Source organism: Hordeum vulgare, chromosome 5H (genome assembly GCF_904849725.1).
Source record: "Hordeum vulgare subsp. vulgare chromosome 5H, MorexV3_pseudomolecules_assembly, whole genome shotgun sequence".
Lineage (NCBI taxonomy): Eukaryota > Viridiplantae > Streptophyta > Magnoliopsida > Poales > Poaceae > Hordeum > Hordeum vulgare.
Genome location: NC_058522.1, coordinates 470,953,209 through 471,025,297, shown reverse-complemented (window position 1 = coordinate 471,025,297; position 72,089 = coordinate 470,953,209). Strand labels below are relative to the sequence as shown.

Sequence of the window (72,089 nt, the reverse complement as noted above, 5' to 3'; positions counted from 1 at the left end):
TGTCCTAAAGATATCAAAGGTATAAGCAGTTTTCTTGGTCATGCTGGTTTTTATAGGCGTTTCATTAAAGATTTCTCAAAAAATCTAGGCCACTAACTAATCTTCGTCAAAAAGATATTCCTTTTGTTTTTGATGATGATTGTGTAGAAGCCTTTGAAATACGTAAGTAAGTGTCGGGACCCCGATCCTAAGCCATAGGAATCCAGCCTGTAACACATCGCATACTTTGCAGTCTCACGCACGGTTAACCCCACGGCTGCCACCTTACCTTGGCCGAGACCGTTTGCGTATTTTGACTCACGTGTGCAATTGTGTCGCTAGCATTCCAATGTCAAAGAACCCGGGTCGACATAACTAGTAATAAACCCAAGTGGCACAACTGTACAGAGACAGGCATACATAACCCAGCAAAGCAGGTGTCGGTCATCAGCGTGTGTAGACGAGTCGTAGCAAGCTACAAGGACCCCATTACACCACGTGACATTTCCTCATAGGGATAGACACAGCAGCTAAGAAGGATACATGCCGGTCAACCAATGTGTCCGGAGCAGTAGCGAGCTACCAAGGCTCAGTGGAAGCACATAGGGGCAATTCTCTGTAAAGAGGGCTACTAAAGGCACACGACTAGGTGTCGAACCCCATACATATCACATCACATCACACGTACGCATGACATACTCAATATGCATAGATACAACAATGGCATCACAACATAACTATACAACATCACAACATTTATTTAGAAGACTCGGAAGAGCCTTGCATAATAAGTTCATACAGGTAGGGGTCACATGACCCGACACTCAAGTCATACAAGCCATGCGGAAGCATTAAAGCTGTCTGAGTACAGACAGATGAAAGGAAAAGGCATAAAGCCTGACTATCTACAGATCCCTTCTGAAAGGGCCATGTCATAGCTGGGACCCCAACTACTCGTCATCATCGACGTCTAGGTAGAACCCACCTGATGGCTCGTGGGTGTCTTATGCAACATTTATTATGCAAACATGAGTACGAAGGTACACAGCAAGACTTTAAATCAGATCTATCTACTCATGCACAAGTATCAACAAAGGGGGTTGTGGGGTTTCATGCAGCAAGCCTGCTTTGACTCTTGGCTAATCTATACTATGACTTCAATTATTTTGAACAAGTTTTGATAAATCGTACACGAGTCCACTACCACCACAACAATACACTATCATGGATTCTTTCTCATTTCCCTACAAGAATGTCGTTCATGATACTCACACTTATCTTCATACTTATACGAGTATCCATTAAAGTTATCTATGAGCAATATATGTCTCCAAGTAGTCCATATCTGCGGACGTGGCTATTCAAATAGATCATAACCCTGCAGGGGTGTACTTCTTCACACACGCTCTCGCCACTTATCTCCATGTGCACTTTACGCACCTCGGCAACCTTCAAGCGGAAGCCCAGCGAGGGAGTCGGCCACGACCGTTAACCATGCTAATACCTAGTCCAAGTTTATCGCCTATTTGAGAGTGAACCCGCACGGAAGTCCGGCCGAAGTTTTCGCTACGGCCCCAAATGATCTGCGTAGGGTTCCCAAGCCCACCATCCGGGTGCTACTTCGTACACCATGCCACTTCCAAACACGTCACATCCCACCTCTAAGGTCAGCACCGTGCACGGCCTCCAGCATGACTACAAACACCAGAAACTACTGGCAACTCCTGGAACGAGTACTAGGCGATTAATAAGCCGAGCGGGGTCATATTTTAGGGTCGAGCATGTGGTAGTAGCTAGTCTTGTATTACATACACGGAACTCAGTTCCTAAGAACGGTTCCAATGAGACAACCCACCATGTACTCCTACACAGCCTCTCATCGATTCCTTTACTAAATCAGGTTCAACACTTAACCATTGTCACCAAAACACATTTATTCCCTCCAGTCCATCACCGAGATGAAACAGGCCTGACAAAACTCTAAGCATAGAAAGCATAGCAGGTAACTACATCAAGGCTCAAGCATCTACCAGGTATGCTAGGTTGCAAGGTTTAGCTACTTACTCTAACAAGGACATGTCATGCAAAGGAAATAGGTTCAACTACCGAGGCAAGAGCATTTATCACGATGTGTCCTAATGCAATAAATGAGATCAGGAGCGAGAACATGGGGTTTTATCAGTATGATCAAAAGGGGTGCTTGCCTTGTTGCTCAGCAGGGAAAAACAATCCTTCGGTCGGATATTCAGATGTATCCGGTAGGGTAGGGCCTACCGAGATAAATAGCAACAATCAATACAACTCAAGTGCGACAATATGATGCATGACCATGGCATGAAAATGAAATGTGACATGGCTAATGTAGCTACCATCTCTTTAATTGAAGCTGAGTTGAATCATAGTTTAAATATCACTTCAAATAAGGTCTTTTTCAAATACCCTTTTAATTGATTTGACTTGATACTAAGGTATAACTTGTTTTATCATGCATGAAAATAGCACCATTGAATTCCTTGGATTTTTCTGATCTGAGTTACAGATTAATTTCTATGAATTTTTGAAGTTTTAACTATTTCTGAAATTATTTTTATTACATAATTCTATTTATTGCGCGAGCATGACCTCAGCAATGCATCAGCTGGGCTGACTAGCCGGTGCAAGTCAAACCTGACCAGTGGGACCCACTAGTCAATGTCTCTGGCTTAAATCAAATTAGAATTAAGTTAATTAACTAATTAGCAGTGGCTGGCCCACATGTCAGTGTTTGTTTAATAATTAATAAATTATTTATTTTTATTTAGGTTCATACTAATTAACCAGAGGCTGGCCCCACGTGTCATAGGCTCACGGGGGTTGAACACACCGGCGATCAGGTCGATCTCACTGGCGGCGAGCCTCCGGCGACCACAGGGACGACAAAGCGCATCGGAAACGCGTCTCAGGCGACCAAATGGACGGCGGAGTGGCTCATTCAAACGGCCACTCACTGACACGTCGAAAGGTACCATTCCCAGGAGCTGGGGTGGACGGAATCGGCGCCGGGGACGAGCTCGGCGGCTGCCGGAGCTCGGGCCTCGTCGGGGTAATCGATCCACGGCTCAAAATGCGCAGGGCTTGGCTCCTACGGCATCTAGCGACGTGATGGAGCTACTGGTGGCCTCAGAACGACTAGGCGTTCACTTGAGCGTCAGCGGCGACGAGCTCCCGCGGCAGAACTCGTCGAGCTCCGGTGGAATCGGGGCTATAGCTAGGGGAGAAGGGGAAAACGAGGGGGATGGAACCCTGAGCACACAACATGTGCACTGGCGACGAGAGTGGGCTCGGGGACGGCCTGGAGGTGATGAATCGACGGCGGCGAGGTCACTGGCCAGAGGTTGGAGACGACGGCGTGCAGGCATTGCAGAGGCTCTCGGCATCTTCTCTTTGCACGCACATCAGTAGGTCGTCGAGGTGGATCGTTTCCAAGTCTCAAATGCAAGGTTTCGTGGCCGGAGTAGGCTGTTGACAGCGAGCTCGCCTCGGCAGCAATGGCACACACAGGAGAAGGAGAGGGAGCGAGTGAGTAGAGGAGGAGAGAATGGGAACGAATCCCTAGGAGTCTATCCGCGGTGCCAGCACATTAGAGGAGGCGCATGAGCACACAGCTGCGTGCTGCGACGAGGGGAGGCGGCGGCCACCTCCTCCTCTGCCTACTCGTAGAGGTGGAAGACGTCAGGAAGGGAGTTGGGCTAGGCCTGGGCGACAGCTAAACCTCTCTCTCTCTTTCTTTTAATTTCTTTTTCTGTTTTGTGTTTGTGACATTTGTTTTATTTATTTTTGGCTCCAAACTATTCCTAAAATATTGAATATATTTGTGGGGGTTTATTTGGAATATTTCCAAGCTCCACAAAATAATTCAACATTTTAAAATTATTAAAATAGTTATAGCTATTTATTTTGGCAATTTCACTGACTTTCTCGGATTAATTTAAATGCCAAAATTATTTGCAAAATAATAATCATCTCTCAAATATTGTTGCCAATATTTATCAAAAAGGATCGGCTTTTATGAAGGTCATTTTGGGTTAATTGAATAATCACACTATTTGGATTGGTTTAATTAGGGTGAGGTGCTAGGGTTTCTTTAATCCCCATTTCATTTTTAATGCAAGAATAAAATATGATGCACATTCTAGCTATACACTAAGTAGTAAAATCTAGGGATGTAAGAGAGAGCCTTGATTTCTGCGCCTATTGTACAACCACCTCATTGGAATTTACCATTTTAGATTATGTGTGATGCTAGTGATTATGTTATTGGTGTTGTTCTAGGGCCAAGAGTAGGCAAGAAATTGAATGTTATTCATTATGCTAGTAAAACCCTAGACAGTGTTCAAAGAAATTATGCTACTATTGAGAAGGAATTTTAGTAGTTGTGTTTGCATGTGATAAGTTTAGCCCCTACATTGTTGATTCCAAAGTTACTATTCACGTTGATCATGCTACTATTAAATACCTCATGGAAAAGAAGGGTGCTAAATCTAGACTTATTAGGTGGGTGCTTTTACTTCAAGAGTTTGACTTGCATATCGTAGACAGGAAGGGAGTTGAGAACCGTGTAGAGGATATCTTGTCTAGGATGGGAAATGTTCTTGATGAGCCATTGCCTACTGATGATATTTTTCCTAATGAGAAACTCACTCTATAAATGCTTCACACAGTACTCCTTGGTATGCATACTATGATAATTACATTGTTGCTAAATATATACCACCTGGTTTCACATATTAACAAAAGAAAAAAAATCTATGATTTGAGACATTACTTTTGGGATGACCCACATCTGTATAAAGAGGGAGTAGATGGTGTTGTTAGACATTGTGTACCTGAGCATGAACAGGGACAGATCCTACGGAAGTGTCACTCTGAGGCATACAGAGGACACCATGCTAGTGACACAACTGCACACAAGGTACTACAATCTGGTTTTTATTGGCCTACTCTTTTCAAAGATGATTCTAAGCATGCCCTTTCTTCTTATGAATGTCAAAGAATTGGTAACATTGGTAGACGTCAGGAAATTTCTATGAATTATTCACTTGCTATTGAACCATTTGATATATGGGTTTTGATTATATGGGACATTTTCCTTCATCTAACGGGTATACTCATATTCTAGTTGCTATTGATTACATTACTAAATGTTTAGAAACTATTCCAACTAGTAGTGTTGATCATAACACTTCTATTAAAATGCTTAAAGATAATATTTTCCCAAGGTTTGGAGTCCCTAGATATTTAATGAGTGACGGTGGTTCACATTTTATTCATGATGCTTTCCGTAAACTTCTAAATAAATATGATTTTAACCATAGAACTATGTGACCTTATCATCCTCAGTCTAGTGGTCAAGTTGAGTTGAGAAATCGAGAAATAAAATAATTTTGCAAAAGTCTATTAATAGGTCTAGAAAGATTTGATCTAAAAAACTTGATGATGCTTTATGGGCTTAAAGAACTGCTTATAAAAACCCCATGGGAAGGTCCCCTTATAAAATGGCCTATGTGAAAGCATGTCATTTACCTCTTGAGTTAGAACATAAAGCTTATTGGGCAATTAAAGAACCTAACTTTGACTTTAAGCTTTCCTGTGAAAAGAGGTTATTTGATATTAGTTCATTGGACGAATGGAGGACACAAGCTTATGAAAATGCTAAGTTGTTTAAGTAAAAAGTTAAAAGATGGCATGATGAAAGAATCCAAAAATGAGAATTCAATGTGGGAGACCTAGTTCTTTTGTACAATTTTCGTTTCAGTTTTTTGCAGGTAAGATCTTCTCCAAATAGGAAGGTGAAAGGAACGATATGGATCCAAATGGGGGGTTGAATTGGTACAATTACAAATTTTAATTTCTACTTGGCAATTTTAGGAAATATTGTAGAATATGAAAGTGAGCCTAACAATTTCTAAGATGATAATTGTGCTATGTGTACTTAATAGAGCAACAAGTAATTAAATAGGTAAGCACAAGTAATACAAATAAGTCCACAAGGACAAGTAACCACAAGTAGGGAGTTAGGGTTAGAAATAACCGCAACTCCGAGAGACGAGGATGTATGCCGATGTTCACTTCCTTGGAGGGAAGCTATGTCATTGTTTAGAGAGGTGGATCTTACCAGGAAGGCACACCAATGCCACGAAGTCTTACCCTATTCTCTCCTTGAGACAACACCACGAAGGCGTTTCTCAACCACTAGTGGTAGACCTTGAGGTGGTCTCCAAACCCTCACAAACTTTCTGGGGGGAATCACAATGGTTGATTCCTCACCGAAGGACTCCTACCGCCTAGGAGTCTCCAACCTCCAAGAGTAACAAGAACAATGGGGAAAATCTCAAGACTTGATCAGATCACAAATTCCTTTGGTCAAGAGAAGGGGGGAGTGGATCTATAACTTGATTGGCGAACTTCTCACAAATACTCTCAAATGCCTTTGGGATCTTGGATTTGGTGTATGAGGATGTGTGAGAGAGAAATATGTGTTCTAGGGTTAGCTCATAGTAAATGGTCAACCTTATCTTGAGGTAGGAAAAGGCTATATATAGTGGTAGTGAGAATATGGCCATTGTGGAGTAAGTGACTCGCACTGGCCGGACATCTGGGCCAAGGGTCGGACATTCGCTGCGAAGGCAATACCACACGAAAGAACATATCCATAGAGGAAAGCACGGGAGCTGGACATCCAGGGCTAGCCCGGACATCCGGCCTACATGAGAAGACCCGGACATCCAGCATGTGCCTGGACATCCGGCCCATACCAGGTGGTATATGTGCTCTCTAGCTAGCAGGGGGTCGGATATCCGGGGCAACGCTCGGACATCTGGGTGCATGGATATCCTACATTGTGTCGTACATCCGACCTATATCATGTGGAACATCTCCTCTCTGGATAGTAGAGGGTCAGACATGTGGGGCAATGCCAAGACATCTAGGGGCCCGAACATCCGGTGTTGTACCATACATGTGGCCCATATCAGGTGGTACATTCACTCTCTGGATAGCAAGGGGTCGGATATCTGAGGAAACGCCCGGACATCCAGCGACTATTGAAAGCCCGGGCATCTGGCATAGTGGCTGGACATCCGGCCATCACAGAAGAGCTACTATTTCCTATTAATAGTGGATGCAGTTTTAGAACAGACAAGGAGTTTGAATTTGACTTGAGAAAGTATTTTACTAACCCTATCGATCCCCTCTTAGTGCGGGATCCCTATACTCAAGAACAAAAGAAAACGAGATCCGTAAACTTCTTTGTTCCTTCCTTGTGAAGTCATATTCATCCCACGCGTCTGTGATCCATGTCTATTGTCATTTGAGGACTAATACCTTAGATTTACTTGACAAACACCATTATTCTTCTACATATACATTGTCATCAACATCAAAACATGATTCTAGGGCATGATTGCACTTTCAATCTCCCCCTTTTTGTTTGTCGATGACAATCATACATGTAGTATAAAAGATATTGAAATGTATCTCATAAAATCACAAGTCATATGATAATTTTGACTGAGCTCCCCCTCATTGTGTGGAACTTTGGATTAGCAATAATTCAATGCACATATGTTATGTTTGCACATAGGAGAGTGTTTGAACCATACGCAAGCCATAGGCAACCCATGAACATAAGCTCATATGATAGGTATATATGATAGCATATAAGATAGTGCTTGAGATACATCATACCATAATCTCAAAATAAAGTCTTACAACCCAATAAAGTTAACACAAATATAAGGTTCATAGAGAGCATAGAAAACATATGGTTAACACGAGAGCATATCAAACATAGATACTACTTCTCCCTCTTTGTCAGGAACACACAAAAAGGGGCGAAGACACTAGTACATAAAGTGAAATCACTCCTGGCGGGTGTCATCTTCATCGACCACCCCCTTGAAGAATTTGACATACTCATCACGGGACGGAAATCCAAAGGAGGAGGAAGATGGAGCACGTGGAAGAGGGTCATCATCATCGCTCACCGGACTGCCACGAAGCGCGGAGACACTACTTGAGCTAATTCTTGGAGAGGATAAGGCGCTGCTGGACATCATGATTCTGCTAAAAGTTTAAGGTGATAGCCTTCATGATGGCCAACTGGGCTTTCCCCATGAAGGAGACAAGGCGACCAAAAGAATCCCTGACAGAGGAGGAAGCAACAGAAGCCCTCTAGAGCGGAGCAGGACCTTGCCCAAGGATGAAGGTGTCCTTTTGGACTGAGAAGAAGCAATGGGCTGGATGATACGTCTCCAACGTATCTATAAGTTTTTATTGCTCCATGTTGTTATATTATCATTCTTGGATGTTTTATAATCATTTTATAGCAACTTTATATCAATTTTTTGGACTAACCTATTGACATAGTGCCCAGTGCCAGTTGTTGTTTTTTGCTTGTTTTTTACTTTGCAGAAAATCAATATAAAATGGAGCCAAATGTCACAAAACTTTTTGGAGATTTTTTTCTCCTCAAAAGACATCCAAAGAGTCAATGAAGCACATGAGGGGAGGCCCGTGGGGTCCACTAGGCACCAAGGCACGCCTACCCCCCTGGCACGCCCTCGTGGGTAGTGGGCACCTCATGTCCCATCTGGAGGTGAGACCGACGCCAAAAATCCAGTAAATAGAAAAAACCCTAGATCAGAAGTTCCACCGTCGCAAGCGTGTGTATCCACGAAAACTCAATCGGGAGCCCATTCCGGCACCCTGCCAGAGGGGGAATCATCGTCGGAGGCCATCTTCATCATCCCGGCGGCCACCATGATGAGGAGGTACTAGTCTACCCTCGGGGCTGATGTTTTGTACCGGTATATATGTGTTTAATCTCTCTCTCTCTCTCTCTCTCTCTCTCTCTCTCGTGTTCTTGAGATATCATGATCTTGATGCATGACAAGCTGTGTTAATATAGTTGGATCATATGGTGTTTTTCCCTTTCTATTGTTTTGATGAATTGAATCTTTCACTTTAAGATCGCATTGTGTTGGATTGAATATTCAGGTTTGAGAACACTTGATGTATGTATTGCATGCAGATACCCATAGTTACATTGGGGTATTCAAGTGATTCACTTGATATATGTTATGGCATCAACTTGTGGATTCCAGTGACCTTGGGGATCTATGAATAGGGGTTGATTGCACGTTTTCATACCATGTTCTCTCATAGAAATCTTGGGGTGCTCCTTGAAGTTCTCTGTGTTGGATTGAATATGAAGAATTTGAAATTGTTTGATGCATGTCGTATAATTAGCCCACAGATACATGAGGTGACATTGGAGTATCTAGGTGACATTAGGGTTGATTGATATGTATCATGGCGAACTCTAGGGCTGTTTATGACACTTATAAGAATAGCTCAAAAGATTGATCAGAAAGAATAACTTTGAGGTGGTTCTACTACATACACCAATTTCATCTTATTGTTCTTTGCTACATAGGTACTTTGGAGTGATTCTTTGTTGCACTTTGAGGGATGATCATACGATTCTACTATGTTAGCATTATTGAGAGATTGCATTAGTGAAAGTATGAACCATAGGCCTTATTACCAAGCACTTATACAACATTTTGCTCGCTGTTTTACACTTGCTGCCTTGTTTTTTTATATTTTCAGATTATTAAAACCTATAACTACTATCCATATTGCACATGTATCACCATCTCTTCACCGAACTAGTGCACGTATACAATTTGCCATTATATTGGGTGTGTTGGGGGCACAAGAGATTTTTTGTATTTGATTGCAGGGTTTTTTGAGAGAGACCATCTTCATCCTACACCTCCCACTGATTGATAAACCTTAGGTCATTCACTTGAGGGAAAATTGCCACTGTCCTACAGAACTCTACGCTTGGAGGCCGAACATAGTCTACAAGAATAAAGTTGGGTAGTAGACATCGCTCGACAGGGGGAACCAGGTACATATGATGAGCACACTTCCACTTGGAATGCACAACAGTCTTGGCAATTGCAAAAGGGAGTGTGGTCAATCAACGCGTGAATGTATGGAGCATAAGGACACTCGTGAGTCTGCTCAAAACTTGTCACATGAGTCTCATGCCAGATGTAGCGTGCCATGTCAATTGGCTCTGTGGGTGCATGCGTACCATGAGACCAATGCAATAGTTGTGAACCCGAAAGCGATCTCCCATCTCTGGGTAAATTGTGTGAAGCACACAGTGAAAGAGAATATAGTAGGGAGACCGAAAGATGGAGACCTCATTAGGGGGATACTTGAGTTCCTCGGCTGTGAGCTCAGTCGTAGGCCTGACAAGCGGCAGACAATCGTCAATCTTCATGTGTCAATGCTCAGGATGCTCACCATGAATCCGACGACCAACACCAGAAAGGCCCAAGGTCTAGACAAACCGGTTGTGAGAGATACTCATCTGAACATCAAAAGTCATCTAGGTGAGTGTGTCGTCAGGCCCAAAGTAACAGGTGGCATAGAACTGAAGAATGGCACCTTCATTCCAATCACACTTCAAGGTCGTGGCCGGACCAAGATCCATGTCATCAATGATCTTGACAATATTATCTAGGAAATGCACATGATTAGAGCAAAGAAATGGGAGATAAATCCGAGTGCACAAGACTTTCGAGAAAGGTAAAACAAATCCATGTTTAGCTATAGTTTTCGTCATGTGAACATGCTTACTCAATGCTGCTATTTTGAGCTGCTAAAATAACTGTAAGTTTGAAACTGTTATATTTTGTTGCCGTTTTGCCATGTGAATTCCCATTGATCTACAACTTCTTTGTTGTTGCCCCCATGGAGTGTTTTGTTAAGCGTGTTATGGTCTATCATGTTGTGACATTAGTTTCCACATATAGGATATGCATACTAGATATTTCTGTTGTCAAACATGCCAATATGTAAAAACTTCTGCTCTTGCACCCTATTATTTTCACCAAGTTTGAGAATCTATTTTCTTCATATTGCCATGTTGTGTTCATGCTACCATGTTTCTGTGCATATTTTGATGATACTCCTCTGGAGTTATTTCTAGTGCATCATGGCCAATATCATGCTATAGATTTTCATGCCATGATATGTCATGTAGCATATGTTTTTCTTGCAGCCAATATGCCTTCAGATTAAATTAGCTATGTTAAAACCTGTTATTTTCACTAAGTTTTAAACTATGTTCAAGTAGCAATCTCGTGAGCTCATTTCCTATTGATCCATGCTTCTAAACAATTTGCTCATGTGAGATGAATTATTGTGCATCATTTAAACTACTGCCTCATGTCTTGTTTGTCCATTTTAGATTCTTGTTGTTTTGATGTCTGCAAAATGCCATGTTGCTGTTTTGGACACATAATGACTAGAACTTGTGTTGGTTGTAGTTGTTTAATCGTTGCTCCGTTTTGAACATGTCATATATGAAACTTGCGAGGAATTTCATGTATTTCATAATATCTTGTTGCATCCATGTTTCAACATGTTTGTGTTTATTGTTTGCATGCATTTGGCATTCATGACATGTTTATCTTTTGCTCGTCATATCTTTTAGACCGTAGTTCCGTTTTAGATGATCTACATATGTAACTCACCTAGAATGACATGTAGAATCACTTGGTACATTTTGTTTCCATATTTAATAAATATAAAATATGTTTTAGGCAAATCTGAACGAATTTCAAAATTTACATGTGGGATCATTTCGGAAATACTATAAGTTGTTTCCGACCTCATTTAAGATGCCTAGATAGATAGTTAATTTACGATTCACCTCTTGCCATGTTAAACAACATTTAAACTTACCACGTAAGTAAACGACGGTGAATTAAATGATTCAAATGTGGAGTTCCATCAATATGCAACTCGTTGCATATTGAGCTTCACTTAATGTGTAGTATTTGATTGTTGTGATTGACATGCCTTGCATAATTAAACTGGACATGCATCATATTTGTTTGTGCATCATATCTTGAAAATATTGTGGTGTTTACCGTGTGTCATTTGTTTGCTTCCAGATTTGCTTCGTCTCGATAGAGTTCCAAAAGCCTTTGGAGTGTGAGGATTCGTTTGACTACATCTCGTTCATCTACTTCATGGATTCGTTCTTCTTCCAAGCGGGATCTCAGGCAAGATGACCATTTCCCTGGATACCAGTTCTATCATTGTCATGCTAGTTGTCTAGTTTCTATCGCTATGTATTTCTTCCTACCACTTATTTGTCAAGCCTCCCCACATTGTCATGAAAATCCTCTAACCCCTCCACATCCTAGAAACCATTGTTTGGCTATGTTACCGATTGCTCTGCCCTTCTTATAGCGTTGCTAGTTGCAGGTGCAGGTTGTTCCATGTGTCAACATGGATATCTTGCGATATCACAATATTATTACTATTTAATTTAATGCACATATATACTTGGTAAAAGGTGGAAGGCTTGGCCTTTTGCTCAGTGTTTTGTTCCACCTTTGCCCCACTAGTTAGTTGTGTACCAGTATTGTGTTCCATATTGAGCGCTCCTAAGATGCTTGGGGTTGTTATGGGTAGCCCCTTGATTATTTGTTTTGGGATAAAACACTTATGGCAAGACCAACTTTGGTACTACATTTTTTAATAACCAATAAAACTGCATAGGGAGTAATTAACCCATGGATAATTAATCAACCCCCGGTGCCAGTGTTCCTCATGAATGTTGGTCCAAAATAGAGCCACTTGCGGGGCCACCCCAGGGCAACTCGGGGGATAATCTAAAGCAAGAGACAAGGAGGCTTGAGTACATGATTGGTGATTTGTTAAAACACAAAGAGAAGACAAAGGACAAGATCGGGAAGCTTAAGGGGATCCTTGATGAAATAGATTAATGATATCTTATGTTGTATTGATATTTTGTTGTAATGATATTTCCAAATTGAACAACTATTGAGCTAAGCTAAGTTGGTCAGTTTTTATGCTGCTTTACAATGATTTCCACTTTTGGATCATTATTTGAAGCCATCAAAATTGGTCCATTTTAAGGAAAAAGACAACAAGAATATTGGCAAGTAGAATATTGAGAAGTAGAATTATGTGAAAATATATAGGCATAAAGCCAGAGGCTTCATATTACTTCATAGATCATCCACTACAAGCCACATGCCTAATGGAGGCTAACTCCAGCATTCTAACCCAAAATGCAGGCAGACCCCAAAACACATACAACTAGCTTAACTTAACAAGCGATCTCATTAAGGACTACTACAACTTCATAGACCAGCAACTTTCTTGTCTGCTAACTTAAGAACTACTACAACTAAGACACCTACTCATCAGTTCTTCATAATGAAGATGAAACAAAGACAACTTTCTTGCCAGCACCAACTTCATCACCATTAGGATCTCTCTACCCACTCCAAGCAGCAAGCAGCATAGCAGCTTGCTGCTTGGTGGGAAAGTTCTTTTCACTAGGGCTGCCAAAATTGGTTGTGCATGCATTGCCTCTTCCGCGCATGCCCCTCCCAGCTATGCATTTTCCTGCATTTGCTTCGTTCCTCTTCATCTCAAGCTCTTCCCTTCTACCTCAACTCCACCAATTGCATCAACAACAGCATTACCAACAAGAACCATAGTTTGAACAAGATGGTCCACATATTCTAGCTCCCAGCGCTAGAAATCACAGGTGACCTGCCAATCAAAGCAATGGCATCTATGAAAATGATTAGTTAGCTGAAAAGGTTAAGTGAATAGACTAACTGAACCACAAAATACCAGAACAGTTAACTATCAAAACTTAGTTATGTGACAATGTTCAGTTAAATAGTTCCTTAGTTTTGCAGTGGCATCCAATACTCAGAATCATAACTATCAGATAAAGCAAATCATACAAGAAAATCAAGCATCCAATACCATGAATCATAACTATTATATCAAGCAAATCAAGCATTATCAGATCATGCATTAGCAAATCAAGCTTTATCAGCTCAAGCAGGGATCAAACCGGTAGAGCGTCACAGGGTCGCCACAATCGGGGCACCCGATCAATGGGACAGCGACGACGCATCCACGCAGTCCAGAGCAAACGGAGCTCGAAGATGGCATGACGACGATGGCAGTGGGTGCGACGACGTCAGTGGATGCGGAGGCGACACTGGATGCAGAGGCGGCAGTGGATGTGGAGGCGGTAGCGACGCCGGTGGCGGCTTAGGGTGCGGTCCGACCAGGTGGGGAGAAGCGAGGGGGAGAGACGAGTGAGGTGGGGAGCGAGCCGACCAGGTGGCGAGCGGGTGCGGCTGCGGTCCAAGCGGATAGGTCGGTGCGTGTAAATACGCGTGTTTTTGCAAAGAAAAAAACATCGATTACTCGCGTATAGCAGCTCATCGACGATATGTAGCTGACTTGTGGGTCAACGCCTACATGGACTAGCGAGTCAACCGCCAAATCAGCGAATACATAGAGCAAAATGTATAATGGGCCGTATGTGAACCCCGTAGGACAACTTTAGTGACGGTATTACAGGTATATGTAACTAGGTGGACTATAATGACCACCGTGAGAAGTATAGTGACGTGCAGTGAATTTTTCTTATAACAAAACACGTATGAACCGTGAAGTCCGGATAGTTACCGGGCAGTTCGAGGATTCGATTTGGAGATGCCCTTAGTGGTGACTGGTTGAAACGTGTTGATTACATTTTCCGTCAGCTTATCTTACCGTAGTTCTTTTTTTCAATCCTTTCGGTTTCGGTAGTGATGCAATTATGTATGCTTGTAATGCACGGGGCACTCTCAATTAAGTAGTACCAGTTGGTGCAATGTGGACGGACCCGTGATCCCATGGCCACAATATTCTACACTGACTAGATCCCAAGGCGCAAATTGATGAAACCTACAGTATATTTTATACTACTCGAGAAAATAAATCCAGCCATGTGGCACATTCATCTCCATAGGCAATCGTGTACCACCACTGCAGAGTGATGTACTGATCTGTGCTACATATAGTCATCTGCTTACCTCTTCCCACTGGGTGACTGCTTCAATCCGTTTAGATATGATCATATGAAGCCGTTTACTCTGCTGCATCATGTTCACGTACTCTGATTATTGGAAGAAATTTAAGTAGGGACATGGCTAGGCTAGGCGTGCTTCTCCATGGCCACGGGTGCGTTGGTTGGTGCTCCAGCCAGTTAGTTGCATCATGGGTTCGTCGGGCAACGAGACTAGTGGCCTGTGATTGCTAACGTTCTCGGTGCCGATCTACTCCGTGCGTGCTTCACCTCATGTCATCATTATTTGTCATGCACTCACTCACGTTTTGCACATCTATCCGACGATTCTAGAGGACCCATGGCGTTGAGCGATTCCAGACTTCCAGTAGTATGTTGTCCGTCGCATAGCTTCGTGATGGCCTGCCTGATGGTGATACGCTGCTTTGCTTCTCGTCCGCGCTTGCTCGTGGTAGGGAAGGCTTAGCGTGCTGGGCTCTCTTGCTCCAGGTTTTAGATGCGATGGTTCTTTTTTGGGAAACGCTTTCAGCCGGTGCGCCGGTCGAACCAACATTTTTTCGTCCAAATTTACTACAACATGGTTAAATTTGCTATAAGTCTTTTTCATTTGTTATAATTTATTTATTAAAAAAATGCATCCACGTTTGGTTGCTACTCGAGTTCGTTGGATTTTTTTTGTTATAACCGACGTCTGATTTTTGCTACAACCGTGTTATTTTTTACACAGTCGGTATCATTTTTTGCTGTAACCGTTCATTAAAAAAGTTGCATGCACGTTCTTCAGAGTTGCAACCCAAGTTCGTCGGATTGTTTTTGCTACAACCCACATTCTATTTTGCTATCACGCATCATCAACGTGTTTTTTTTGCTACGACCACGTTGATATTTTTTTGCTACAATCATATTTTTATTACAACCGTGGACGAAAATTGCTACATCGTGACTGAAATTTGCTGCATCAAAATTTTTTATTGTATGAATAGATCTAACCGTGCGGCCCGCATGCGGCCGGCCGAAAGTCTCGGCCGGCACGACGGCGTAGAGCACTGCATTTTTTTCACAAAAACATCCGTATCTTTTCATCTTCAAATATGATAGTACAACGAACATAAAAAATAGTAGAAAATACATTCAAATTCATTGACCATCTAGCAACGACTACAAACATTGAAACGAACCGAAGGCGCGTCGTCGTCATCGCCCCTCCCTCATCGGATCCGGACAAATCTTGTTGTAGTAGACAGTTGGAAAGTCATCGTGCTAAGGTCCTACAGGACCAACACATTAGAACAACAACCTCCCCCGATGAAGAATAACATAGATTGAAAAAAATAACTTGAAGATACATGAACATAAACGAATGACGAATAAATCCAAACAAAACTACCAAAGGCAGATCCGCCGAAAACACTAGTTGAGTAATAAAAACAGTCCTTTCCACTCACCACTCATGAAATACGTGCCTTATTACGCTACTCATAATAGTTGGTCCTCCCTAGTGATATACAACGCCCTCTATTAAAACGGACATCTTCGTAGGCATACAATAGCGTTTTCTGACCGTCGAGCCCCCCCCCCCCCTCCTCTCCCCGGCCCCCATGTCGTCCTCCCTCACGGCGACTCGGGCGTGAAAGCACATATGCTTCATTGCCGGTTTTGATAATTCATGACAACATATATTGTCTTTTGGACTAACATTTTTATCTAGTATATTTCAGGCATAGTCCACATAGATGCATTGGTTAAGGATTATGTGGAGAAGCCCTAGGGAAGAAAAAGAATAGGATTTGTCAAGCTTCAAGCTACAAGACTCTACATTTTATATTTGTGAGAAATCACATTTGAGTACATAGGAAAGCCAATACTATTAAAGAGGGTGAGGTATCTGTGATGAATTGGTTGCTCAAGTGCTTAGAGATAGTGTTAGAGCATATATCTCCATATGTGGTTTTGGTACTTGATGACAATTCCTATGGACTAATGGTTGCCTTAAGTTACATTTATAGGATTTGTCCATAGGCACTTCTTGAAGTCCATCTGTTGGGTTCAAGGAGTTTATATGATGACCAAGATGGTATTCAAGGTATTATCCAAAGAATGGTCATAGAGACACATGGTTGATCAAGATCTCAGACAAAGAGTAAATCAAGATGATCAACACACAAAGCATACAAGATGTACCGAGAGGGATCAAGTGATCCCATGGTATGGATTCGTCCATAGGCACTTCTTGAAGTCCATTTGTTGGGTTCAAGGAGTTTATATGATGACCAAGATGGTATTCAAGGTATTATCCAAAGAATGGTCATAGAGACACATGGTTGATCAAGATCTCAGACAAAGAGTAAATCAAGATGATCAACACACAAAGCGTACAAGATGTACCGAGAGGGATCAAGTGATCCCATGGTATGGTAAGCATTGTCCATTACGTGTTTGTGTAATAACCCATGGTCTTCGTGAGAGTTTTATGTGGGGGTTAGGTGTGTTTCCATGGGCTTCCGTCAAAGAGAAGATCTCATACAACCCATGAAGTATGACGTCAAGTTGTGATCGTCATCAAGATTGCGATGTGCAAGTTCAAGTGGATCAGCACGAAGATATCATGCTTGAAGCTTGTTGTCCATTGACAAAGAGTAAATCAAGATGATCGACACACAAAGCGTACAAGATATACCGAGAGGGATCAAGTGATCCCATGGTATGGTAAGCATTGTCCTTTACGTGTTTGTGTACTAACCCATGGTCTTCGTGAGAGTTCTATGTGGGGGTTAGGTGTGTTTCCATGGGCTTGCGTCAAAGAGAAGATCTCATACAACCCATGAAGTATGACGTCAAGTTGTGATCGTCACCAAGATTGCGATGTGCCAGTTCAAGTGGATCGGCACGAAGATATCATGCTTGAAGCTTGATGTCCATTGACAAAGAGTAAATCAAGATGTTCGACACACAAAGCGTACAAGATATACCGAGAGGGATCAAGTGATCCCATGGTATGGTAAGCATTGTCCTTTACGTGTTTGTGTACTAACCCATGGTCTTAGTGAGAGTTCTATGTGGGGGTTAGGTGTGTTTCCATGGGCTTGCGTCAAAGAGAAGATATCATACAACCCATGAAGTATGACGTCAAGTTGTGATCGTCATCAAGATTGCGATGTGCAAGTTCAAGTGGATCAGCACGAAGATATCATACTTGAAGCTTGTTGTCCATTGTGGTAGCAATGGACTTGTGAAGATATGCTGAAAAGTGGCTCACCCATAGTGAGTATGGAGGAGCAATCAACTAGTCTTCATCAAGCCAACGCAATCAAGAAAGGTGGTCCATCTTGAGGAAGCCAAGATCATCATCATCTAGCTCAAGAGGACGAGGTGCAAGGTATAGGTTTGCCCTTGATAGGTTTTCTGGTTAGGATAGATTGCTGTACTATCAAGGGGGGCTCTCAAGTGAGTAGCTTGATCGTATCGTTCGTTGAGAGCTCAAACCATTTGCATCCTTGCATCATACTTCTTGGTTCTTGTTTGGTGTTTCTCTTTGTGAGGTTTAGAGCTTATGGTCATCTTCGTGAAAAGCTCGAGTTCATCGAAAACGGAGTCCATATGCATCTACTATGATGTTTTCGATGTTGGAGTTTTTGCCGGTTCTTCATTCATAGAGGACTCAAATCTCTATATCATTGGCATTTTCATAGTTGTTTGGATAGATCTTGTCGTCCTGAATCCAACAAGCTTGGGTTTGCTCGATTCGGAGCTCGTATGCGAAAGTTATGGCTGTTTCAGTGGCGAGCGATAGTACCGCTGGACCTAGCGGTAGTACCGCTAGAGTTGGCGGTAGTACCGCTGGCCCTAGCGGTAGTACCGCTAGAGTTGGCGGTAGTACCGCTGGCCCTAGCGGTAGTACCGCCCCTGGTCAGCGGTAGTACCGCTCCAGGAGCTTAGTACCGCCTGCCTAGCGGTTGTTCGTGGACGGACCTTTTTGCGAAGACTTTCTTGGCGGTGGTAGTGCCTTTGCACTACCAGGGGCCCAGCGGTAGTACCGCTGGGGCCAGCGGTAGTATCGCTGGAGTGCCAGCGGTAGTACCATTGCAGCCAGCGGTAGTACCGCTGGAGCTCGGGCAGAGAGTGGGGGTAACGGTCTGATTCCTTACCCCACTATATAAAGGGGGTCTTCTTCCCCCTTGGCCTTATCCATTCGTTGAGCTCTTGTTCTACCTCCATTGTTGACATTCTTAGAGCTCAATCCCTCCAATGATTCTTGCTTGTTCTTGAGGGAAAAGAGAGAGGAGATCTAGATCCACATCTCCACCAATCACTTTCTCCTCTATGTGAGGGGAACCCCTTGGATCTTGATCTTGGAGTTCTTTGTGAGCTCCTTGTTCTTCCTCTCATATTTCTCCATAGCTTTCGTTGTTGTGGAGGGATTTGAGTGTGAGGGACTTGACCACTTCGTGTGTTCTTGCCATTGCATTAGTTGCATCGGTTTGAGTTCTCCACGGTGATACGTGGAAGTGAAGTTTGAGAAGCTTATTACCTTTGGTACTTAGTACCCTAGATATTGTTCTTCGTGGATGCTTTGGCGTCCTAGAAGCTTGGTGGTGTCTCGGAGCTCAATCATTATGGTGTGAAGCTCCGGGCAAGCGTCGGGGGTCTCCAATAAGGTTGTGGAGATTGCCCCGAGCAATTTGTACGGGTTCCGGTGACCGCCCCCAAGGGTTGCCACGTGTACGGGTTCGGTGACCGCCCCCAAGGTTTGCCATTTGTACGGGTTCGGTGACCGCCCTCAAGGGTCCCTTAGTGGAATCACGGCATCTTGCATTGTGCGAGGGCGTGAGGAGATTACGGTGGCCTTAGTGGCATCTTGGGGAGCATTGTGCCTCCACACCGCTCTAACAGATATTAGCATCCGCAAGGGTGTGAACTTCGGGATACATCATCGTCTCCCCGTGCCTCGGTTATCTCTTACCCTAACCCTTTACTTATGCACTTTACTTTGTGATAGACATATTGTTTATTGTAATATATCTTGCTATCACTTAGTTGTTTATCTTGCTTAGCATAAGTTGTTGGTGCACATAGGTGAGCCTAGTTGTTTGTAGGTTTTGTGCTTGACATATTAAACGTTAGTTTTATTCCGCATTTGTTCAAGCCTAAACCTTAACTATTTTAAAGCGCCTATTCACCCCCCCCCTCTAGGCGACATCCACGTCCTTTTCAGATAGCCACCAAATATACTCAGCCATTCTCCCACAAAAATACTCTTCAAAAGCCTAAACATCAAAATCAGTGCAACCAACTTTTTCCACTCGGCCCTACCAATTTTTCTAGAGATAGAACCTTTGCCCAACCCTAGAATCTCGGTACCACCAACATTCCATTCGCTGCCACCGAAAATCAGTGATCAAGTTTCTAGTATGTCGTTTTCAAGAATCAGAAATTCCAATTCTTGGAATCAGCCTCACCAAGATTTGGAAACTGTCCTAGGTCATCATATCGGTACCATCGATATTCCTATATCCGTCTCGTCGAGAATTCAAAAGTTGCCATATTTTGTGCAAATCTATGCCACCGAAATTCACTTCGGTTTCACCAAATTGGGCAATAATCTTGTAACGGTTGGATTTTGGGAGATACCTATATAATACCCATCCACCACCTCTCATTCATACAGGAAGCACTTAGAACACACATACACTTGCCATATCCATATTGCTGAGAGATAGCCACCTACTCATGGGTTGAGATCAAGATATTCCAATCCATCTATTTGAAATTTGATCTCTAGCCTCCCCAAGTTGCTTTCCACCCAATCAATCTCTTCTACCCATTCCAAATCTATGAAAGAGTGATTGACTGTTGAGGATACTATCTTTTGAAGCACAAGAGGAAGGACTTCATTGTTCTACCGCATCTGTTACCTTTTGGAGGGTGGTGCCTCCTAGATTGGTTAGGTGTTGCTTGGGAGCCTCCTACTTCATGTTGTGGAGTTGAACCAAGAAGTTTGTACACGCAAGGAGATCGCGTACTTCGTGAAGATCTACCCAGAGTAAGGCTATTCCTCCGCGGACATATGGAATCATGGAATAGATAAGGTTGATTCTTTGTGGACCCCTTGTGGGTGGAGCTCTCCATGGACTCTCACGATTGTTACCCTTCGTGGGTTGAAGTCTCCATAAACATGGGTGTACGATAGCACCATGATACGTCTCCATCGTATCTACTTTTCCAAACTCTTTTGCCCTTGTTTTGGACTATAATTTGCATGATTTGAATGGAACTAACCTGGACTAGCGTTGTTTTCAGCAGAATTGCCTTGGTGTTATTTTTATGCAGAAATCAAAGTTCTCCAAACGTCCTGAAAATTTACGGGGAGCAGTTTTGGAAAATATCAAAAATATATGCGCCAAGTTCCACCTCAGGGGGTGGGCCAGTGGGCCACAAGCCCATGCTCTGCCACCACCCCCCTGGTGGCGGTGGACAGGCTTGTGGGGGCCCACAGGCACCTGTCGCCCCCAACTCCAACTCTATAAGTTGTCTTTCGTCCCAGAAAAATAAAAAGAGAAGTTTTCGTCGCGTTTTCGATACGGAGGCGCCGCCACCGCCTGTTCTTCATCTGGAGGCAGATCTGGAGTCCGTCTTGGGCTCCGGAGAGGGGAAATCGTCGTCATCGTCATCATCAACATTCTTCCCTCTCCAATTCCATGAAGCTCTTCGTCGTTCGTGAGTAATCTATTCGTAGGCTCGCTGGGCGGTGATGAGTAGGATGAGATCTATCATGTAATCGAGTTAGTTTTGATGGGGATTGATCCCTAGTATCCACTATGTTATGAGATTTGATGTTGCTACTACTTTGCCATGCTTAATGCTTGTCACTAGGGCCCGAGTGCCATGATTTCAGATCTGAAATTATTATGTTGTCACCAATATATGTGTTTTAGATCCGATCTTGCAAGTTGTAGTTACCTACTATGTGTTATGATCCGGCAACCCCGGAGTGACAATAACCGGAACCACTCCCGGTGATGCCCATAGTTTGAGGAGTTCATGTGTTCACCAAGTGCTAATGCATTGGTCCGGTTCTTTATTAAAAGGAGAACCTTAATATCCCGTAGTTTCCTTCTGGACCCCGCTGCCACGGGAGGGATGGACAATAGATGTCATGCAAGTTCTTTTCCCTAAGCACGTATGACGACACACAGAATGCATGCCTACATCACATTGACGAACGGGAGCTAGCCACATATCTCTCCGTGTTATAGCTGTTGCATGATGAATATCATCCAAACAACCGGCCCATTGCCTACGAGTTTGTCCTACTGTTGCTACTGTTGTTACTTGTCTTGCTCTGCTGCTGCTACTACTGTTGCTACTGATGTTACTTGTCTTGCTCTGCTGCTGCTACTACCGTTGCTACTGATGTTACTTGTCTTGCTCTGCTGCTACTGTTGCTACTACTGTCGCTTGCTACTGTTGCTACTTGCTACTGTTGTCACTACTGCTGTTCCTTGCCGCTGCTATTGCTCGTTACACTACCGTTACTCGCTACTTTGTTGTTACTACTATGCTTGCATATACTAATCTTTCAGGTGTGGTTGAATCTGACAAATTCAGCTGCTAATACTTGAGAGTATACTCTCACCTCCCGACTGGTAAACCAACAAATTGGGTCGAATACTCTACCCTCGAAAACTGCTGCGAACCCACGCGCTGGTGGGCCATCAACAACATTCTTCCAGTTTCATTGCCGGGGAGTGCTAGCAGCATTCTTCTGGTGCCGTTGCAGGAGAAGGTTCGTTGTCATAAGCATTCGTCTAGCTAACGCCAGAGATTGCAGGATCAGCCCTTTTCTAGAGCCATTGTCAGGGAAGCACAACTGACGTAACACCACCTATCGGAACCACGGGAAAAAATCTCCGTGTCCTTCATTGCGTTTGATCCTCCTAAACTCTACTCCTTACTTTCACATGCTATGTTTTACTTTTCGCTGCCATATATGTTGACTAGCATGTGTAGGATGCACTAAACTTGTTAGAATTGCTACAATTAAAATTGGGAAAAGGCTAGGTTTCAATCATTGCAAGTAGTCTATTCACCCCCTAGACATCCCTTCTAGTGATCCCACAATTTGTATGAGAGCTTTGGTCTCCACAGCCTTGGTTTTAAACACCATTGGAGGAAGAAGGATGTGTCTAGTTTGGGGAATCTTTGTTGTAGAGTGTCTATTCTCAATGGGGAGTACTATAGACAATGGAAAGGTGAAATGCTCGATATATTTAATGAATTCCATTTGTGCAAACATGTTAAATATCCATATGTGCCTCCCATTGACCCCTTACATCCTTCTCATGATGATGAAGTCAATATGATTGGCAATCTTAAAACAATTAATCTCATCATTAAAGGACTCCCAAGAATTGTGCTTAATCAAATGAAGAACTTTGAGTGTGCTTATACTGATCTGGAGAAAAGATATCCCGACTACTCCGTGAAATTTTTTGATGTCATTTTCCAAAAATCTATTGTCTTCCAGAAAATGAAGCCCAGTTATCCTAATTTTGATACTTGTCTATTTGAGCTTCGTGACCTCATGCGTGCTAAAGCAGATGTCATTACCATCAATAACATCATTGTTGAAGCTATTCGCATTCAGAAACTTGAATATTGTTATGGTCGAAATTCAAACGAATCTCTTGATTCTTGTGATGAGGATATTCCACTCGATGATGAAAATGTGGAGCATGGCTACTACGATGAAGACAAGAAGTTTGACATCGAGTATGAGAAGACCATGGGGAGCCTAAGTCTTATGGCAAACCTTAGAGACTACATGGTAGGAGGAAAGGAGTGGGTACTTGACAATGGATGCACCGATCACATGACCAGAGATAAAGAAACGTTTCATGAGATCACACCAAACCGTGGACAACGAAGGTATGTGAATTTTGGAGGAAACTCCAAGGGTAAGGTACTTCGTCTTGGTAAGGTGGTCATATCTCATGACAGTTCCATTCAAAATGTCATGCTTGTTGAATCCCTTGGCTACGATCTTCTTTCTATATCTAAATTAGCAGGCTTTGGTTTCAATGTGCTATTTACGGAGATCGATTCCAAGTGTTTCTCCGTGATAATCATAACATGGTCTTTACTGATTTTTCTAGAGGTGACCTATACATTATCGATTTCACAAAACAATCCAAACCTCGTACATGTCTTATTGCACAATCTTCTAAAGGTTGGTTATGACATAGAAGGCTAGGGCATGTTGGTATGCGTAATCTTGACAAGCTTATCAAAGGTGATCATGTTCTTGGTGCTAAACATGTTATCTTTGACAAAGATAGACTCTATAGCGCTTGTCAAGCAGGAAAAAAAAGTCAGTGGAAGTCATCGTATGAAGAACATCATGACTACTAGAAGGCCACTCGAGCTGCTTCACATGGATCTCTTTGGTCCCAACGCTTACAAGAGCCTCGTTGGAAATTATTTTGGTCTAGTTATTGTTGCTGATTTTTCCATATTTATATGGGTATTCTTCCTTGATGACAAGTCGCACGTACAAAATATCTTCAAGAACTTCGCTCGGAAAGCCCAAAATCAGTTTGAAGTGAAGATCAAAAAAGTTTGGAGCAACAACGGATCGGAGTTCAAGAACACAAATGTGGATACTTTTCTTGACAAAGAGGGTATCTCGCATGAGTTATCCGCGACGTACACACCTTAAAAATGGAGTTGCTGAGAGGAAGAACCGGACTCCCATAGAGATGGATAAAACAATGCTTTACAAATACAAGATGCCAAGACACTTCTGGGAAGCTTGTCATGCCAGAAACTAACACTACTTACACAAGGTTCTTGGTAAAACGACATACGAGCTACTCACCGGTAACAAACCCCAAGTTGGATACTTTCGGGTATTCTTCTCAAAGTGTTATATTCTTGATAAGCATCGTCGTTCTAAATTTGCTCCTAAATACCATGAAGGTTTCCTACTTGGTTACGGATCAAACTCTCACACTTACCGTGTCTACAACAATTTCACTTGAAAAGTTGAAGAGATGGTAGATGTGAAGTTTGATGAATCTAATGGTTTGCAAGTCGAACAATTGCCAAATGATGTAGGAGATAAGGAACCTTCGGTAGCCATACAAGACTTGTCCATCGGCAAAATTCGTCCCATGGAGCTGAAGGAAAGAACTTCATCAACACAAGTGGAATCTCCTACTTCGCGACAAGGAGAACCACAAAACTACATGGAGGCATCCACAAGTGGTACATAACATGATTAAGAGGAGGTTGTTTGACAAAAGCTACATCGCGATGATCCACCTCAAACTTCTTCACCACCACCTCAAGGAGATGACGGCTTCAACAACGACGAAGAAGAAGATGATGAGGAAGCTCCACCATCCAACAAGAAAAGGTCGTCACGAGTTCGAGCAAGAGTGGACAAGGATCATTCGCTAAATCAAATCTTCGGTGACATGAAAACCGGGAGAATCAGTCGCTCTAAAACTCGTTTAGCTAACTTTTGTGAGCATTACTCATTTATCTCTAGCATTGAGCCTATGAAGGTAGAAGAAGCACTTGAAGACCCAGATTGGGTGAATGACATGCATGAAGAGCTACACAACTTCGAGGGGAATGAAGTTTGGACACTCCTAGAGAAACCAAAGGACGAGCACAAAATCATTCGTACAAAATGGGTGTTTCGGAACAAGCAAGATGAAGATGGCCAAGTGGTCCACAACAAGGAACTTTTCGTAGCTCAAGGATACACGCAAGTCGAAGGTATGGACTACGATGAGACCTATGCCCCGTTGCTAGACTTGAAGCCATTCATATTCTTCTCGCTTATGCCAATCACCGTGATATTACTTTTTACCAAATGGATATCGAATGTGCTTTTCTAAACGGAGAAATTGAGGAGGAAGTTTTTGTCAAACAACCTCCCGGCTTTGTGAACCCTCAGAAACCTAATCATTTTTACAAACTTTGTAAAGCTTTATATGGTCTTAAACAAGCCCCTAGAGCTTGGTACAAATGCCTAATGGAGTTTCTCATTGAAAAGGGTTTTGAGATTGGTAAAATTGATGCAACCTTATTCACTAAAAGATTTAATGGCAAACTATTCATGTGCCAAATTTATGTCGATGATATTATATTTGGATCTACTAACCACATTTTAGTGAGAAGTTTGGAAGGTTGATGTCCGAGAAGTATGAGATGTCCATAATGTGTGAGCTAAAATTCTCCCTTGGTTTGCAAATCAAACAATCGAGATAAGGTACGTTTATATCTCAAACCAAGTACACCAAGGACTTAATCAAGAAGTTCAACATTCAAGAGTGCAAAGGTATGAAAACTCCCGTGCCTACTAGTGGACATGTTGACCTCGCCAAGGAGGACAAATTGGTTGATCAAAAGGTTAATCGATCAATGATCAGTTCATTGCTATATCTATGTGCCTCCCGTCCCGCTATCATGTTGAGTGTTTGCATGTGTGTGTGATATATGGCGGCACCTAAGGTGTGTCATCTAAAGGCTGTGGAAAGAATTGTGAGATACTTGATACATACACCAAAATTTGGCCTATGGTATCCCAAGGGATCTTCTTTTAATCTTGTTGGCTATTTCGGCTAGGACTATGCGGTAGACAAGGTTGATAGAAAATCCACCTCAGATACATGTCAATTTCTTGGGAGATCTCTTGTGTCTTGGTAATCCAAGAAACAAAATTCGGCATCACTACCGTCGTCTATACTGGGGTTTATTACTCATTTTTGTACTTGCTGTTTTATTTTCCAATTACTTCTTCAATTGAGAGAAAGAAAGAGACTAATAAGAATTCTATTATCCCATTTGGAAAGAAACCATCCTTATAACTACCCATGATTGTTTTTGTCTCTAGCATGACCCTATCCCCCATCAGTATTCGTATAGAACTAGACCGAATCTTCCCTGAAATATAGCCTAGGATGATGGTGTCATTCTCTAGCCGAACGCGGAACATTTCATTGGATAGGGCTTCCGTAACTAAACCTTCAAAAGTTACTTTTGCTTCTCTCAGTTTTTTTTCTTTCCTATTTTTTTGTCATATTTTTTTCTCCTATTTTTCCTTTTTTATTTTCAAAATAGGAAGGGCAAGATAGAATTCCAGCACTATAGTTCGATAGGTAGGGTCTCGAAGAGGCCTCCCTCGTTCTTGCTCCCAAAATCAATATCTCCTTGGGTTTTGCTTTTTTCGGCTTCCTTAATTTTAGGAAATAAAGTTGTTCGACCACTTCGAAGTGAAATAGCATTTGCCAAACGGAATACATTGTCGCTGGATCATGTTGTGCGTAATTACTATGGATGACGCAAACTCTTAAGGATAATGGCAATCATGTGAAACATGTTCCAATGTTGTGTGACAATGAAAGTGCTATTAAAATTGACCATGATCATGTGCAACACTCTCGAACTAGCTCGCCCCGATGGTGTTTCTCTCGGTCAAAGGGGGGAAATAGTTGGTGTGGCAGCCACAGCCAACTCAAGATAGAAGAAAGCAAAAGGGATTATCTTAGCATCGCCTCGCGGGTGGTACCAGATCTCATTGGGGATGCAGGGCTAGAGGGGATGCATCGTGCGAGATGAAAAATGGGCGGACCTCGTCTTGTGTGAAGAGATAAGGTAAAGGGAAAAGGCGATGGGCGGGCCCCACTTGAGATGCGTGCATGTGACGACGGTGCGTGATCGGTGCAATTTTCAACCGGTCGGTCGGTGTGCCACGTTTCCCTCTAGACAAACCTAATATGTGAAGTAAATAAAAAGGGAAAAAATCGTGTCGAATATCTTTATAAATTAAGTCAGAATTAACAAAGTTTGATTCAAGACAAGACTAACATACATGGTACAAATGAAAGCGAGGGAGCACCAAAAATCTCTCGAAAGTTAATGCTGGTACTAAAATTCAGAAAGCAAAGGTTTCCCGCAGAAAAGTAGCGAACGCAGACGTTCGGGCGCCAACCACAAATATTCTTTCCTCCCATTTCAGAAAATCTATCCGGACGATAAGTTCGTTTCTCGGCATGCGGGGCCTGGCCCCACAAGTCAGCCACACCAAGCACCCCTGGTGATAGACGACTCCATGGCCCACCGCTGGTGCCGAAGTCAAAATAGAGCATCTCTGCACCAGCTCCATGCACCGATCCCAGCTCACGACCCACTGATGCGTAGGGCCGCGCGGCAAACTTGTCCCGTCGGTCCACAGGCCTCGTCCACGTCGACCAGCTGCTTCTGTACGGACAGACCCCCTGGTGCCGTGTGCATACAAATAGGCCAGCCTGGCCGCGGGCGCAGGCTTTGACACCCGCCTCACCCCTCGCCGCCGGTGCCCGCGCCGGCAGTACGGACACGCCATCCCTCGCGGCGCAGCGCGCACAGGTTTCGACGAGGAGAAGAGGACCAGGAAACGCAGCCAGGATATAATAAGCGAGTGGGAGAGAGGAGAGGGGCTTTGATCGCGCGAGAGACCTTCCTACTACCATTCAGACGGTAATAAGCAGGAGGGAGGCGGCGCTGCGGACGGGATGGGCGCCGGAGGGAAGGCCGGGAAGGCGCGGCGGGCGGCGCGGGTGAGCCTCTGGGTGGCGCGCGCCAGCACCACCGTGCTGCTCTGGACCTGCGTCGTGGTGCTGCTCGCGGCCGCCTTCGGGGAGCACCTGGCGCCCAGCGTGCTGGGCCTGGGCGGGGTCTGGTCCGGCTGCCTCGCGCAGACGCTCGTCATCGTGCAGCGCCCGCTGCTGCTTCCGGCGGACCGCGAGAGGGTCGCCGCCACCGCCACCGCCACCGCGGTCGCGCTGCCGCTGCCGCCCAAGCGTAAGTCGGTCGATTCCCCCCTTCTCCCCTTCTTTTGGTTAGGAACCATCAGCGAATCAGGCGGCTTCCCTTCCTTCATTGCTCAGGAATATTCGGGCCTTCCATTAATGCTTTCCCCTTTCCATTTGTCGCCTTCCCTGCGAGATTGGTTGGGTTAGCACCTCTTTTTTTGGTCGATCGGTTCATGTCCGATCAGTTTGGTCCAAGGATTCCGCATTTGTCGGGAACAGTTCATTTCAATTGCTCGATTAACCTGTGCTTGTCTCCTGTGCGGTTCACCACTGATTCTAACCCTGTTACAGCCTCTACAGCCATTTGATTTGTTCTGTTCTATGTTCAGGAATCTACAAGAACAATGGCTATCTGATGGTGTCCTGCAATGGCGGTCTCAACCAGATGCGCGCAGCTGTAAGTACAGCTTGTGACAATCTCAATGCATCTAATCTACTGCGCTGCCTATATTTCTGAGCCATTGCTGCTGTTCAATTGCTGAAACTGAACCATGAAATTTCCACCGTTAAATCAGATATGCGATATGGTGACGGTTGCAAGATACTTGAATGTCACACTCATCGTGCCGGAGTTGGATAAAACTTCATTCTGGGCTGATCCTAGGTCAGCATTTCTATGTGCAGTCACTGCAATTCTTAACAATTCAGTGAAGGACTGCATTTGCCTTATCCTTTTCTGTTGCTTTGCCTATAGCGAGTTCCGAGATATATTTGATGTGGACTACTTCATAGCATCATTGAGAGATGAGGTCCGGATACTGAAAGAGCTGCCTCCACGGCTGAAAAAGAGAGTTGAACAGGGGTATCTTCGCTCCATGCCACCCGTCAGCTGGTCTGATATATCCTATTACAATAATCAGGTTCGTTCGCATCTCTCCATTTCTCGTGTTCTATCTAAATCATATGCATATACCCAGATAAAGATTGTAAGTAGTTTTTTTTGGCAAAACACAGATTTTACCAATGATAAAGAAGTACAAGGTCCTTCATCTGAATAAAACAGATGCTCGGCTTGCAAATAATGGCCTACCCATGGAGATTCAGAAACTGAGGTGCCGTGTCAATTTTGATGCGCTGAGATTTACCCCTGAAATTGAAGAGCTGGGCAGGCGTGTGGTTCAAATTCTTCGTCAGAATGGACCCTTTGTGGTTCTCCACTTGCGGTATGAGATGGACATGCTTGCCTTCTCCGGGTGTACACATGGTTGCAGCAATGAGGAGGCTGAGGAGCTCACAAGAATGAGGTATTGCATCCCATCCAAATTTCTCAAGATGTTTTCGACCTTTTGTTAACCAATGAATTGCGCCTTGAACTGGAAGATACGCTTACCCATGGTGGAAAGAGAAAGTGATCGACTCCAATGCGAAGAGGAAAGACGGGCTCTGTCCATTAACACCGGAGGAGATTGCGATGGTATTAAAGGCACTCGACATTGATCGCAATTATCAAATATATATTGCTGCTGGTGAAATATATGGTGGACAAAGAAGAATGGCTGCACTGACCTCAGCTTATCCCAATGTGGTTAGTTCAACTTCAATATCTTCAACACAGCACTGCATGCTTATCATGTCATTTACATCTAACCTTTATTTGTTATTCGTGATGATCAGGTAAGAAAAGAGACGTTACTGCCTTCGGGACTCAGGTTTTTCCAGAACCATTCTTCCCAGATGGCAGCATTGGATTATATGGTGTCCTTGGAGAGTGATGTGTTCATCCCCACTTATGATGGCAACATGGCAAAAGTTGTTGAAGGCCATCGCAGGTACTTTTGTCAAGTTCTAGGCTTCCCATTGTTATGTGACGCTGTATCATGTTATTCTTGTTACTAGACACAGAAGTTTGTCCCTTGGAATAAATATCAAGAAAAAACAAGTACAAGAAAGGAAGAACGAAAAGAAACGCATATTACCTGCCCCATCCCATGCTGCATGATCGCAATGTTCTCAACCATTCTTAATAGGAGTAGCAGGATTTTCTCAAACCCCAAGTTTTAGAACGTTTCATTCCAATTGCGTGTTCTGTATACAATTTTTTCATGATTGCATTCTCAGTAAAATTAATGTTTGCAAGCTGAAACTTTTGGGATGTCAGTCCTGTTTCTGAAAAAACATTTGCCCTGTTTTCATTCAACTGTTGTTTTGTCCCCTGTCCACAGATACTTGGGATTCAAGAAGACAGTGCTACTTGACCGGAAACTTGTAGTTGAACTCGTTGATGAGTACAAAAACGGCACATTGAGCTGGTCCGATTTCTCCTCCTCTGTGAAGGCATCACACACCAGCCGCATGGGCGCGCCATCCAGGAGGCAGGTGATTCCTGACAAACCCAAGGAAGAGGACTACTTCTACGCGAATCCTCATGAGTGCTTGCACCAACCAGATGAGCTATCAGCTCTATGATACCCTCGGATATATACACATTCTTTCCGGAGCCGTGGGCCGGCTTGGATTACATTTCTTGAGTAGGCATAATTGGAGATCTAGCTGCAATTGCATTGATGGGGACAGGCACCTGAGAGATTAATAGTGCCATTTGTTAGGTGATAATACACACAGATAGGCATGATTTGCCAGCTTTTTGGTTGTCGAAATAAACAGCGTGTGATCTTGTGTTGTACATATGATAGGAGTTAGAAGGGAAAAAAAATACACGCACGAGTAGGGATTTTCAGTTTCTGAATTGAGCTTGCATCTGATGTGATGTGATGCATATACATACATTGTGATGGTGATGGTTATAAGTTCTTGTATTGTACATTTGGCCTTTTGGGTACCATGTTTGTTCGCTACTGAATGCAAATAATAAATTCTTCCCCCGGTGCTTGCCCAAGTATGTTGGTTTTGGGCATGCACCATGTTCAATTATGTTGATTTTAGGCACCATGATACATCTGTTCGTATTCCTGTAACATGTTCTCATGCAGAAATAATGACCAGATGTAGTTACTATTTGAGACTATGTAAAACCATCGGGCCTCCTTTGGTTCATAGGGTAGGAAAATATATGCATCTCAAATCCTGTGAATAGGATTACAAAAAAAAGATGCCCTTTGATTCACATCGTAAGATTTTTTTTTCATTGAGTCTAGGCTAATGTTTATTTTTCTAAGAAATGCGAAGGATAAGAAGTTCTACAAACCAAAGAGCTTTAAAGCAAACTTTTCTATAGAAATCCTATCCTATGAAATTCCCGTAAGATTCCTCCAAACCAAATGAGGCCTCAATGTTGTCTAAAATGACAGGTCAGGAAGGAGGCTAGTGCTACAAAAAGCCACTTTGGTGCACGAGCTCTAGTGAGGCCTGTATTTTAAATAGTGCCAGAATTGCATTTGAAGTTTTAAAAAATTATGAATGAAAACCGACATGTTCATATGGATGTATATCACACACGTGCAAATTCTCATGATGAAATAAGTAACCATGCGAGTTACACAGAAACGATAGATCGTTTCACTGTTTAGGGATCGTCATTTCGTCATTTTTGTATAGCTCGTATGTTTACTTGTTTCATCACCAAATTCTACACACGTCTCATTTTGATCTTAGTTTCTTCTTGGAGACGGTGCCGCTGCCACTCGAGAACGTGCAGTTCACCGGTGTAGCGTTGGAAGGAAGGAATGATCCAACCCGTATTCACTGCAGCGCCGATACCAAGGCTATACAGTATAGTACAGTGGTACCTAGCCGGCGTCGGAGGACGAGCAATTCGTCCGGTTGCGCATCGAGATCGGCTTCAGGTCAGCTCAGACGGGCATCGCTTACTCGCTCGCTCTCCTCTCCTCTCCTGGTCACCGCCACACCGGCGTGCAGCCCGTCGGGATCGCCACGCCGTCGCGGGGTCGCGGCCGTAACCTGGTCAACACGCCAAAGGCGCCCATCCATCAGGCAAAGTGCGGCGCCCACCGCGAATCCGCACGATCACGACGGCGTCCGCGTGGGCGTCGCCGGGTTTTTAACCAGGTTGACGGGCGTAGCTCCAAACTTTCTCCCTGCCGCAGGTTACGTCCATTTCGCCACGTCCACTTGCTCTGTGCCATAGGCCAGCGCGCACCGGGTGACTGCGTCTTGCGAGGGACAAGGCTAAACGGGCACTAATTTAGGGAAACGCTTGCCTTCAGCAGTTCCCTTCTCCATGTGACTCGTGTACACGTGTCCTTTGCGTCTCTTTTTCTGTAACATTATGTGTTACAAAAGTCTTCTGCGTTGTAAAAAGATGAAGACAGAAAAACAACAAATATTTTCTACAACATTGTCTGTGTTGTTAAGAAAAAAACCCCGCAACAACACCCATGTTGCGGAAATAGCAAAGTAAAAAAACTTTGCAACATCACCTATGTACATCCGTTATCCGTGTTGCATCTTGTCGCAATCTTAGCCTCACCATCGTCTACCCTCTTAGCTCCATAGAGTGAGCCGCAAAGTCAGGGTCTAACTTTTGAATTAGTGCAGGACTGCAGGTGTCAAGTAAACATGGTTCCTGTATAACTGGTTGTCGGGACAACGACACCTATGGGAACCTTCAAGTATCCCTTGATCGTTCGGTCAAGGGAGAGAGGTGACGCCAAGGGCAGAACTACCGATCAGCACCGGCAAGGTCTTTTACCTAGGTTTGGGTCGCTTAGCGCGTAAAACCCTACTCCTGTCTTGTTTGTTGTATTGGGTGCTTAATGTGAGGTCGCTTGCTACAGTAATTGCCCTTCGGCTGGTGATCAAAGAGCTTAAAACCCCAAAAGGTCCAACCATTAGAACTAAGCTTTGGGACTTCTTTTATAGGCAAAGGGGTCATCAACAGTGCTCCGCAGTCGGTTCACGAGTCGCATAGTGAACATGGTTCACCGCTTATCTATCTACCACAGTGTCAGAGGCAGTAAATGCATTGTCAGGCCCCCCGACCTACATCAAGGTGGCTTCGACACGTACCCAGGTGTTTCGACACCTGGGCTTTGTACTGGCGCATGAGCGATGCGCTGGAGCAGTGGCAGTCGGTGACGCTGTGGCAGGAGGAACACCTGGCGGACGGAAGGGAGCTTGCCGGCGTGGCGTCCCTGCCGGTGGCCTCTTCTGTCATCCCGGCGAGGAGATCTCGCCGGGGGCTTGGACAACTTCCCGGCAAGGAAGGCTTGCCCGGGCTCTGCGTGTCTTCCCAGTAAGGAGGGCTTGCCGGGGGGGCCTCGTTTGTCTTCCCGGTGAGGGGAGCTTACCGGGGCCTTGGGTGTCTTCCCGACAAGGAAAGCTTGCCGAGGCCTTGTGACCTGGGCTTTGTTCTTCACATCCTTGGAGGTGTGTGGCCTTGATGACCTTGGGTTATCTTTCCCGCCGGCACCCACAAGTCTGAGACACAGAAGACCTTAGTCTTCAATGCACCGATACTGGTGCACGTGAACCGCAAGGCACACGATCGAGTCTCGGCCCTGCCTCTACCTCGTCACCGGGCAGCTACGTACCGGCGCCGCTGCCAACGATAACGAAGGCGCGGGCTTCCATTCCAGCCATTCCATCCAGTTGCACAATCCAAAAGAGATGACAGCAAAACGGACACGACAGGTGCGAAGACACAACAACCTGACATAATCCAGGGTGCGACTTAACTAAAAGATAGACAGAGTCGGTCGAGTCATCATATCTTACAGGTTACATGGGGGAGAAACTTCGCATACGAATGGAAGCCTGTATATATACTACTACTACTACAAGAGCAGCTTCACAATCTGCAATGGAAGCTTCTTTGTTTTGTTTTCACTTACTTCGATAAATAAAAAGGTGGCGACGCGAAGATTAAATGAAAGAATGCACCATAGTCTTGGTGCCACATAATGTACATGCAATCTCAAGGTCTCCGCTGGCAATGCCGCAGAGGAAAGAATGATCAATCCGGTCTTGGGTGGAGAATGTGGCGATGGTCGCCGTCGTCAGGTGTTGCCCGGCTTATACCGCTTCGTTGCGTGCGGAAGCTCTTCGGCAGCGGCGGCGCCCAGCATCGCCTGCTGATGGCCCATCATGTCGTTCGTCGGGCCTAGATCGGTGTGCTCCTACACGGATGTAAACAGCACATGTCAAACTTTGAAGTAAGTAGGGACAAATAACCTAGACGACGAAGCACCAAGATGCACTTGCAAGAACTGCCTCAGAGCTCTTTAAAGCGTGTAATGGGATATTGACTTTAAAGAATTATTCTTAAGGTGATCCAAAAATATGGTGCCAAAGCAGAACAGGCTAAACATTCACCTTAGCACAGTTCCCTAGGACTGCAAATGGTACAATAAAAAGGATACAACTTATTTGAATTTTTGCAAAGGTATCTTCAAAACAGGAACATGATGTATGGTAAGAGTGGCATACCTTAAAACTGGAGGATTGTCCAGCGGTAGGTCTTTTGACAGCTCGCTTGCCCAGGTTGATCTGGACAGAGATGTTGGCTTGGGACAAATCAATACCCGAGCTTTGAAGAGCATGAGTCAATGTGTTGAGTAGCCTGTTGTGAGTTAACAAAAGCCTAAATGTGTCAATGTACATAGAAATGCTTTTCACAATATACTATATAAACCTGACATCGGAACACAAGATAACAGAACCAAGGAGATCAATCTAAAATTCTTAACTCTAGAATTGCCGGGAAACGTTAATTTAATAGCAACAATCAAAAGCGGGTGTAAAATATTTCCAAAAATCTATTAGCATGCAGGATTCTGATACTTGAGTAGCGACATATACAATAATAAAGATAGTGATATTCTTTGCAACGTACTCTTGGGAATATTGGCTTGACACGCTGATTGTTCCTTCATCAATCATCAATTGTTGGTTATTTAACACGTCACTGTTCACCGCGCAATCATCCACCCCAGATGGGTCTGCCCATTGTGGTTGGGACTGGGGCGAAACATTATCTGCATAAAAAACGATATATTCATGAATAACCATAGTACTTCCAGAATGGGAACAGAAGCACAGGTGGGTTGTCAAACATACTCAAAATATTTGTTGGAGTATCCGCCGATCTACAGGACACACTAGCCATGTGGTCGGTTTCTGCCTGATCCTGTGCCCCTGAGATAGCTGCAGATGCTACCGCGGTGTGGTTATCATCAAGTTTGCCTGTGATATTGAATCCAGGGGAGGCCCCATTTCTGATGAATTGTGAAGGGTCAGGCGAGGCATCTTCTGGGATTTGCCCTTTACTCTGTGGACCACAAGGATAATAGTATGTGTAAGACATATGCCAAAAAGTTCTGAAGATTTTAATTGGAGATGACATGCAATTACAGGAAACAAAATTTACCTGTGCATTTTTCCAAGATGATCGAAAATACATGTTTGACTACAAAATATAGAACAGAGTTAAGATACGGCCGTCCAAGAATTGAATGTTAATCGCATATTGCAGATTTAGAAAAACAATTACCCATGGGAGTAACTTTGCATTTTCTTGGTTCCATTCTGGAAATGAAGCCTCGTACTTCTGTGCTTTCTCTTGCAAAAACCGTATATATTCAATAACCTGGATAAAAAATAGCATTAAGAGAGAACCAAGTCAATCAACCAGGAGACAAACTTGTTTTCTTTCGAGAACACCAGGAGATAAACTTGCTGCTGGGAGCCTTACCTCTAAGAGAAATGTTGCCTTGTCTCTCTTTTGATCAGTGTGTGGCAAAAGATCCCTAAGTATCTGAAACCTGTTGAAATAATGTCGACAGAAGAATAATTATGTTATGTACACTGAGCCACTGTTTGTCTACCGCTCACAAATGGTCTTGAAAATAATTTCAGATAAGCTCCTCCATAATAAGTACTCCCTCCGTAAAGAAATATAAGAGCATTTAGATTACTATAAAGTAGTGATCTAAACGTTCTTATATTTATTTACGGAGGGAGTACATTATATCAATGTTTTTTTTTAGGAAGCATGTACCTGTGACTTGCCAAAACACAAATTTGTCTAATTTTGTATGGACAAGCATTAATATCTTAAGAGATTTAATCTTGTTGACCAACCATGAACAGAATTTGATAATTTACATACCTAGTGTTAATACAATCATACAATATACTTAATATCTTTCACACAATCATACAATCTACTTTAGAACATGTTCTGAATTACCAAGGAACAATGCCAATACAATACTGATGAATTGTTTATCTTCTGAACGAACTACAGGAGTTTAGGAATCCTCACCTGTCATTGATCTTGCTACGGCGGCGCTGCTCAGTTGCAGAATGCTTTGACTTTGGTGTGTTTGGCAGCTGATCCGTGCCGCTGCCGCTGCAGCTCCCGCCCTTGGCATCAACCCTCACAGCTAACTCTGCTACATAAACAGCATTCATTAGTAAAAAAATTTGAAGGCTTGCAAAAATCATCAACCCTGTTTTGTGCCCTGAATGCAGCGGATCTCGTGTAACCTAGCATGTCTTGTTTATTTTGATGGTCACAGTGCTCGTGACGAATTGTATTGCAATTGCATTGTAGAGGCACGATATGCATGACACGACTAATGCTGGCTGCCAAGATACTATGTGAAAGAATTACAGGATATGAGGAGTTTTTCCTAACTACATAAAGGAACTCAACAACTGGCATGCCCCACTTCATGGCCAGTTTGACTTTGAGAAAGAAGGCAGAGTAAGGCGAAAATCTCAGCGGCCCTTGGATGCGAGTGATCCCAGGCATGGAAGTTGTGCGTCTCTCCATCAACCTCAATGGAGCTGCATCCGGTTGCTTTGGTGACACCCCTCTCTCTCATGGTGGCCCGTACACCAGCAACATGGCTCCACATCCCTGCAGACGCATACATGTTTGCCAGCTGCACATAATGCCCCGCGTTGGATTGCTCCAACTCAAAGATGTGCTGTGCTGCCCTCTCAGCCATGGCCATGTTCGAGTGCTCGTGCATCTTGCAACCGTGAAGTAAGGCACCCCACACACTCATCTCTGGCTTGATGGGCATGTCAAGTATAAATCGATAAGCTCTGTCAAGCTGACCAGCACGAGCAAGCAGGTCGACCACACAAGCATAGTGCTGGTGTCGAGGCTCGATCTTGTGGTCGGGTTTCATGGAATGAAAGTAGAACCACCCTTTCTCCACAGCACCCGCATGGTTGCATGCTGACAAAAGCCCCAAGAAAGTCACATCATTTGGTTTCACCCCTGCGAGCTTCATGTCCTCAAACAGGCCAACGGCCTCAGCGAGATGGCCGTGCGCCCCATAACCTGAGATCAATGCACTCCAGACTACAACATCCCGCTCTTGGGCATGCATCTGTTCAAAGACTCTGCGTGCATGGGCAATGCTCCCTGACTTAGCGTACATATCAATCAGCGCTGTGTTCACGAGAACATCCTCCCTGCACTCACTGCGGCGTACATAATCCTCCATCCATACTGCAAGCTCGGTGGAGCCGAGCTGAGCACATGCCATGATCACCGACCGCAATGTGACAGAATCAGGGCTCATGCTCCTTGCAAACACCTGCATCTGCTTGAACAAATGCACTGCCTCGCTGGCAAGCCCATTCTTCGAGTAACCAGATATCATGGCATTCCACAGGATCACATTTACCCGTGGGGGCGGGATCCTGTCGAAGAGTGCCCTTGCAGCCACGATGCAGCCAAACTTGGCATACATGGCCGTCAGCGTGGTCACAACATCTTGTTCATCATCAAAGCCACCCTTGACTACCAAGGAATGAGCTGATTGGGCACCTGGCAAGTCATCAAGCTCCATGTACGCCTTGAGGACTGTGACGAGCAGCACAAAATCAGGACGGACATCACAGCACATCATCGCTGCAAACAGCCGCAACGCTTGCAAGGGACTGCCACTTTGCACGAGCCTGGAGATGAGAGAGGTCCAGGAGACAACGTCCCTTTCGCAGTCACGCATTCCATCGAACACACGGCGAGCACGGCCGGCATCCCCGCAGGAAAAGTACATGGGGATGAGTGAATTATGTAGGAATCGCGTGTCTCCGTCAGTCAGACGTAACCCGTGGGCATGGGCTACGCGGCCAGGGACAGACTTGAGCACATCGCCAATGGCAGCAGCCGGCGGGAGGAAGGCCGGGTGGCCCGCACGGAGAGCGAGGTAGTGGCGGAGCGCGAGGGAAGTAAGGCGGAGGCGGAACGCGAGGCGGGAGGCAGCGTGGAGAAGGTGCGGGGGCGGGCGGGGAACGTGGTCGAGCAGATGGTGGGCGAGGGGACGGAGGCACGGGGACGGACGGACGCGGCAGGCAGCGCGCAGCAGCAGGAGCGCAAGCCCCGGCGAGCCGCCGAGGAGGCGGCCAGAGACCAGGAGGTGGGCGTGGAGCTGGTGGACGTGCGACGGCCGCACGCACCGCGCCTCCATCGCCATCAGCTCGCGCCAACTCCTCCGTTTCCACTCTACACGAACACTGCCTCCCCTGAGAGTACAAAAATGGGGGCTTTCTAGCAAAAAACGAAACAGAAGAAGAAAAAAAAAACAGAAACAGAAGCAATCGGGATGGACAAGCCTGCGCGCTCCCGAGAACGAAATTGCTCGTGGGTTATATCGGAATTGCGGTACCTTGCAGCGAGGAGGAGACCTCGCGGCGCGCGGCGAGGCCGTCGTCGTCGTCGAAGCCGGCGCCGCCGCTGGATCTGGAGCCGGAGTCCATGAACCCTCCGCCGCCGCGCCGCTTCCTCTCCACCGGGTGCTTCCTGGACGCGGTGGCCGCCTGCCCGGCGCCGGCGAAGGGGAGCGACCACTGGTGGTGGTTGTGGCCTGCAACTGCAAGGTGGACGACAGAGACAGGGACTCCTTTAGCTCTCGTTCCCGGCCCTTTACCCAACAGCGACACGGAACAAAGCAGAAAAAAAAAAAGTGGCCCACACGCCACTGGGAACGCCCAGGATTTGTGGGGACGGACGGCGTGCGTGTAGCAGCAGAAGGATAGCTATTGGGCCGAAAACCGGCTGTTCACGTGGGGTGCAAGGACAGGCTCATCAGTTGCACGGGCCGTAGGCCCCCTTTCCGACGACCCATTATCCCGGCCCACACAGGGAGGCCCAGCTTGTACCTCGTCCTCTCTGTCGGAAGAAAAAAAAGGAGTGCTGCACGTAGCAAAAGTGCGACTACGGAGGGAAGGGTGTCACGGAGACATGCCAGCGGCTACAGCACACGGTAGGTAGGTAGGTACTGAGCTGTGCGCACTGACGTGGTGAGAGGGGGAAGACGACGTGATCCACGTGCGTGCGTGCCTGCGTGCGCCCGGCACGTCGACGTCGATCGACGACCGGAAAGCAGAGGCCCGGCCCCGGACCCGGAGGCGTAGCAGCATCTACAACCGCTGGCTTTCACCAGAGCTCACGGGCAACGACGGCCGGAGAGAGAGAGAGAGAGAGAGATGATCATCGGCTAAAGGCTACACGTGCTAACCTTGCGCTCTCGGTGGCTGTGATGCCGTGGGCTGGCCCCAGAGCACGAACGGCGGCGGCTCGGGCTTGACGACCACCACCGCGGCGGCGGCGGCGGACGGCTGCGGTCCGGCGGCTCCGGGCGCCTGCTGGCTGACGCTGAACGTGCCGATGCCGCCGGGTAGCGCGTGCTTCGTCGTCGTCGCCTGCTGCTGCTGCTGCTGCTGCCTGTCCGCGCCGGACGGTGCCGACGCCGCCGGCTTCTCCAGCGGCTGCAGGAAGTCGTGCGTCTTCAGAAAGAAACCTGTAGCAATTTTTTTGCTTCTCAGTATTCAGCAGCAATATAACATAACTAAACTCGTCATCAACAAACCAAAAGGAAAAAAATTATTAATAATTCTGCCTTTTTTTTGTGCTAGACTGCTAGTAAGAAGAATGAACCAATTTCGCAGGAAAAAAAAAGAGAACGAACTAACACAAGGGTTGCGCTGGACTAATCATGATTAAGCTCGTGGCCTCGTGGGGTGTAATCAAGGTGGGCCCCCGGGCCAGATAGGAAGGATGGAGGCAGGGCGGGCGGGGGAAGCCAGGCGTCGACGGCCGCCGCTTGCGTCCAACCCACACGTGATCCGCTCGCCGTTGCTTCTGGTTGTCGCTTCGTATCGCCAACTTGACGCGAAAATTTGAACCCCCCAATCATGGGTCGCACGCAACAGTGACGACCAAGCATGTTCGTGCGCTGGTTAATTGTTTACGCGCAGTGGCCTTCCTTCCAAGGTTGATCTCCAAGCAGTTGCCCCAAGAGAAACAAATTCGACTCACAGCTCGGTCGATTACATTCCTCACGAACGAAACCTGGGCGCAGTTTGGACCTGCCTGCCCCCCACAGATCATGATCTAACTGCTCTTTGTCTCTGGCCTGCGTAGCTGCCAATTCGATCGAAGTTGGCTGGTCTAACTACTAGGAAAGTACTAGGAATTAATCCGTCGTCCCCAGAGAGAGAGAGAGAGGGAGAGAGAGAAGAGGGGAAGAGGTTCCGATCAGAGAGTAGGAGAGTGAGAGAGAAGGAGACGCAGAATTGAAGTGCGGATGGACGAACCTTGGGAGGCGGCGGGAGGCTTGGAGTCGTGGAGCTGGAGGGACGAGTCCTTGGCGGCGGCCGCGGCGGCGGGGGCGTAGAGCGAGAGGAAGTCGTGCGTCGCCTTGTTCCCTGCGTAGTCAGACACGCACGCTCTTTCCCAATTAGGCAACGCCATGGATCAGCGGCGAGCAGAGAAAAAAATTAATGCGGCCGGCCGTAGGCCTTGGTACGTACCTTGGATGCCCATAATTCTAGCGCATCAGTCGATCAGTCGCATCGCCTCGCCGCCGAGTCGCAATTCTCCTCGGCCGCGAACGGGAACGATCGCCGGAGCAATTGGTCTTCCCAGAGCACGCGCGCGCCGCCGCCGTGGAGAACTGGAGACCGGAGAGCACGCGCAAGAGCTCGCTCGCAAGGCCTAGAGAACTCTCTCTCTCTCTCTCCCTCTGAACTCTCTCTCTATCTCTCTTTGCAGACGCTGCTACGGCTTCTCCTCCTCTACCAGCGGCTAGCTAGGCGGGGCAGCTGCTCGCGTGAGCTGTGGGGGCCTTTATACGGGCACGCGGCGCCCCCGCACCTGGTCGTTGCTACGGCCGCGAGGCGAGGGAGACGACGTTACGTGACGGCGTTGCTAGCTGAGTCTGCTGGCGCCCGCCGCACAGCGCACGTGCCCGTGGTGACCCCCCCGGCCGCGCCGTACCGCGGCGCCGGAGGGAAGATTGGCGCGTGGGGTGGGGCGATCCCGAGGTGGGGGAGGTGGTGGTGGTGGTGGTGGGTCGGGGCGAGTCGTGCGAGTGCGGCCGGCGGGGGGAGACGGAACAGGAATGGGAATGGGAATAGGAGGATAGAGGTCGACGTGGAGTGGGGAGGGCGGTCACGTGCCGGTTGTTGGCCGGGCCCGCCGCGGCACATGGAGCCGGAAATTGCGGGCATCCCGTGGATGGCGACGGGCGCCGGGTCATGTGCTTCAGATTCGGCCCTCCATCCACCGTCTCCCGCACTCTCTCCCCCTCGATCGAATTTACACGGTAATAGCAGTAGTACGAGTGCAAAAATGTTGGGTGTTGCTTCGTCACGCCCAGCAATGGAGGGAGGCCTCCAGTCCAAAACTTACTATACTAAACATGCTCGCGTGCGTGCCTCTGAACCTGTCAGCTCCGAGGAGTACATTTTAAACGGTCTTTAAAAACGAACGCTGCTGGTAATAGTAGTACGAACGATAAACTCGTCCGATGTTGTCTCACCGCCGATCCGGGCAGACAAACTATAAATCTCCTGCTGCCGCGTGCGGGTCTGTCAACTCTCGCTTTTGCGAGCTGCTGGTTTACGCAGCACGATCGCGATCACTTGCCGCTTTCGGCCCCCTTTATTTATTACCGCGCGCGCGCGCGAGCTCACTTTGCCCGCCCGCCCGCCCGCCTTTGGCTTTGTGTCCCATCGTCGGCGGTAAAAAAGGGAAGCACTGCCCGAATCCAAAACCGCGGCAGTAAATCTAGCAGGATAGATAGACACGATATAGATGGAGAGATAGAGAGAGAAGCATGATTGTCTGCGTCCAGTTCGGTTCCACCACCGCCAAGCTCCGTCCGGTCCGTCCAACACGCGCACGATCGCTTCACGTGGCTCGTACGCCTATCTGATCGGCCGGCGATCGCGTACCCCTTTTTTACCCCCCACCCACCCTACCGCCGGGGGAGCAAGAAAAACAAAGACCCTCGGTAGATCGGCCTCACGTGGACGCACAGTCGATGTACTACTGATGAGTAGTACTGTATTACCTTGCACCGGCACGGAAACCCCCGCGAATCCATCGCAAGCAACCAACCGGCCAAGATACTCGTCCCCGGTTCGTTCACCGCATGGCGCGACACGATGGATGGCGATGCTTGCGGCACGCGCGTCGTCGTTGTTCGTGGTGGATGGATGGGGCATCGGTGGCGCGCGCGTGGGGCGCGGGTGTCGTGCCCCCGTCGGATGGGACGGGCCTTTCCCTTGCCGAATTTGGCGTGCGCGGCATGCGACGGGGGCCGGATCGTCGCTCACGGGATACGCGTAGGTGCAGCGGCATCCATCGCGCACGCGTGCGCCTGGGCCGGGAAAGCGGATCTGCGTGGGGGTCAGTGTTAGTGTTAGGGGTGGTGGTCAGGGTCAGGTCGGGTCGGGTCAGGTCGGGTCGGGTCAGGGGCCATGCCCCGTGCCTGCCACATGGCCACGCACGCCCGCTCCAATCCGCTTTCCCAGATTTGCTGCCTGCAGTGCAGCCTCAATCAATTCGATCGCTGTATCTTCATCTACTATCTAACTCCTACTCCCGCTGCTCCGAGTAGAGGAACTCAATTCGATTTACCGTGCTGCACAGTGGAACATCTCGGATTTTGCTACCGTGGGTGCCGTTTGTTCGAGGAGCAGCAGCCCAAAGTTGCACACGTTTGGCATGCCATTTGTGACTTCCCTCGCACTGTGCGTCGCACGCGCGCGCGCATGCCGCGCGGGACAGGCCGCAGGCGTGTGTGGTCATGTACGACTGACCACGCAGGAGAGTGAAATAAAGCGAGGGGGAGGAGACAGGGCCCCGTGCTCGTGCGCCGGCCCCGGCGGCATCAGCTCAGCAGTCACCTCGGAGAGCCAGCAGCACGTACCGCCACCGATCTCGGACGAGGCGAGCCGGCCGATCGACCGGTGATCGGTCCGGCCGTGTACGCATGGATCGGCGTGAGCGGGCGGGGAGACCACTTCTGGAATCACTGCGGTGGGGGGTCGCATGCAGAGCGTAAGCGTACGTACGCTGACAGGCCCGCACCGCACGTGCCAACAGTACGTGCGCGCATGGCACGTACGCTGTGCCTGTCGCTCCCGAGATCGGACCCGGAAAGCTCGAGGGCGAGGGCCACAGGCCGGCCGGCTAGGTGATCAATGGACGACTGGAGACGCAACTTTGCCGTTGCCGCTCTGCACTGCAGGGGGAGAAGAGGAGGTGGAGCCCGTCTGGTGACTGCTGCCTGTGTCGTCCCAGTACGGAGTAGATAGATAGATGCACATGGATAAAGCTGGTTCGTGCGTCCAACAGTCGACTGCGATGCACGATTACACGTGTTTGATATACATGCACTGGTGAAGATGTATCGGTTGGATTCGGGACATGTATACGTACACTAGTAAATTAATTGAGCTGCTGGATGGTTGAGTTTGTCAAACGGAAAAACAATCATTCGTCCTTTCCCTCTACTACTACTACTACAAAATATTTTGCCTGTGCAGCGAACAGCGCAGACCGCTGTGCTTTTGCCAGTTGCGTTGTCATGTCGGAGGCCCTTTTTAACCTATACGCGGGCTTTTTCCAATAGCGTCATCTTTGGCTACGCCCGTAGCAGTAGCACCATCATGCGCGCAGCATCCCACCATGTGTGCACCGCCTTCTTCCCGCCTTTTTTCTTTTCGCTCCCTTCCCAGCTTGTTTATTCCGAGTTCTTAATCAAGTCTTTCGCCCTACTTACGGGCGCTTTACATCACAAAATAAACTTAAATTAGACACCTACGGTGGTCTCGTGCATGCACGGGCGTACTACAACGATGTGAACGCGGAGCTAAAGGCCCGACGAAACGCTGGAGAAAATGATGGCGTCGTAGCTAATGACGCCTAATCATGGAGGGTCACATGACCGCCACGACAAACCTACTTGTCCGTCTACTGGAAAACAAAAGTTGGAGACGCTCGATCGGCTCATGCCACACCGCCTCGGCCACAAAAGGCCGGCAAGCCGAGCGTAAACAAAGAGCACGCACCCGTCGTCCTTTGGACGGAGAGAGAGGAGATATATAGTTTAGTTAAGTATATGCAGCGCATGTTGGCTAGCTAAGCTAAGCATGCAACGCACCTTCCCCTCGCAAAGCGAACGCGCAATTAACTAAGGAAACATTGTAGGTTAGGATATAGCTAAAGAAGCTGTCGACACCTTGACAGAGTGGAAGATTCCAAGGGATAATTAAAGGGCCAAAGTTTAGGTGTTTTAAAAATGGGGTTTACAGACGGGCAAGCAAGCACGGCCGCTCCATGCTTGTTTACCTCGATCTTCACCGTGACTCGGCTCAGCTAGACGACATTCCCCTCTGCCGTTGCAGGGCCTTCTGATTCTTCTTTAAGAAAAATCGGCTTGTGGATCAGTAAATAAACGCGATCGCTCCGGTGATCCTGGCCTCATGCGTGCATGTGAGGGGTTAATTAGCGCGGGAGGGAGGGGTTTGATCGTTGGTTAATGGTGGCGGATCCTCGCTGGTGCCGGAGGTCGACGCGTGGGTGGCGGAGTGCGGCGTGAGTGGGATGGAGCCATGGAGGAGGGTGGGCGTGGGCCGGCCAACGCGCGGCGGGTCACGTGTGGTGTGGGAGCCCAGCGGCCGGTGGGTCATGTGGCCAACGCACCGGCGCTGGTCTTGCTTGGACCCTGCCCGCACGAGACCCGGCCAGCAGGCGACCTGGGTGGGCATAGACTCACTGGTCACTCACGGATGGCACTGTGACGCGGTTAAACACCGGCGCCGGTACGGCTGTGGTAGACCACGGGCGGGTCCATGGTCGACGAGGAGGCCGGAGCGAAAGCTACGGGAGGGACGAGGACGGAGCGAACCGGGCACGTGAGGGGTCGGTCGGTCGCGGCCCACGCGCACGCACAGGCACTGCGACGTGTTGTGTGTGGCTTGTGGCGGGACGCTTCTTCGGTCACGTCTCCCGGCGGCCTTCAAATCGTGGGGAGCGCAGGGGCCCCCGTCGGAGGAGAAAACCGGGGGCGTTCAGCGCGGTCACGTGGGCGAGCCCCCGACCTGCACAGGCGGCCGGGCCCCTCGGCCTTGCGCTCACGTGACCCTGACCGCGGCTCGTCTGGCGGCATTGTGATATTGATCTGGTTGGGGTCGGACCCGTTGCTCGCTTTCCATGCGTACGCGCCAAACAAGGGTTCAGACGCGGCCGGACTGGCTGTTTGGATCACGGCGGCCGACCAGCTGTGAGTGACGGCGAGCTGCCTCTGTCTCGCGCCATAGGGTTGGTCACAAGATGTGAGCAGAAAAAGAACGAGGTGCTAAGAGCAACTCCAAACGCGTCAACGCAAATGGACGCGAAATTTGTCTATTTTTCGTTCCTTTGAATCGGTCAGGTAGACGTGCGAGTTCGCGTTTTCAAATAGATCGGTTTGATGGCTCAACTAAAGGCGGATCCAAATTTATCCACATAAAAAAAACACGTCGCGGAAATAATTCAAAGCTCACACACTCGCGGAGCTCGTCGGACCACGTGTAGGACTCCTCCGGCCAGGTGGGTGGAGGCGGCGAGCACTCACCCACTCGCGGAGCTCGCCGGTCCACGTGTAGGATTCATCCGACCAAGTGGGTGGAGGTGGCGAGCGCTTCCGCGTCAACATGGGCTCCGCCTCCGCCTTGGGCTCGACGATGGGCAACAGCGGAGTCCCGTGCCGCCGACAAGGCGAGGGCTTGCTCCATCCCATCTCATTGGTCCTCCTCCTCGATCCTGCTCCCCTCCAGCGCGTGCTACATGACACGCTCCAGGGCGGCTTGGTATGCCACCTCTTCGTCCTCCTCGTGCGACAGAACCTCACGTGATGGCGGAGGAACATCGTGGTCGATGTGGACGCCCCGGCGGCGCTCCTCCTCGTGCTCTAGCGCGAACCAGCGCTCCTAGTTGGGGAGTCTCGTGAGTAGGCACACATCTGTCATTGCTCCAGAGTGAGGACCTAGCGACGCCAGCGAACCTCCTCGACCTGCACCTGCACCGAGTGTGGCACTGCCAGAATAGGGATCCGCTGCGGATCCATGCCAGCCGTGAGGCTGGTTGTCATCCGGATAGTGCCTGGCCGATGGTACTGCGAGTGCCACCGCGCGTGATGGACTAGTATGTACAGGCGCTGCCGCTCCGGTGGGGAGTCGCGTCTAGCAGGCAGCAGCGGAGGAGCTCGCCCCAGCGAGCCGCGGGAAGAGCTCGCATCGGCGGACAACTTCTGACTCTCCTTGCCATTAAAACCCCCATGGTGGGTTGGGCTTGCTAGGGTTCCTCGTCGCCGAGCATGTTAGGTTCTACCATAGCCGCATCGCATGCAAATTAAAATTTTCCTACGCGAAGAACAACCAAGAACATGCTACGAAGATGGATCAAGATTGTTAACACTAGACGCGCAGTGCCGTGCAGTGGAAGTAGATGTGGCAGCGCGTCCGCGTGATGCGTCTCCTTCTCGTCCGATCTTCCTTGAACAGTCGGTTGTCGAATCCCTTGTTGGGGAACGTCGCATGGGAAACAAAAATTTTCCTACGCGCACGAAGACCTATCATGGTGATGTCCATCTACGAGAGGGGATGAGTGATCTACGTACCCTCGTAGATCGTACAGCAGAAGCGTTAGTGAACGCGGTTGATGTAGTGGAACGTCCTCACGTCCCTCGATCCGCCCCGCGAACAATCCCGCGATCAGTCCCACGATCTAGTACCGAACGGACGGCACCTCCGCGTTCAGCACACGTACAGCTCGACGATGATCTCGGCCTTCTTGATCCAGCAAGAGAGACGGAGAGGTAGAAGAGTTCTCCGGCAGCGTGACGGCGCTCCGGAGGTTGGTGATGATCTTGTCTCAGCAGGGCTCCGCCCGAGCTCTGCAGAAACACGATCTAGAGGAAAAACTATGAAGGTATGTGGTCGGGCAGCCGTGAGAGAGTCGTCTCAAATCAGCCCTAAAACCTCCGTATATATAGGTGGGAGGGAGGGGAGGAGGCAGCCTCAAAACCTAAAGGTTTGGCCGAAATTGGAGGTGGAGGAGTCCTACTCCAATCCTACTTGGAGTAGGATTCCACCTTCCCACTTGGAAACTCTTTCCACCTTGTGTTTTTTCCTTCTCAAACCTTATGGGCCTTAGTGGGAACTTATTCCAGCCCACTAGGGGCTGGTTTATCTCTTCCCATAGCCCATGAGACCCCTTGGGGCGTGACACCCCTCCCGATGGTCCCCGGCACCCCTCCCGGCACTCCCGGTACACTACCGATGAGCCCGAAACCTTTCCGGTAATGCACGAAAACCTTCCGGTAACCAAATGAGGTCATCCTATATATCAATCTTCGTTTCCGGACCATTCCGGAAACCCTCGTGACGTCCGTGATCTCATCCGGGACTCCGAACAACATTCGGTAACCAACCATATAACTCAAATACGCATAAAACAACGTCGAACCTTAAGTGTGCAGACCCTGCGGGTTCGAGAACTATGTAGACATGACCCGAGAGACTCCTCGGTCAATATCCAATAGCGGGACCTGGATGCCCATATTGGATCCTACACATTCTACTAAGATCTTATCGTTTGAACCTCAGTGCCAAGGATTCATATAATCCCGTATGTCATTCCCTTTGTCCTTCGGTATGTTACTTGCCCGAGATTCGATCGTCAGTATTCGTATACCTATTTCAATCTCGTTTACTGGCAAGTCTCTTTACTCGTTCCGTAATACAAGATCCCGCAACTTACACTAAGTTACATTGCTTGCAAGGCTTGTGTGTGATGTTGTATTACCGAGTGGGCCCCGAGATACCTCTCCGTTCACACGGAGTGACAAATCCCAGTCTTGATCCATACTAACTCAACTAACACCTTCGGAGATACCTGTAGAGCATCTTTATAGTCACCCAGTTACGTTGCGACGTTTGATACACACAAAGCATTCCTCCGGTGTCAGTGAGTTATATGATCTCATGGTCATAGGAATAAATACTTGACACGCAGAAAACAGTAGCAACAAAATGACACGATCAACATGCTACGTCTATTAGTTTGGGTCTAGTCCATCACATGATTCTCCTAATGATGTGATCCCGTTATCAAGTGACAACACTTGCCTATGGCCAGGAAACCTTGACCATCTTTGATCAACGAGCTAGTCAACTAGAGGCTTACTAGGGACAGTGTTTTGTCTATGTATCCACACAAGTATTGTGTTTCCAATCAATACAATTATAGCATGGATAATAAACGATTATCATGAACTAAGAAATATAATAATAACTAATTTATTATTGCCTCTAGGGCATATTTCCAACAGTCTCCCACTTGCACTAGAGTCAATAATCTAGTTCACATCACCATGTGATTCCAACGAATCCAACACCCATATAGTTATGGGGTCTGATCATGTCTTGCTTGTGAGAGAGGTTTTAGTCAACGGTTCTGAAACTTTCAGATCCATGCGTTCTTTACAAATCTTTATGTCATCTTATAGATGCTGCTACTACGTGCTATTCGGAAATGCTCCAAATATCCACTCTACTATATGAATCCGTTTCACTACTCATAGTTATTCAGATTAGTGTCAAAGCTTGCATCGACGTTACCCTTTACGACGAACTCTTTAACCACCTCCATAATCGAGAAAAATTCCTTAGTCCATTTGTTACTAAGGATAAATTTTGACCGCTGCTAGTGATTCAAACATGGATCACTCTCTGTACCTCTCAACATACTTTGAGTCAAGGCACACTTCAGGTGCGGTACACAGCATGGCATACTTTAGATTCTACGGCTAAGGCATAGAAGACGACCTTCATCTATTCTCTTTATTCTGCCGTGGTCGGGTTTTGAGTCTTACTCAAATTCACACCTCACAACGCAACCAAGAACTCCTTCTTTGCTGGTCTATTTTGAACTCTTTCAAAAACTTGTCAAGGCATGCATCTTGTTGAAACTTCTATTAAGCGCTTTCGATCTATCTCCATAGATCTTTGATGCTCAACCTTCAAGTAGCATAATCCAGGTACTCCTTTGAAAACTTCTTTCAAACAACCTTGTATGCTTTACAGAAATTCTACATTACTTCTGGTCCACAATATGTCAACCACATATACCTATCAGAAATTCTATAGTGCTCCCACTCACTTCTCTGGAAATACAAGTTTCTCATAAACCTTGTACACACCCAAAATCTTTGATCATCTCATCAAAGTGCTTATTCCAACTCCGAGATGCTTGTACCAGTCCATTGAAGGATCACTGGAGCTTGCATACTTGCTAGTATCTTTAGGATCAACAAAACCTTCTGGTTGTATCACATACAATGTTTGCTCAAGGAAACCGTCGAGAAAACAATGTTTTGACATCCTACGTGCAATATTTCATAAATAATGCATCAACAACTAACATAATTCTAACAGACTTTTAACATCGCTACGAGTGAGAAAGTCTCATCATAGTCAACTGTTTGATCTTATCGAAAACATCTTTGCGACAAGTCGAGCTTTTCTTAATAGTGACTTATCACCATCATCGTCTGTCTTCTTTTAAAGATCCATCTTTACTCAATAGTCTTATGACCATCAAGTAGTTCTTTCAAAGTCTACACTTTGTTTTCATACATGGATCCTCTCTCGGATTTCATGGCTTCCAGCCATTTGTCGGAATCTGGGCCCACCATCGCTTTCTCCATAACTCGTAGGTTCACTGTTGCTCAACAACATGACCTCCAAGACAGGGTTACCGTACTACTCTGCAGCAGTACGCGACCTTGTCGACCTACGAGGTTTGTAGTAACTTGATTCGAAGCTCAATGATCACCATCATCAGCTTCCACTTCAATTGGTGTAGGCGCCACAGGAACAACTTCCTATGCCCTGCTACACACTGGTTGAAGTGATGGTTCAATAACCTCATCAAGTTCTACTACCCTCCCACTCAATTCTTTCGAGAGAAACCTTTCCTCGAGAAAGGATCCGTTTCTAGAAACAAACACTTTGCTTTCGGATCTGAGATAGGAGATGTACCCAACTGTTTTGGATATCCTATGAAGATGCATTTATCCGCTTTGGGTTCGAGCTTATCAGGCTGAAACTTTTTCACATAAGTGTCGAAGCCCCAAACTTTCAAGAAACGACAGTTTAGATTTCTCTAAACCTCAGTCTATACTGTGTCATCTCAACGGAAATACGCGGTGCCCTATTTAAAGTGAATGCGGTTGTCTCTAATGCATAACCCATAAACGATAATGGTAATTCGATAAGAGACACCACAGCATGCACCATACTAAATAGTGCGTGGCTATGACGTTCAGACACATCATCACACTATGATGTTCCAGGTGGCATGAACTGTGAAACAATTTCCACATTGTCTTATCTGTGTACCAAAAACTTGCAACTCAGATATTCATTTCTATGATCATATCGTAGACAGTTCATCCTCTTGTTACGACGAACTTCACTCTGAAACGGAATTGAACTTTTCAGTATTTCAGACTTGTGATTCATTAAGTAAATACTCCTGTATCTACTCAAGTCGTCAGTGAAGTAAGAACATAATGATATCCACTGCGTGCCTCAGCACTCATTGGATTGCATACATCAAAAATGTATCACTTCCGACAAGTTACTATCTTGTTTCATCTCAATGAAAACAAGGCCTTGCTCATGTGGTATGATTTGCATGTCACTAGTGATTCGCAATCAGGTGAGTAAAGATCCATCAGCATGGACCCTCTTCATGCAATTTATACTAACATGACTCAAGCGGCAGTGCCACAAGTAAGTGGTACTATCATCATTAACTCGTATCTTTTGGCACCAATGTGTAACACTACAATCGAGATTCAATAAACCATTGAAGGTGATTATTCAAGCAAATAGAGTAACCATTATTCTCCTTGAATGAATAATCCTATTGCAATAAACACAATCCAATCATGTTCATGCCTAACGCAAGCACCAAATAACAATTATTTAGGTTCAACACCAATCCCGATGGTAGAGGGAGCGTGCGACGTTTGATCATATCAACCTTGGAAACACTTCCAACACGTATCGTCACCTCGCCTTTAGCTAGTCTCCGTTTATGTCGTAGCTTTTATTTCGTGTTACTAATCACTTAGCAACCGAACCGGTATCCAATACCCTCATGCTACTAGGAGTACTAGTAAAGTACACATCAACATCATGTATATCAAATACACTTCTTTCGACTTTTGCCAGCCTTCTTATCTACCAAGTATCTAGAGTTGCTCCGCCTCAGTGACTGTTCCCCTCATTACAGAAGCACTTAGTCTCGGGTTTGGGTTTAATCTTGGGTCTCTTCATTAGTGCAGCAACTGTTTTGCCGTTTCACGAAGTATCCCTTCTAGCCCTTGCCTTTCTTGAAACTTAGTGGTTTTACAAACCATCAACTATTGACGCTCCTTCTTGATTTCTACTTTCGTAGTGTCAAACATCACGAATCGCTCAAGGATCATTGTATCTATCCTTGATATGTTATAGTTCATCACGAAGCTCTCACAGCTTGGTGGCAGTGACTTTTGGAGAACCATCACTATGTCATCTGGAAGATTAACTCCCACTTGATTCAAGTGTTTGTCGTACTCAGACAATCTGAGCACACGCTCAACGATTGAGCTTTTCTCATTTACTTTGTGGACAAAGAATCTTGTTGGAGGTCTCGTACCTCTTAACAAGGGCACAAGCATGAAATCACAATTTCATCTTTTTAGAACATCACTTATGTTCCGTGAGGTTTCAAAACGTCTTCGGCGCCTTGCTTCTGAGCCATTAAGTATTTTGCACTGAACTATCATGTAGTCATCAGAAACGTGTATGTCGGATGTTCACAGCATCCACAGACGACGCTCGAGGTGCAGCACACCAAGTGGTGCATTAAGGACATAAGCCTTCTACGCAGCAACGAGGACAATCCTCTGCAAAGTTTGCTACTATCAACTTTCAACTAAATTTTCTCTAGGAACATATAAAAACAGTAGAGCTATAGCGCAAGCTACATCGTAATTCGCAAAGACCATTAGACTATGTTCATGATAATTAGTTCAATTAATCATATTACTTAAGAACTTCCACTCAAAAAGTACATCTCTCTAGTCATTTGAGTGGTACATGATCCAAATCCACTATCTCAAGTCCGATCATCACGTGAGTCGAGAATAGTTTCAGTGGTAAGCATCTCTATGCTAATCATATCAACTATACGATTCATGCTCGACCTTTCGGTCTCATGTGTTCCGAGGCCATGTCTGCACATGCTAGGCTCGTCAAGCTTAACCCGAGTGTTCTGCGTGTGCAACTGTTTTGCACCCGTTGTATGTGAACGTTGAGTCTATCACACCCGATCATCACGTGGTGTCTCGAAACGAAGAACTGTCGCAACGGTGCACAGTCGGGGAGAACACAATTTCGTCTTGAAATTTTAGTGAGAGATCACCTCATAATGCTACCGTCGTTCTAAGCAAAATAAGGTGCATAAAAGGATTAACATCACATGCAATTCATAAGTGAGATGATATGGCCATCATCACGTGCTTCTTGATCTCCATCACCAAAGCACCGGCACGATCTTCTTGTCACCGGCGTCACACCGTGATCTCCATCATCATGATCTCCATCAACGTGTCGCCATCGGGGTTGTCGTGCTACTCATGCTATTACTACTAAAGCTACATCCTAGCAAAATAGTAAACGCATCTGCAAGCACAAACGTTAGTTATAAAGACAACCCTATGGCTCCTGCCGGTTGCCGTACCATCGACGTGCAAGTCGATATTTCTATTACAACATGATCATCTCATACATCCAATATATCACATCACATCGTTGGCCATATCACATCACAATCATACCCTGCAAAAACAAGTTAGACGTCCTCTAATTTTGTTGTTTGCATGTTTTACGTGGTGACCATGGGTATCTAGTAGGATCGCATCTTACTTACGCAAACACCACAACGGAGATATATGAGTTGCTATTTAACCTCATCCAAGGACCTCCTCGGTCAAATCCGATTCAACTAAAGTTGGAGAAACCGACACTTGCCAGTCATCTTTGAGCAAAGGGGGTTACTCGTAACGATGAAACCAGTCTCTCGTAAGCGTACGAGTAATGTCGGTCCAAGCCGCTTCAATCCAACAATACCGCGGAATCAAGAAAAGACTAAGGAGGGCAGCAAAACGCACATCACCGCCCACAAAAACTTTTGTGTTCTACTCGAGAAGACATCTACGCAATAACCTAGCTCATGATGCCACTGTTGGGGAACGTCGCATGGGAAACAAAAATTTTCCTACGCGCACGAAGACCTATCATGGTGATGTCCATCTACGAGAGGGGATGAGTGATCTACGTACCCTCGTAGATCGTACAGCAGAAGCGTTAGTGAACGCGGTTGATGTAGTGGAACGTCCTCACGTCCCTCGATCCGCCCCGCGAACAATCCTGCGATCAGTCCCACGATCTAGTACCGAACGGACGGCACCTCCGCGTTCAGCACACGTACAGCTCGACGATGATCTCGACCTTCTTGATCCAGCAAGAGAGACGGAGAGGTAGAAGAGTTCTCCGGCAGCGTGACGGCGCTCCGGAGGTTGGTGATGATCTTGTCTCAGCAGGGCTCCGCCCGAGCTCTGCAGAAACACGATCTAGAGGAAAAACTATGGAGGTATATGGTCGGGCAGCCGTGAGAAAGTCGTCTCAAATCAGCCCTAAAACCTCCGTATATATAGGTGGGAGGGAGGGGAGGAGGCAGCCTCAAAACCTAAAGGTTTGGCCGAAATTGGAGGTGGAGGAGTCCTACTCCAATCCTACTTGGAGTAGGATTCCACCTTCCCACTTGGAAACTCTTTCCACCTTGTGTTTTTTCCTTCTCAAACCTTATGGGCCTTAGTGGGAACTTATTCCAGCCCACTAGGGGCTGGATTATCTCTTCCCATAGCCCATGAGACCCCTTGGGGCGTGACACCCCTCCCGATGGTCCCCGGCACCCCTCCCGGCACTCCCGGTACACTACCGATGAGCCCGAAACCTTTCCGGTAATGCACGAAAACCTTCCGGTAACCAAATGAGGTCATCCTATATATCAAGCTTCGTTTCCGGACCATTCCGGAAACCCTCGTGACGTCCGTGATCTCATCCGGGACTCCGAACAACATTCGGTAACCAACAATATAACTCAAATACGCATAAAACAACGTCGAACCTTAAGTGTGCAGACCCTGCGGGTTCGAGAACTATGTAGACATGACCCGAGAGACTCCTCGGTCAATATCCAATAGCGGGACCTGGATGCCCATATTGGATCCTACACATTCTACGAAGATCTTATCGTTTGAACCTCAGTGCCAAGGATTCATATAATCCCGTATGTCATTCCCTTTGTCCTTCGGTATGTTACTTGCCCGAGATTCGATCGTCAGTATCCGTATACCTATTTCAATCTCGTTTACTGGCAAGTCTCTTTACTCGTTCCGTAATACAAGATCCCGCAACTTACACTAAGTTACATTGCTTGCAAGGCTTGTGTGTGATGTTGTATTACCGAGTGGGCCCCGAGATACCTCTCCGTTCACACGGAGTGACAAATCCCAGTCTTGATCCATACTAACTCAACTAACACCTTCGGAGATACCTGTAGAGCATCTTTATAGTCACCCAGTTACGTTGCGACGTTTGATACACACAAAGCATTCCTCCGGTGTCAGTGAGTTATATGATCTCATGGTCATAGGAATAAATACTTGGCACGCAGAAAACAGTAGCAACAAAATGACACGATCAACATGCTACGTCTATTAGTTTGGGTCTAGTCCATCACATGATTCTCCTAATGATGTGATCCCGTTATCAAGTGACAACACTTGCCTATGGCCAGGAAACCTTGACCATCTTTGATCAACGAGCTAGTCAACTAGAGGCTTACTAGGGACAGTGTTTTTTCTATGTATCCACACAAGTATTGTGTTTCCAATCAATACAATTATAGCATGGATAATAAACGATTATCATGAACAAAGAAATATAATAATAACTAATTTATTATTGCCTCTAGGGCATATTTCCAACAGTCTCCCACTTGCACTAGAGTCAATAATCTAGTTCACATCACCATGTGATTCCAACGAATCCAACACCCATATAGTTATGGGGTCTGATCACGTCTTGCTCGTGAGAGAGGTTTTAGTCAATGGTTCTGAAACTTTCAGATCCGTGTGTTCTTTACAAATCTTTATGCCATCTTATAGATGCTGCTACTACGTGCTATTCGGAAATGCTCCAAATATCTACTCTACTATACGAATCCGTTTCACTACTCATAGTTATTCGGATTAGTGTCAAAGCTTGCATCAACGTAACCCTTTACGACGAACTCTTTAACCACCTCCATAATCGAGAAAAAATTCCTTAGTCCATTAGTTACTAAGGATAAATTTTGACCGGTGCTAGTGATTCAATCATGGATCACTCTCTGTACCTCTCAACATACTTTGAGTCAAGGCACACATCAGGTGCGGTACACAGCATGGCATACTTTAGATTCTACGGCTAAGGCATAGAAGACGACCTTCGTCTATTCTCTTTATTCTGCCGGGGTCGGGTTTTGAGTCTTACTCAAATTCACACCTCACAACGCAACCAAGAACTCCTTCTTTGCTGACCTATTTTGAACTCCTTTCAAAAACTTGTCAAGGCACGCATCTTGTTGAAACTTCCGTTAAGTGCTTTTCGATCTATCTCCATAGATCTTTGATGCTCAACGTTCAAGTAGCGTAATCCAGGTACTCCTTTGAAAACTTCTTTCAAAACAACCTTGTATGCTTTACAGAAATTCTACATTACTTCTGATCCACAATATGTCAACCACATATACCTATCAGAAATTCTATAGTGCTCCCACTCACTTCTTTGGAAATACAGGTTTCTCATAAACTTTGTAAAAAACCCAAAATCTTTGATCATCTCATCAAAGTGTATATTCCAACTCCGAGATGCTTGCACCAGTCCATTGAAGGATCACTGGAGCTTGCATACTTGCTAGTATCTTTAGGATCGACAAAACCTCATGGTTGTATCTCATACAATGTTTGCTCAAGGAAACCGTTGAGGAAATAATGTTTTGACATCCTACATGCAATATTTCATAAATAATGCAGCAACTACTAACATAATTCTAACACACTTTCAGCATCGCTACGAGTGAGAAAGTCTCATCATAGTCAACTGTTTGATCTTGTCGGAAACATTTTTGCGACAAGTCGAGCTTTTCTTAATAGTGACTTATCACTATCATCGTCTGTCTTCCTTTTAAAGATCCATCTTTACTCAATAGTCTTATGACCATCAAGTAGTTCTTCCAAAGTCTACACTTTGGTTTCATACATGGATCCTCTCTCGGATTTCATGGCTTCCAGCCATTTGTCGGAACCCGGGCCCACCATCGCTTTCTCCATAACTCGTAGGTTCACTGTTGCTCAACAACATGACCTCCAAGACAGGGTTACCGTACTACTCTGCAGCAGTACGCGACCTTGTCGACCTACGAGGTTTTGTAGTAACTTGATTCGAAGCTCAATGATCATCATCATCAGCTTCCACTTCAATTGGTGTAGGCGCCACATGAACAACTTCCTGCGCCCTGCTACACACTGGTTGAAGTGATGGTTCAATGACCTCATCAAGTTCTACTACCCTCCCACTCAATTCTTTCAAGAGAAACCTTTCCTCGAGAAAGGATCCGTTTCTAGAAACAAACACTTTGCTTTCGGATCTGAGATAGGAGATGTACCCAACTGTTTTGGATATCCTATGAAGATGCATTTATCCGCTTTGGGTTCGAGCTTATCAGACTGAAACTTTTTCACATAAGTGTCGAAACCCCAAACTTTCAAGAAACGACAGTTTAGATTTCTCTAAACCTCAGTCTATACTGTGTCATCTTCAACGGAAATACGCGGTGCCCTATTTAAAGTGAGTGCGGTTGTCTCTAATGCATAACCCATAAACGATAGTGGTAATTCGATAAGAGACACCATAGTATGTATTATACCAAATAGTGCGTGGCTATGATGTTCAGACACATCATCACACTATGATGTTCCAGGTGGCATGAACTGCGAAATAACTTCCACATTGTCTTAACTGCGTACCAAAACTCGTAACTCAGATATTCATTTCTATGATCATATCGTAGACAGCTTATCCTCTTGTTACGACGAACTTCACTCTGAAACAGAATTGAACTTTTCAATATTTCAGACCTGTGATTCATTAAGTAAATACTCTAGTATCTACTCAAATCGTCAGTGAAGTAAGAACATAATGATATCCACTGCGTGCCTCAGCACCCATTGGACTGCATACATCAAAATGTATCACTTCCAACAAGTTACTATCTTATTTCATCTCAATGAAAACAAGGCCTTGCTCATGTGGTATGATTTGCATGTCACTAGTGATTCGAAATCAGGTGAGTACAAAGATCCATCAGCATGGAGCCTCTTCATGCAATTTATACTAACATGACTCAAGCGGCAGTGCCACAAGTAAGTGGTACTATCATCATTAACTCGTATCTTTTGGCACCAATATCATGAACATGTGTGACACTACGATCAAGATTCAATAAACCATTGAAGGTGAATATTCAAGAAAATAGAGTAACCATTATTCTCCTTAAATGAATAATCGTATTGCAATAAACACGATCCAATCATGTTCATGCTTAACGCAAGCACCAAATAACAATTATTTAGGTTTAACACCAATCCCGATGGTAGAGGGAGCGTGCGACGTTTGATCATATCAACCTTGGAAACACTTCCAACACGTATCGTCACCTCGCCTTTAGCTAGTCTCCGTTTATATCGTAGCTTTCATTTCGTGTTACTAATCACTTAGCAACCGAACCGGTATCTAATACCCTCATGCAACTAGGAGTACCAGTAAAGTACACATCAACATTATGTATATCAAATACACTTCTTTCGACTTTTGCCAGCCTTCTTATCTACCAAGTATCTAGAGTTGTTTCCGCCTCAGTGACTGTTCCCCTCATTACAGAAGCACTTAGTCTCGGGTTTGGGTTTAATCTTGGGTCTCTTCATTAGTGCAGCAACTGCTTTGCCGTTTCACGAAGTATCCCTTCTAGCCCTTGCCTTTCTTGAAACTCAGTGGTTTTACAAACCATCAACTATTGATGCTCCTTCTTGATTTCTACTTTCGCAGTGTCAAACATCGCGAATCGCTCAAAAGATCATAGTATCTATCCTTGATATGTTATAGTTCATCACGAAGCTCTCATAGCTTGGTGGCAATGACTTTGGAGAACCATCACTATCTCACCTGGAAGATTAACTCCCACTTGATTCAAGCGATTGTCGTACTCAGACAATCTGAGCACACGCTCAACGATTGAGCTTTTCTCCTTTACTTTGTGGACAAAGAATCTTGTTTGAAGGTCTCGCACCTCTTAACAAGGGCACAAGCATGAAATCACAATTTCATCTCTTCGGAACATCACTTATGTTCCGTGACGTTTTACAACGTTTTCGGCGCCTTGCTTCTAAGCCATCAAGTATCTTGCACTGAACTATCGTGTAGTCATCAGTAACGTGTATGTCGGATGTTCATAGCATCCACAGACGACGCTCGAGGTGCAGCACACCGAGTGGTGCATTAAGGACATAAGCCTTCTGCGTAGCAACGAGGACAATCCTCGGTTTTACAGACTCAGTCTGCAAAGGTTGCTACTATCAATTTTCAACTAAATTTTCTCTAGGAACATATAAAAACAGTAGAGCTATAGCGCAAGCTACATCGTAATTCGCAAAGACCATTAGACTATATTCATGCCAATTAGTTCAATTAATCATATTACTTAAGAACTCCCACTCAAAAAGTACATCTCTCTAGTCATTTGAGTGGTACATGATCCAAATCCGCTATCTCAAGTCCGATCATCACGTGAGTCGAGAATAGTTTCAGTGGTAAGCATCCCTATGCTAATCATATCAACTATACGATTCATGCTCGACCTTTCGGTCTCATGTGTTCCGAGGCCATGTCTGCACATGCTAGGCTCGTCAAGCTTAACCCGAGTGTTCCGCGTGTGCAACTGTTTTGCACCCGTTGTATGTGAACGTTGAGTCTATCACACCCGATCATCACGTGGTGTCTCGAAACGAAGAACTGTCGCAACGGTGCACAGTCGGGGAGAACACAATTTCGTCTTGAAATTTCAGTGAGAGATCACCTCATAATGCTACCGTCGTTCTAAGAAAAATAAGGTGCATAAAAGGATTAACATCACATGCAATTCATAAGTGACATGATATGGCCATCATCACGTGCTTCTTGATCTCCATCACCAAAGCACCGGCACGATCTTCTTGTCACCGGCGCCACACCATGATCATCCATCAACGTGTTGCCATCGGGGTTGTCGTGCTACTTATGCTATTACTACTAAAGCTACATCCTAGCAAAATAGTAAACGCATCTGCAAGCACATATGTTAGTATAAAGACAACCCTATGGCTCCTGCCGGTTGCCGTACCATCGACGTGCAAGTCGATATTATCTATTACAACATGATCATCTCATACATCCAATATATCACATCACATCGTTGGCCATATCACATCACAAGCATACCCTGCAAAAACAAGTTAGACGTCCTCTAATTTTGTTGTTGCATGTTTTACGTGGTGACCATGGGTATCTAGTAGGATCGCATCTTACTTACGCAAACACCACAACGGAGATATATGAGTTGCTATTTAACCTCATCCAAGGACCTCCTCGGTCAAATACGATTCAACTAAAGTTGGAGAAACCGACACTTGCCAGTCATCTTTGAGCAACGGGGTTACTCGTAGCGATGAAACCAGTCTCTCGTAAGCGTACGAGTAATGTCGGTCCAAGCCGCTTCAATCCAACAATACCGCGGAATCAAGAAAAGACTAAGGAGGGCAGCAAAATGCACATCACCGCCCACAAAAACTTTTGTGTTCTACTCGAGAAGACATCTACGCATGAACCTAGCTCATGATGCCACTGTTGGGGAACGTCGCATGGGAAACAAAAATTTTCCTACGCGCACGAAGACCTATCATGGTGATGCCCATCTACGAGAGGGGATGAGTGATCTACGTACCCTTGTAGACCGTACAGCAGAAGCGTTAGAGAACGCGGTTGATGTAGTGGAACGTCCTCACGTCCCTCGATCCGCCCCGCGAACAATCCCGCGATCAGTCCCACGATCTAGTACCGAACGGACGGCACCTCCGCGTTCAGCACACGTACAACTCGACGATGATCTCGGCCTTCTTGATCCAGCAAGAGAGACGGAGAGGTAGAAGAGTTCTCCGGCAGCGTGACGGCGCTCCGGAGGTTGGTGATGACCTTGTCTCAGCAGGGCTCCGCCCGAGCTCCGCAGAAACGCGATCTAGAGGAAAAACCGTGGAGGTATGTGGTCGGGCTGCCGTGGAAAAGTCGTCTCAAATCAGCCCTAATACCTCCGTATATATAGGTGGGAGGGAGGGGAGGAGGCAGCCTCAAAACCTAAAGGTTTGGCCGAAATTGGAGGTGGAGGAGTCCTACTCCAATCCTACTTGGAGTAGGATTCCACCTTCCCACTTGGAAACTCTTTCCACCTTGTGTTTTTTCCTTCTCAAACCTTATGGGCCTTAGTGGGAACTTATTCCAGCCCACTAGGGGCTGGTTTATCCCTTCCCATAGCCCATGAGACCCCTTGGGGCGTGACACCCCTCCCGATGGTCCCCGGCACCCCTCCCGGCACTCCCGGTACACTACCGATGAGCCCGAAACTTTTCCGGTAATGCACGGAAACCTTCCGGTAACCAAATGAGGTCATCCTATATATCATTCTTCGTTTCCGGAACATTCCGGAAACCCTCGTGACGTCCGTGATCTCATCCGGGACTCCGAACAACATTCGGTAACCAACCATATAACTCAAATACGCATAAAACAACGTCGAACCTTAAGTGTGCAGACCCTGCGGGTTCGAGAACTATGTAGACATGACCCGAGAGACTCCTCGGTCAATATCCAATAGCGGGACCTGGATGCCCACATTGGATCCTACATATTCTACGAAGATCTTATCGTTTGAACCTCAGTGCCAAGGATTCATATAATCCCGTATGTCATTCCCTTTGTCCTTCGGTATGTTACTTGCCCGAGATTCGATCGTTAGTATCCGCATACCTATTTCAATCTCGTTTACCGGCAAGTCTCTTTACTCGTTCCGTAATACAAGATCCCGTAACTTACACTAAGTTACATTGCTTGCAAGGCTTGTGTGTGATGTTGTATTACCGAGTGGGCCCCGAGATACCTCTCCGTCACATGGAGTGACAAATCCCAGTCTTGATCCATACTAACTCAACTAACACCTTCGGAGATACCTGTAGAGCATCTTTATAGTCACCCAGTTACGTTGCGACGTTTGATACACACAAAGCATTCCTCCGGTGTTAGTGAGTTATATGATCTCATGGTCATAGGAATAAATACTTGGCACGCAGAAAACAGTAGCAACAAAATGACACGATCAACATGCTACGTCTATTAGTTTGGGTCTAGTCCATCACATGATTCTCCTAATGATGTGATCCCGTTATCAAGTGACAACACTTGCCTATGGCCAGGAAACCTTGACCATCTTTGATCAACGAGCTAGTCAACTAGAGGCTTACTAGGGACAGTGTTTTGTCTATGTATCCACACAAGTATTGTGTTTCCAATCAATACAATTATAGCATGGATAATAAACGATTATCATGAACAAAGAAATATAATAATAACTAATTTATTATTGCCTCTAGGGCATATTTCCAACACCCCTCATTGTCCTCCATCTCATCTTTGGGGGGTTGTCCTACCATTACACGGACCGTCGATTTTTCTCTCACGCGAGGGCACGTGTGTTCCTTCGCTGCTGCTTGTTTACAATGTAGGCTTGGATGGTTTCCTTCTGTGCGTCAGCATGCGCCACTGCTATGTCGGCAACAAGGCGTTCCTTGGCCATCCATATGCTCTCGCTCCCAGGCCCTACACGCCAGACTGTGTAGGACTCATACCGTGATGAACCAGTTTCGTTGGAGCCGAGCATTTGCTGTCGTGACATAGTGGATTCACACCGGGCGGATTCCCCCGTTGGTCTGTGGTAGTCCTCCCGCGAGCGGTGGAGGACAATAAGGACAACCATAGTGCCACAGTAAAATATGACACCTTGTTAGATAAAACGAGGCACGAGGGAAGCAGATTTAACATGGAAAACGCTTGCGAGGAAAAACCACAAATGCACGCACACGCAATGCACTATGATGGAGGAATATTACAAATACAAGACGAGAAGACGTCTTTAGGTGCGACTACATGTGGTATATATGATGGCAATACATAAGAGTTTTGGAGGACAACTAAATGAGTTGTACTCGTACGCGTCGATGTAATGCAACGCCCACAATGTTTGTACTATATCTAGTCCAACATGGTATTAAAATCCTGAACACAATTTAACAATCTCCACCTTGAGCCAAATTCCCTCGAGTAGTTGAAGAAAATAAATAACTCCATCCAAATCGGCGTAAACATCTTGTGCGTCAAAGTCCATAGGACTAGTGAGAAACGTTGGAAATATGCCTTAGATGCAATAATAAATAAGTTATTATTATATTTCCTTGTTCATGATAATCATTTTTTATCGATGTTATAATTGTATTGATTGGAAACTCAAATACATGTGTGGGTACATAGACAACACACTGTCCCTAGTGAACCTCTAAGGACTAGCTCGTTGACCAAAGATGGTCAAGGTTTCCTGCCCATAGACATGAGTTGTCATTTGATAACGTGATCACATCATTAAGAGAATGATGTGATGGACAAGACCCAAACTATGAACGTACCATATGATCGTGTTAGCTTATTACTACTGTTTTCTGCATGTTAAGTATCTCTTTCTATGACCATGATATCATGCAACTCTGGGGCACCGGAGGAATGCCTTGTGTGTATCAAACGTCACAACGTAACTGGGTGACTATAAAGGTGCTCTACCGGTATCTTCGAAGGTGTCTGTTGGGTTGGCGTGAATCGAGAATGTGATTTGTCACTCCGTACGAAGGAGAGCTATCTCTAGGGGATCTTGTATTACGCAACGAGTAAAGAGACTTCAAGGTAACGAGATTGAACTAGGTATGGAGATACCGACGATGGAATCTTGGGCAAGTAACATACCGATGGACAAAGGCAACAACATACGGGATTAACTGAATCCTTGACATAGAGGTTCAACTGATAAAGATTTCCGTAGAATATGTAGGAGCCAATATTGGCATCCAAGTCCCGCTATTGGTTATTGACCGGAGAGTGTCTCACGTCATGTCTGCATAGTTCTCCAACCCGCAGGTTCTGCACACTTAAGGTTCGGTGACATTTCGGTATAGTGGAGTTATGTATGTTGGTGATTGCTACGGCAACAAAAGACCTTCCCCGACAACGGCGCCAGGAATCCTTCTACTGCTGGCTATGCCTACAGGGACTTCCTTGGCAAATATGCAAAGGATTCTCCCGCAGCCTTGGAGCCTTGCCTTGGTGTTCCCTTGAAGAGGAAAGGGTGATGTAGCACTGCAGCAGTAAGTATTTCCCTCAGTTTGAGAACCAAGGTATCGATCCAGTAGGAGGATCGCGTCAAGTCACATGTACCTGCACAAACACAAAGAGCTTGCATCCAACGCTATGAAGGGGTTGCCAATCCCTTATAGATTGTTTGCAAAGTGAGAACTGAAAGCAAAAAGTAAACAAAGCAAAGTAAAAGTAAAAGTGGAGACGATAGTTGTGAATAGACCCGGGGGCCGTAGTGTTCACTAGTGGCTTATCTCATGAAAGCAAGTAGACGGTGGGTGAACGAATTACTGTCGAGCAATTGATAGGACCGCGCAAATTCATGACGTTATCTATGGCAATGATCATATCTATAGGCATCACGTCCAAAACAAGTAGACCGATACTTTCTGCATCTACTACTATTACTCCACACGTTGACCGCTATCCAGCATGCATCTAGTGTATTGAGTTCATAAGAACAGAGTAACGCCTTAAGCAAGATGACATGATGTAGATGGACAATCTCAAATCTATGCTGAAAGCCCATCTTGTTACCCTTGATGGCAACAACACGATGCGTGCCTTGCTGCCCTTTCTGTCACTGGGAAAGATCACCGCACGACATGAACCCAAAACCAAGCACTTCTCCCATTGCAAGAATCATAGATGTAGTTGGTCAAACAAAACCCAAGACTCGGAGAGACTTACAAGGATATCAAATCATGCAAATAATAAATCAGCAAAGACTCAAATATAATTCATAGATAATCTGATCAGAAATCCACAATACATCGGATCTCGACAAACACACCGCCAAAGAGGATTACATCAGATAGATCTCCATGAAGATCATGGAGAACTTTGTATTGAAGATCCAAGAGAGAGAAGAAGCCATCTAGCTACTAACTACGGACCCGTAGGTCTGAAGTGGACTACTCACGAGTCATTGGAGGGGCGATGATGTTGATGTAGAAGCCCTCCAGCTCCAAAGTCCCCTCCGGCAGGGCACCGGGAAGGGTCTCCAGATGAGATCTCGCGGAAACGGAAGCTTGTCGCGGCAGAAAAGTGTTTTCGTGGATGCCCTGATTTTTATGGGATTTTAGGGAAATTATATGCCAAAGAGCTAGGGCAGGGGAGCGCCAGGGAGGCCACAAGCCTGGTCGCCGCGGGCCCCCCTGGCCACGGCAACAGGGCTTGTGGGCTCCCTGTGGGCCTCCTTCCTTGGCCCTCAAGTCCCCCGATCTTCTTTTGTTCTGAAAACATTTATTTCAGGGATTTTATTCCATTTGGACTCCGTTCCAAAATCAGATCCGAAAAGAGTCAAAAACACAGAAAAAACAGGAAGTGACACTTGGCACTGAATTAATAAGTTAGTCCCAAAAAAGATATAAAAGGTATATAAAACATCCAAAGTTGACAAGATAACAACATGAAACCATCAAAAATTATAGATACGTTTGAGACGTATCAAGCATCCCCAAGCTTAACTCCTACTCGTCCTCGAGTAGGGAAGTGATAAAGAATGAATTTTTGATGCTTTCATGCTACCTAGCGTAGATGTCCTTTGTAACTCCTCTTATGTGACGTGAATGTTCAGATCCATTAGATTCAAAACAATAGTTTTCTATTGACGTGGAGACAATAATACTTCAAGCAAACTATCGAGGTAATCATGAACTTTCAAAATAACAAGGCCAAAAGAAAGTTATCCCTACAAAATCATATAGTCTGGCTATGCTCTATCATCCTTGCACAACGAATTTAAATCATGCACAACCTCGGTATTGGCCAAGTAATTGTTTTCACACCTTTACTTTCTCAAACATTTTCAACTCTCACGCAATACATGAGCGTGAGCCATGGTTTTAGCACTATAAGTGGACTGGAGCGTGGTGGAGGTTGCAAGGCAAACAAGGAGAAGATGGTCACATTGACTAGGCTATCAATGAGGTGTGGAAATGCTCATCAATAGATATCAACGTGAATGAGTAGGGATTGCCATACAAATGATGCACTAGAGCTAAGAGTATGTGAAAGCTCTTAAAGAAAACTAGTGGGTGTGCATCCAACTTGCTTGCTCACGAAGACCTAAGGCAATTTTGAGGAAGCCTATCATTGAAATATACAAGCCAAGTTATATAATGAAAAATTCCCACTAGCTATATGGTGGTGACAAAACGAGAGACTCTCAATCATGAAGATCATGGTGCTTAATAAGCACAAGTGTGGAAAGATAGTAGCATTGTCCCTTCTCTCTTTTTCTCTCATTTTTTTGGTGGGCTCTTTGGCCTCTTTTTTTTGGTGGGCATCTTTGGCCTCTTTTTGTAAATGGGCTTCGCTGGCCTCTTTTATTTCCTCACATGGGACAATGCTCCATCACTGATGATCATCACACTTACAACTCAAAACTTAGAGCAATGATGACTCTATAAGGAATGCCTTCGGTAGTGTACCGTGACAATGATCTAGCATGGCATAGACATTAATGGAAACATCATGCTAGCTATCTTATGATCATGCAATGGCAATGTAGAAGTGGTGGCACATGTCATGGTGGTAGTTGCATGGAAATATATCTCGGAATGGCTTTGAAGAAGCCATAGTAGGTAGGTATGGTGGCTGTTTTGAGGGAGGCTAATGGGGGGTTTTATGCACCGACGAAAGTTGCACGACACTAAAGAAGATAGTGATGGTGGAAGGTGAAAGTGCACCTAAACCATGGACTCAACATTAGTCATGAAGAACTCATATACTTGTTGCAAAAGTTTTAGTAGTAATCGAAACAAAGCATTCAACGCATACTCCTAGGGGAAGGGTTGGTTGGTATAAACCATTGCGCGATCCTGACCGCCACACAAAGGATGACAATCAATAGACTAATCATGCTCAGACTTCATCACATAGCGGTTCACCATACGTGCATGCTACGGGAATCAATAACTTCAACACAAGTATTTCTAGATCCACAACACCTTACTAGTATAACTTCAATATTACCACAACCACAACTCAAAACTAATTGAGATGAATCAAACTTCTCTAACCACTCAATGCACATGAAGGTGGAAGTTCTCATATCCTTTGGATAACTACCCCTTTTGAGACTACTTTCATAGCATGGATCAACTACCACACCATGCACCACTGTGCTCTAAAAGATATAAGTGAAGCACATAGAGCAAATTCAACTAGCTCAAAATATATAAGTGAAGCACATGTGAGCTGAATTGTCTAACCAAAGGATATAAGTGAAGCTCGACAAAATCACGGTGAGTGCATGTCTCTCTCTCCAGGTGTGCAGCAAGGAAGATTGTGACACAACAAAAATAAAAGACTCCTACGATACAAGACGCTCCAAGCAAAACACATAACATGTGGTGAATTAAAATATAGCCCCAAGTAACGCTACCGATGGATTGAAGACGAAAGAGGGGATGCCTTCCCGGGACATCCCCAAGCTTAGGCTTTTTAGGCATCCTTGAATCAACTTGGGGTGCCTTGGGCATCCCCAAGCTTGAGCTCTTGCCACTCTTTATCTTTTTGTCCATAAGAACTTCACCCAAAACTTGAAAACTTCACAATACGAAACTTAAACAGAAACTCGTGATAACATTAGTATAAGAAAGCAAACCACCACTTCCTTAGGTACTGTAGCAAACTTAAATTCTACTTATGTTGATGTTGGGTTGCTGTATTTTAAATCTTCCATGGCTAATACCCCCCGATACTATCCATAGTTTCATCAAAATAAGCAACCAACTCAACAAAAACAGAATCTGTTAACAGCAGACCAGTCTGTAGCAATCTGTATACTTTGTATACTTCTGGTACTTCAAAAATTCTGAAAAATTACGACAGTCTGAAGAATTTGTGTAGCAATCAGCATAAAAAAGAATCAACTCAAAATCTCTTACAGAAAAAAATCGAAAATTCTTTTCGTGAGCAGGAAGTTTCTGTGTTTTCCAGCATGACCAAACGATCATCCCCAAGACTAATCATAACGGTTTTACTTGGCACAAACGCAAAAGAAACACAAAAAACACAATCATAACAGAATTATGAAAGTGTGGAAAACACAGAATAGAAAGAAAAAGGATAGATTCATTGGGTTGCCTCCCAACAAGCGCTATTGTTTAACGCCCTTAGCTAGGCATAAGGTGATGGAATCACATATAGTCATCTTTGGTGCTCAAACCATAAGTAGCGTGATCATTTATCATCTTAAGATTTTCATATTTATTGGATGACTCACCACTAGATTTAGGAACAAAAATAGACTTGACGGTCTTTTTGAGAGTGAGATTTGGAGTATTTTGCACAGCGGCAAAAGCGGAACCCAAGTTGGTTATGACATCTTCTAGTTTGCCAATTCTAGAGGAATCATTAACTATAGGTTCCTTCTCCCTTAAATTTTTTCAAAACCATTCGCACTTTGGATCTATACTGAGTAATTTGATTGTGGATCTTTCTATCCAAATCCTCAATAAGTTCAATTGTGGCAATTTTGTTTTCAATGGCGTCAAGCCTTTGCATCACGTGTTCCAAGGTCAAAATAGTTCCATTAACCATGAGCGGGGGTGAGCCTACCAAATTCATGATAGCTCCATAGGAGTCAACAGTATGGATCCCCAAAGAATTCCCGCCTACGATGGTATCAAGAATATACCTATTCCAAGGAGAGATTCCAACATAAAAACTGCGAAGAAGAACGGCAGTGAATTGCTTACGAGTAGATCTACTTTGAGCATTGCAATTCCTGTACCAAGCGTCCTTTAAATTTTCTTCCTCAATCTGCTTGAAATTGAGAACTTTGTTCTCAGGGGTATCGTTTGGAGTGGTGGGTCTAGCCATTGATGGACTATCCCACATACAAACGAGCAGGAAGAAAGCGAGTGAAACGGGCAAAAGAGAACCGCAAAAGGCAAAAGAAAACGGCAAAGGAGAAAGGCAAATGAAAACGGCAAATGTGAAGTGGGGGAGAGGAAAACGAGAGGCAACTGGCAAAAAAGGTAAACGCAAGAGATGAGTTTGTGACACTTACTTGGATAGATCTTGACTTGATCTCTCCTCCCCGGCAACGGCGGCAGAAATCCTTCTGATACGGCAACAAAAGACCTTCCCCGGCAACGGCGCCAGGAATCCTTCTGCTGCTGGCTACGCCTACAGGGACTTCCTTGGAAAATATGAAAAGGATTCCCCCGCGGCCTTGGAGCCTTGCCTTGGTGTTCCCTTGAAGAGGAAAGGGTGATGTAGCACTGCGGCAGTAAGTATTTCCCTCAGTTTGAGAACCAAGGTATCGATCCAGTAGGAGGATCGCGTCAAGTCACAAGTACCTACACAAACACAAAGAGCTTGCACCCAACACTATGAAGGGGTTGTCAATCCCTTATAGATTGTTTGCAAAGTGAGAACGGAAAGTTAAAAGTAAACAAAGCAAAGTAAAAGTAAAAGTGGAGACGATAGTTGTGAATAGACCCGGGGATCGTAGTGTTCACTAGTGGCTTCTCTCATGAAAGCAAGTAGACGGTGGGCGAACGAATTACTATCGAGCAATTGATAGAACCGCGCAAAGTCATGACGTTATCTATGGCAATGATCATATCTATAGGCATCACGTCCAAAACAAGTAGACCGATACTTTTTGCATCTACTACTATTACTCCACACGTCGACCGCTATCCAACATGCATCTAGTGTATTGAGTTCATAAGAACAGAGTAACGCCTTAAGCAATATGACATGATGTGATGGACAATATCAAATCTTTGATGAAAGCCCATCTTGTTACCCTTGATGGCAACAACACGATGCGTGCCTTGCTGCCCTTTCTGTCACTAGGAAAGGTCACTGCACGGTATGAACCCAAAGCAAGCACTTCTCCCATTGCAAGAATCATAGATCTAGTTGGCCATACAAAACCCAAGACTCGGAGAGACTTACAAGGATATCAAATCATGCAAATAAGAAATCAGCAAAGACTCAAATATAATTCATAGATAATCTGATCACAAATCCACAATTCATCGGATCTCGACAAACACACCGCCAAAGAGGATTACATCAGATAGATCTCCATGAAGATCATGGAGAACTTTGTATTGAAGATCCAAGAGAGAGAAGAAGCCATCTAGCTACTAACTACGGACCCATAGGTCTGAAGTGGACTACACACGAGTCATTGGAGGGGCGATGATGTTGATGTAGAAGCCCTCCAGCTCCAAAGTCCCCTCAGGCAGGGCACCGGGAAGGGTCTCCAGATGAGATCTCGCGGAAACGGAAGCTTGCGGCGGCGGAAAAGTGTTTTCGTGCATGCGCTAATTTTTCCTGGGATTTTAGGGAATTTATAGGCCAAAGAGCTAGGGCAGGGGAGCGCGAGGGAGGCCACAAGCCTGGTCGCCACGGCCCCCCTGGCCGAGGCAACATGGCTTGTGGGCTCCCTGTGGGCCTCCTGCCTTGGCCCTCAAGTCCCCAGATCTTCTTCTATTCTGGAAAAATTTATTTCGGGGATTTTATTCCGTTTGGACTCCGTTCCAAAATCAGATCTGAAAAGAGTCAAAAACACAGAAAAAACAGGAACTGACACTTGGCACTGAATTAATAAGTTAGTCCCAAAAAAGATATAAAAGGTATATAAAACATCCAAATTGACAAGATAACAACATGAAACCATCAAAAATTATAGATACGTTTGAGACGTATCAGTGATCAGAGGTTGTTTGGAGTCCCGGATAAGATCCCGGACGTCACGAGGAGTTCCGGAATGGTCTGGAGACAAATATTGATATATAGGAAAGAGGTATACGGGTTCTGGAAAGGTTTCACACACTATCATTTAAGTACCAGGAGTGACAAATGGTTTCCGAGGGTTCACTAGGAGGGGCAACCCACCCCGGGGGTCACATAGGCCCAAGAGGTGGCGCACCAACCCCTGGTGGGCTGGGCGGCCAGCCCCTATGGTCCTATGTGCCGAAGTGTGAGGTGGGGAGGGAGTCCAAATTGGAGGAGGACTCCTCCCTATCGCCTCCACCTCCCAATCGGAGGAGGACTCCTACTGTTGGGCGCCACCCCTTCCATCCCTCCTATATATAGTGGAGAGGAGAGAGGCAACCGACCCTGAAAAGGTTATGGCAAGCAGCTGGCTCCAATTAGGTCATGGCGCACGGTTGCACCCAATTAGGTCATGGTGCAACTTTCTCTCCCTCCTCTAGTTCGTCCACCTCTAGATCGGTTTGGCAGTACAGGCGAAGCCCTATAGGATCGGCTCCACCACCATCGCCGTCACGCCGTCATGCCGGCAGATAACTCATCTACCTATCCACCCTCTTGCTGTATCAAGAAGGTGAAGAACGTCATCGAGCTGTACGTGTGCTGAACGCGGA

At 45.8% G+C, this 72,089-nt stretch overlaps 3 protein-coding genes across 6 annotated transcripts; 1 reads left to right on the top strand and 2 right to left on the bottom strand.

Moving 5' to 3' along the window:
• The first annotated feature begins 28,287 nt into the window (after positions 1-28,287).
• On the top strand, positions 28,288-31,579 carry LOC123399105 (rhamnogalacturonan I rhamnosyltransferase 1-like). Of its 2 annotated transcripts, XM_045093527.1 has the most exons (8): positions 28,288-28,807; positions 29,148-29,215; positions 29,334-29,422; positions 29,513-29,678; positions 29,773-30,062; positions 30,139-30,343; positions 30,433-30,587; positions 30,981-31,579. In XM_045093527.1, exons 1-8 carry the CDS (start codon positions 28,519-28,521, stop codon positions 31,222-31,224), a joined length of 1,506 nt encoding a protein of 501 aa, XP_044949462.1. In that variant the 5' UTR covers positions 28,288-28,518; the 3' UTR covers positions 31,225-31,579. The 2 variants fall into 2 exon arrangements, with proteins under 2 accessions (XP_044949462.1, XP_044949461.1); XM_045093526.1 differs by having other exon boundaries at positions 29,334-29,678.
• Positions 31,580-34,375: 2,796 nt separating this feature from the next.
• On the bottom strand, positions 34,376-42,077 carry LOC123399101 (transcription factor BIM1-like). Of its 3 annotated transcripts, none has more exons than XM_045093521.1 (12): positions 41,512-42,077; positions 41,296-41,406; positions 40,218-40,499; positions 39,366-39,569; positions 37,001-37,130; positions 36,428-36,497; positions 36,227-36,322; positions 36,104-36,142; positions 35,794-36,004; positions 35,570-35,711; positions 35,164-35,296; positions 34,376-34,853 (listed from the first exon to the last, which is right to left on the bottom strand). In XM_045093521.1, the coding sequence occupies exons 1-12, from the start codon at positions 41,522-41,524 to the stop codon at positions 34,734-34,736; spliced, it is 1,551 nt and encodes a 516-aa protein (XP_044949456.1). In that variant the 5' UTR covers positions 41,525-42,077; the 3' UTR covers positions 34,376-34,733. The 3 variants fall into 3 exon arrangements, with proteins under 3 accessions (XP_044949456.1, XP_044949457.1, XP_044949458.1); XM_045093522.1 differs by having other exon boundaries at positions 37,001-37,127; XM_045093523.1 differs by lacking the exon at positions 39,366-39,569 and having other exon boundaries at positions 37,001-37,127.
• LOC123452213 (pentatricopeptide repeat-containing protein At3g12770-like) lies at positions 37,216-39,350 on the bottom strand (the record flags this gene model as incomplete). The annotated part of the gene is made up of 1 exon (XM_045128823.1): positions 37,216-39,350. A coding segment is annotated over one exon (1,962 nt), but the record flags the coding sequence as incomplete, so codon positions are not given.
• Positions 42,078-72,089: the final 30,012 nt, after the last annotated feature.

Coding starts and splice junctions, on each gene's coding strand:
- LOC123399105 (XM_045093526.1), top strand. CDS start 28,519: ATGGGCGCCGGAGGGAAGGCCGGGAAGGCGCGGCGGGCGGCGCGGGTG. Junction 28,808..29,147: donor GCTGCCGCTGCCGCCCAAGC/GTAAGTCGGTCG, acceptor TTCTATGTTCAG/GAATCTACAAGAACAATGGC. Junction 30,588..30,980: donor GTTGTTGAAGGCCATCGCAG/GTACTTTTGTCA, acceptor CCCTGTCCACAG/ATACTTGGGATTCAAGAAGA.
- LOC123399101 (XM_045093521.1), bottom strand. Junction 36,498..37,000: donor CGTAGCAAGATCAATGACAG/GTGAGGATTCCT, acceptor TTATTTCAACAG/GTTTCAGATACTTAGGGATC. Junction 35,297..35,569: donor TCAAGCCAATATTCCCAAGA/GTACGTTGCAAA, acceptor AACTCACAACAG/GCTACTCAACACATTGACTC.